Source organism: Helianthus annuus, chromosome 4 (assembly GCF_002127325.2).
Source record: "Helianthus annuus cultivar XRQ/B chromosome 4, HanXRQr2.0-SUNRISE, whole genome shotgun sequence".
Classification (NCBI taxonomy): domain Eukaryota; kingdom Viridiplantae; phylum Streptophyta; class Magnoliopsida; order Asterales; family Asteraceae; genus Helianthus; species Helianthus annuus.
In genome coordinates, this window is record NC_035436.2 from 164,896,921 (window position 1) to 164,969,009 (window position 72,089).

The 72,089-nt window shown below is 39.1% G+C and overlaps 1 protein-coding gene and 1 non-coding gene across 2 annotated transcripts; both read left to right on the forward strand.

The window, feature by feature from the left end:
• The first annotated feature begins 26,215 nt into the window (after nt 1–26,215).
• On the forward strand, nt 26,216–26,321 carry LOC118491834. The gene has a single exon (XR_004892279.1). It is a non-coding gene; the product is annotated as a small nucleolar RNA R71 (small nucleolar RNA).
• Nucleotides 26,322–30,798: 4,477 nt separating this feature from the next.
• On the forward strand, nt 30,799–31,712 carry LOC110935060 (protein DOG1-like 4). The gene has a single exon (XM_022177662.2). It carries the CDS (start codon nt 30,875–30,877, stop codon nt 31,544–31,546), a length of 672 nt encoding a protein of 223 aa, XP_022033354.1. The 5' UTR covers nt 30,799–30,874; the 3' UTR covers nt 31,547–31,712.
• The last annotated feature ends 40,377 nt before the right edge of the window (nt 31,713–72,089 follow it).

The window sequence follows — 72,089 nt, forward strand, 5'->3', positions numbered from 1 at the left end:
GCCAAAACGAGTACGCTCTCTCAGATTAAATCTGCAGATAGATTTAAATGAGCAAATTAGAAAAATACAAGAAACAACAATCAAGGATGATGTTGAAGGTTTAAAAGGAATGATTAGGGAATTAGAAAAAGGAACATATGGAATTTGGAGATTCCAAAAGAAAAGGATCTGGATACCTATTCAAGGAAACCTACGAGATCAAATTTTAGAAGAAGCCCACAAGTCTAAGTATACGATACATCCTGGTAGTGATAAGATGTATCATGACTTGAGAAAGAATTTCTAGTGGATAGGAATGAAAAGGGATATAGCAAACTATATTGTTAAATGTCTAACATGTTCACAGGTGAAAGCTGAGCATTAGAAACCTTCAGGATTATTGCAACAATTAGAGATGCCAATTTGGAAATGGGAATTGATAACAATGGACTTTGTTACCAAATTACCCAAGACGCGAAAAGGTAATGATACAATCTGGGTTATTATAGACAGATTAACCAAATCTGCTCATTTCTTACCAATGAAGGAAACTTTCAGTATGGAACAACTAGCCAAGTTATATGTAAATGAAATAGTTTCATTACATGGAATTCCTTTATCTGTTGTGTCGGATAGAGATAGCCATTTTACATCTCATTTTTGGATAAGTTTCCAAAGAGCAATGGGAACCAGGTTAAATCTTAGCACAACTTATCATCCTCAAACGGACGGACAAAGCGAAAGGACAATTAAGACCATGGAAGATATGCTTAGAACCTGTGTAATTGATTTTGGAGGAAATTGGGATGATCATTTACCATTAATAGAATTTTCTTATGATAACAGCTATCACACTAGCATTAATGTTGCACCATTTGAAGCACTTTATGGACGAAAGTGCTGAACTCCAGTCTGTTGGGCAGAGATTGGAGAAAAGCAATCATCTGGACCAGAGATAGTGCAAGAAACAACGGACAAGATTATTCAAGTCAAAGAAAGACTAAAGGCAGTCCGAGAGGAAATGGCAGGAATACATGATGTATTTCATGTATGTAATCTCAAAAGGTGCTTAGCAGACGAATCATTAGTGGTACCTCTTCAGGACATAGAGATAAATGAGAAACTTAAGTTTATAGATAAACCACTTCAGATTGAAGATAGAAAGATTAATAATCTCAAGCACAAGAGACTAGTTCTGGTCAAAGTAAAATGGGATTCAAAGACAGGACCAGAATATACTTGGGAGCTCGAATCAGAAATGCAATGGAAATATCCACACCTGTTCCGGTGAATCTCGAGGACGAGATTTAAAACAAGGTGGGGAGGATATTACAACCCTCCTAAAACACCCTTAACACTCTAGATATACCCCTAATACTCGTAAACGGCCCTAAATAGCATTAATCCCATTAAAAAACAAATAAACCAAATATTTAAGGTGCTCGCGGGCCGCGACCAAGTCAGTTGGCCGGTTCGCGGGGCGCGACCGAGTAACATCAGGCGAGCCCTCAGGCCGCCACGTGTCTAGGTGCGTGTGAGATCTAGGGTGTTGATTCACCCAAGCTAGAACCTAGCCTAGCCTCTCACGGGCCGTGAAGGAGAAAGAGTTGGGGCTCGCGAGCTGCGAGCCACCCCAGATCAGGCCTATAAAAGGAGGTCGAGGCCTCAGTTGCTCGACGTTCAATTCTTTTCTCTCTCAAAACATATAGTGCAAATATAATCGGGTATTATACCCCTAAAAGGAGAAGCTCTGCCTCGTTGTAGGTATTATAACCCCGATCACGTATTCGTTACCCTACCCGATTGATCTAGGGCTCCATAACGCATGTCAAGGCTACCCAGTTTGTTGGAGTTCTGTCTCGTGTTGTAGGGCTAATGTGATTTGGGTTATCTTACTAACATGTGTGCATTGTTTAATTGTAATAGATAATAACCAGGAGAATCATCAGGAAGCTAAAGTATTATCTAAGTCAACAATGTGAGTCACTATCTTTTTCTACCAAATTGTTTTACAAAATCTGAAATATTTTCGATTATACTTAACAGTGATTGAGTCTATGTATTCTACAATTGTTGCCGGTATGTGGGGTTTTGTATACACTACTTGTGATCCGTTACTATTGGATGACGAGTTAGCCAATGAGTAACATGAACATAGTCATGGAACTATGGATTAGTGAAATGACAAATACTGAATGAGTATATTGGTAGATATAAACATTGTAATCGCTCTCAATATTGTAAAGTTATAAAAGTTGTTTTGATTAAACCGGGATGCACTCGCTAGTATTTCTTGCTGATAAAATCTTTTTAAAACACGTTTAAGGTAACTTAATGTGAAGCCAATAGAAGCTAGCAGGGGAGCACTAAAAGCTTAAAGAAGTGGCTATAAGAGTTACCTAAATAAAAAAGGAGTTTATGTTTTCAATAACTAGGGTTTATCCCTATCAATGTATTATGTATGAAACTTGGGTTTTATCCCATTTAATTATTATAAAAGTTTGGTGTTTTGAAACACTGATAAATATTTCCTAACTACAGTCCTGATGTTTAAATTCCGCTGCCAACTTAATAAACACCGATACCACCCGCTTTGTATGCTCTCGCGGCCGCCCGCTTCCGGGGCAGGGGTCGGGGGCTGCGATATTCAGATCACACAGTTTTCTTCAAAATTTCTTTTCTTTGCCTATTTGACACTTCAACCTGTCCACTAGTCTGTGGATGATATGGTGTTGCTATTTGATGGTCTACGCCATACCGTTTGAGAAGTTTGTCAAAATGGAAGTTTTTGAAATGGGATCCCCCATCACTTATGATCACATGGGGAATTCCAAACCTTGAAAATATATTTGATTGGACAAACTTACACACAACATCATGGTCATTCGTCCTGGTGGCAATTGCTTCAACTCACTTTGAAACATAGTCAACTGCCACTAGGATGTACTGGTTACCACACGAATTGGGGAACGAGCCCATAAAATCAATGCCCCATACATCAAAAATGTCTATAACCAAACTTGGTTGCATGGGCATCTCATTCCTCTTTGAAATCCCACCCATCTTTTGACAATTTACACAATGTTTAGTAATCTCGAAAGCATCTTTAAATAAAGTAGGCCCACAAAAACCACATTCAAGAATCCGGTGACGCGTCTTTTGACCACTAAAATGGCCACCGCATGCTGATGAGTGGGCGTGTTGTAACACTTCCAAGAACTCCATTTCTGGGACACATCTCCTAATGATCTGGTCCACACCGATCTTGAACAGATCTGGCTCATCCCATATGTATTGCTTCACCTGAGTAAGGAACTGTTGCTTCCCTCTCTTGTTCCAAGCCTCGGGCACTGTACCTAACACTAAATAATTAGCAAGATTAGCATACTAGGGTGCAGTGTTAACATACATAAGATATTCATCTGGGAATTATTCATTAATTTTAGGAGTGATGTCTACTACTCCCGAAGGCAGTCGAGACAAGTGATCAGTTACAACATTTTCACACCCTTTTTTATCTCTAATCTCGAAGTCGAACTCTTTCAGTAATAGGATCCATCGAATCATCCTCGGTTTGGCATACTTCTTCTCCATTGGATATTTCACTACATTATGATTAGAATAAACAATTACCTTACTTCCCCAGATATAAGACCAGAATCTGTCTAAAGCATAGACAACAACAAGAAACTCTTTCTCTATTGTTGTATAATTCAATTGTGCATCAGAGAGAGTTTTGCTTGCATATTAGATAACCACCGGTTTCTTATCTACTCTTTGACCTAGTACAGCCCCGATAGCGAAATCACTTGCATCACACATTATTTCAAAAGGTTTTGTCCAATCAGGTGATTGCAAGATTGGGGCCTGTACCAATTGTTCCTTTAACACATTAAACGCTTTGACACATTCGTTGTTAAATTCAAAAGGAACGTCTTTCAGAAGTAAGTTACATAAAGGTTTCGTTATGACACTAAAGCCCTAAATAAACCAACGGTAAAACCCGGCATATCCTAAGAAGGAACGGACGCCTTTGACATTAGTAGGGGGAGGTAGTGTTGAGATAACCTTGATTTTTGCCCTATCAACCTCAATCCCCTTACTTGACACTACGTGCCCTAGCACGATGCCCTCCTGAACCGTGAAATGGCTCTTCTCCCAACTTAAAACCAGATTAGTTTCCACGTAATGTTTTAACACCTTAGATAATTCACTTAAATATGTATCAAATGACGACCCAAATACAGAAAAATCGTCCATAAAAATTTCTAAGGCATCCCTGACCATATCAGAGAAGATACTTATCATGCACCTTTGGAAGGTAGCCGGGGCATTGCACAGCCCAAACGGCATTCGCCTGAATGCGAAAGTACCATACGGGCACGTGAATGTGGTCTTTCTTGGTCATCGGGTGGATAGCTATCTGATTGTACCCCAAGTAGCCATCTAAAAAGCATTAATACTTCTGCCCTGATAGTTTCTCGACAATCTGATCGATAAAATGTAAAGGAAAGTGATCCTCGTTGCGGTGTTCAGCTTTCTGTAATCAATACAGACATGCCACCTGGTTACCAGCTGGGTGGCTATTTGCTCGCCACTCTCACCTTTAACGATTTGGATACCTGTTTTCTTTGGCACCGTCTGTGTTGGGCTCACCCACACGCTGTCTAAGAGGGGATATATGATCCTGGCATCCAACCACTTGATCACCTCCTTCTTCACAATCTCGCACATGTTGGGGTTCAAACGTCTCTGTGTGTCCCGCACGGGCTTCGCATTTGCATCAGTAATAAATTTATGCATAACAATAGAAGGACTAATACCTTTCAAATCTGTGAGTGTCCATCTGATTGCTGCACGGTGATCTTTCAGCACCTTCAGTAGTGTTTTCTCTTGCTCTTCTTCTAGATTACCTGCAATGATAACCGGGAGAGTCTGATCCTCTCCAGGAAAGCATATTTCAAATGTTGTGGCAGTTCCTTCAATTCCACTTTCGGTGGGCTGATCAATGAAGGCTTCAATCCTGAAGAGATCTCTGCCGGGAGACTCTCCGTTTGATGAGGGCCATGGAGGTTGTCACGCCCCAACCGATGGCGGAATCATCGGGGTATGGCACTGAGCGAAACAGATTGTCCAGAAGTTTCCATAACAATTATCATCACTATTCAGTTTAAATTAACACGTCCCATACCGTGTCCCAAATAACAAACAAATTATTACAGATAACAACTAGTCAAATATTCGGTTCTGACAACTCAGATTTTAAATAAACAAATAAATATTGTTCAAATGCTCCTAAAGACCCAGCCTGACAAGATCTACAGACAACTATGCTCTAGTTGCTCTTTCCTGACAGACAACTATTTGTTGGGGGCCTCTAGAGCTTTATTCTAGCCTCGCTTTCCTAGCAAGCAAACATCTTAAACACCTGTCACATACGTTAAAATAAAGTCAATACATATAATGTAAAGGTGAGCATACAAGTTTGATAATAGCATATAGAGTTCGAATAGTTTACGCATAACCAACACGTACACAGAGGAAAACGAAGCATGTTAATTATCGACATGGACCTATCGATACCAATGACTGCGGGTTGACCGTCCGAGACGGTTCGCAATACATGATTACCACTGTAATCCATGCAAGTAATTGTCCTTAACAACCCCCGTGTGAACGGGTGCTGAGTCCAAACTATAGTACTACGTCGTTAAGGCAGGTAGACAGCATCCCACGTGTAAACACAATCAACAAGCATTCATTTAGTCACGTAATACATGCAAATCGGTTAGCGTTCAAATAATTGAGTAGTGTGTTCGATAGTGATTTTGATAAGTAACGTATGTAACACCCAAAGGTGCTAAAGCAAAAAGGGATCGGGTATACTCACAGCGGTTGATTGATGGATTGAAGGGATCGCTTGAGAGTAGGGTTAGCCTGAACAGTTTGATAGCATAACGATGAATACACGTAAAATGGAAACAAGTGATGAAGGGTCGAATAGCCTGGTCGATCGAACAGCGGGTTCGATCGGACGGGTCATTCGTTCGGTTAGACAATCTGTTCGGACAGCCTGTTCGATCGGCCGGTAGGCTCGATCGGCTGGACTGTTCGAGTGGATTGTTTCTTCCTTTGAGTAAGATGTGTTTGTGTATGATGGTTTGAACTTTTGAAGTTTTTGTTGTAGTATTTGAGAACACTGTAGTGTACTTACCTTTCAGGTCGATCGATCGAACGGTTTGTTCGATCGGTCGGCTTAACCGATCGGTTAGCCACCTCAGTAGTTAGTCCTCAGCAGGATGTCGCCGAATCGAGCAGCATATTCGAACGAACAGCCTGTTCGTTCTGATAGCATGTTCGATCGGGTGGCACTCCAATGCGTCGAACGAGTCGAAAATTCATTAAGTGTTGAAGCATAGTATCTCATGATCCAAAGAGTAATGTTTACCAATCAGTCGTTCGATCGGACATTACTTCGTTCAATACCATACCTCATGAGCTGGCCAATTGTGGGGCCACATGCTAGCCGATCGGCTGGCCTAGTCGATTGGCTTACCTGTCCGATCGGTTGGGCTGTTCGTTCGAACAGCCTAACCGTTCGGTCAGCATCATGACCTGGTCGGTCTGTTCGTCTAACACTTGGCTGTTCTGGTTATTTGACGTTATATCGAGGTAGTTTGGCAACGAGCTGAACCATGGAACTTCCGTTCTTACTTGTTTCGCCTGTTCGGACAGGAATCACCCAAATCCGGCCAGTGAACGGTTCGGAACGGTAGTTTAATGTTTAACCCGAAATCAGTGAACCTCGTAGATAGAATCCGAATCTTGAACCTCTCATCCACTAGAATATTTAGTGAGTTGACTCAAGCTCCGTTTCTGCCGTCTTGAAGGCATTGAGCGTAAAAGAGTTGAAAGAAAGTTGGAATTCCTTCTCTCAATCCTTCAGATCATGTAATTGTCTAGATCTTTGACAGATCTTAGCTTGTTTATGTGGAAATCGGTTAGATCTGAGCTATTCATGGTGGATTAAGGCCAAAACATGGTGTTCTTGAAGAACACCATGATGACATCATCCAAGAATGCTTAGATCTTGGTGATTTCACGGTTAAAAATCAAGATTCGAAAGATAGAAAGGTGTAGGAGCATGTTTTGATTAAGAAAGTACAAGATTTAGGATGAAAACTTACCGAAATCGGAAGAAATTTGAGAAAGAAGGGGGAGCACGAGCTGGTCGGTCAAAACTTTCCAAAAGTGGTAAAGAGTGACAATGACAGCCCTATTTATAGGCTCCAAAAGAGGAAAGGGCTGGCCGATCGGCCAGGCTTCCCGGATCGGACAGCCTGCTCGATCGAACAGCCTGTTCGATCGGCTGGGCTGTTCGATCGGCTGATAGCCTGATCGATCAACAGCCTGGTTCGAGGGTTCGGTGCGACGATTTTCGATATTTCAATTTCGATTGAAGACGATACGAGTACGATAGAGTTTCCTACTCAGATTACTTTTAATCCCAACTACTATATCTAACATACAATCATCTATATTTCACCCTATCCTTACGTTACCACTTGTCGTAATTCGATTTCGATTGCATTCGATTTGAGCTTCGAGTTTCGATTGATTTGATTGAATACCACACAGAACATAAAGTAAGCACGCACAGGTAACACATAAGGCACACACACACGTATAGCAACAACCAAAGTTCGTGTAATTCGAGATTCGAGTTCGATGATAGTTAGATCGGTTTGATTACGGATTAGTTAATGACGGGTGGTCCGTAGGACAACCCTTAAGCGCTTTAAACAGAATAAAATTCCATACTTTGCCCTGTTAATTGCTCGAACTTGGTAACTACTATACGTTTGATTATGCAGGTGTGAAAGTGCTCTAAACACGAGTTTTAGGAAGCTTGGATGGATGATAGAAGTTTGGAATCAAAAAGATCAAGAGAGCAAGTATAGAAGGAGAACAGGGAGAAAAAGGCAACTCAGGGCCGTAACCTACGGCTCCCAGCCGTAGGTTACGGCCACCAATGTTCTACAAAATACCAGCCGTAAGGCAGAAGCTCTGTTGCGTAAGGATTCAGTGCTCGCCGTAACCTACGGCTGGGGGCCGTAGGTTACGGCTCCTGGTTGACTTGTGCACTCTCATTGACTGCCGTAAGCTACGGCTGGGAGGCGTAGCTTACGGCTCCGACTGATCCAAAAGTGTAACTTCCTCATTTAATGGCCATTTTGAGGGGATTTATGGGGACTTATCATTGCCAATCGGTTATGCTTCACTTGTGAACGAATTTGGAGAGTTCTTGGAGACTTTTTGGTGTGAAGAACACAATCTAATCATAAGTTTTATTGTCTTTGATCTTGATGAACAATAGTACTTTTGTGATGATGCTGCTTCAAGCCATGAGTGGCTAAACACTTTATGATCGTCCTAGATTGAAGGTTTGCTTGAGACATTTTGTATTTGATTTCCTAATTTCTAGAATAGCAATCCTTATTTTTATGGGTGGTTTGTTATGGTGTGTGATTGTTTGTTAGTAGCTTGTTAATTCTTATGTTAATCTAGTTTGAAACCATACGTTCTTGGTGCCGTTGGCAATCGAGATATCATGGGTAGAATTAGGATTGGGTAAGGGTTGATTGATCATCGGGTAGCAACCTCACGTTCTAGGAATCTGAGTACTTAGTTCCCTTTCATCACTGCAAGTAATCACACATGAGCTATGTCTATGTAGTTCTTTCTAGTGGAATGATAATATGAATGTCGAAACAAACCGGAAATCTAGGATGGTCATTTGTCTCTAATTTGCTTACAACCAAACTCTTCTCTTCCAATTTAATTAGTTTAATTTAGTCTAAAACCAATTCACTCATATAAATTCTCAATTTTTATTTCTATTGCAATTAGATTAATTTAGTTAAATTAGACAAACTTTCAAATAACACATATTCCACAAACTCCCTGTGTTCGATACCCATTTGCCACTATCTTCATAGTTGTTATTGGGATTAAATTTGATTGTGACCACGACATCACGTCAAATTTTGGCGCCGTTGCCGGGGTGTAGTGCGCAACGTGTGTTATTTTTGTTCTTGCTTTGAGTTTGTTATTTTTCTGGTTTACGCGAGGTGTGTTTAGTGTGCAGGTATTTACAGGTGCATGCGTACTAGAAGCTCTCACAAGCTTTCACCACTAGTGTTTGATCCGGAAATCGAGCGAACTTTGCGAGCAAACCGAATTTTGCTAAGGGAAAATACAATCAGCAGTTCACCAACAACACCAATTACACCGATTACACCACTTCGATACATGGACCCACCACCACCACCCACTACGGGTGAATCCACCTCATCATTTATACCAACATCCACTCAACCTTCACCAAATACCACCATTCCACCAAATACTACCGAACCCACCATACTTCAAAATGTCACATCAACCAACACCACACAGCCCATTACTACACAAGAAGAACCAACCATCACATTTAACCCTTCCACTACTATACCACCATTATCCCATTTCTTCCCGGGTGCGGGTCCGTCATATTCAAGCCATACCATAGCACCAATTTCGTCTATTGTCCATGCTACACCGTATCGACCATCAAACCAGTCGGGTTTCCAATACTCAACTCTTCCATTTGGGCAATCGTCGGGAATTCAAGGAGATGGGTATGATGAAGGATTTGAGGAGTTTGAGGGGTATGATGAAAATGGGTATGCTTACGGGGGTGATGGAGATCAAGGGGAATACGGTTATATGCAAGGCCAAATGCAAGTAATGCCGAATGTTGGTGGAGTGCAAAACAACTCATACCACAAAACATTCGACCAAGACCACAAGGGCCACAAGTGCAACGCCCTATACCTTTGCAACAAGTTCGCCCACAAAATGTGCAACCACAATTCCAAAGGCCAATTCAACACCCACCGGTGCCACAACAACAATTTCAACAACCAATTGCACCACAAGGGCCTATACAAAGACCAATGGGTCAAGTTCGTCCAAGGGGTCGGTTTGGTGTACCAAGGAGGCATCTTAGAGAAAATGCGAGGGGTATTGAAGCACATTTTAGGCCGGTGATTACTCACAATCCTTCACCGGTGGTCATCCCTCATAACAACCAAAGAAGAACCTTCGAAGTAAGGACTAATTCCTTACAAAGTTTTCCGAAATATAAGGGTCTAGCAACGGAGGAACCTTATTTTCATTTGGAGGCCTATGACTCAATTTGCAATACTCTTGGGAGTCAAGGTTTTTCGGCCGATGATGTGAAATTGGTCTTATTTCAATTCTCTTTGGAAGATAAGGCAAAGAAGTGGTTCTACACTTTGCCTTCAGCATCGATTTACACTTGGGGGGGAAATGCAACAAACATTTTTAGATGAATTTTATACCGCCCAAAAGACTAATGATGCAAGGAAAGGGTTGAGAAGTTTCCAACAACAACAAGGAGAAATGTTCCATGAAGCTTTCGACCGTTTAAATATGATGATAAAAAATTGTCCACACCATGGGATTGAGCTTTGGGAGTTGATGAATGCCTTCCATGAAGGGTTGTGTGCCGAAGATGCACGAGATTTGATGTCCATTACAAATGGGACTTTTAGCACAAACTATGAGCATGAGGATTGGGAATTCTTGGAGCAAATGGCAATCACTTCAAAGAGAAAGGCTCAAGCGTCAAGGAGAGCACGACCGGCCGTTACCCGAACACAAGTGCATGCGGTTGATGATGGTAACATACAAACTTCTAACCAAATTTATGATGTTTGTGCATTGTGTAATGAAATAGGTCATGTGACGGAAAATTGCCAAGGAATGGTGGAAGGGCAATTTGAAGAAGTTCATGTCGTTCAAGGTCAAAGAGGGGGTGGTAGAAACTTCAATATGAATTCTAACACTTACCACCCCGGGTTGAGAAACCACCCGAATTTTCGTTATGGGAACCCTTCGAATCAATCAAACCCGAACTTTCAAGGTAGCCAAGGAAACTATGGTTCGCGTCAACCTTACAATAATCAAAGTGGATATCGAGGTGGGAACAACCAAGGATACCAAAGGCAATACCAAGCGGGTCAAGAACAAGGGGGGTCTTCGGGTGGAAATGAAATGATGGAAATGTTGAAGAGCATGCAAGCAGAGATGCAAAAGAGGAATCAAATGGATGATGCTCGCATTCAAAAGGATGAGTCCCGAGACAAAGCAATCCAAACTTTGACCACACAAATGGGTCAACTTGCAACCGAAGTGTCCGAATTGAAGAAAAACAAAGGTCAATTACCAAGCGACACTAAGGTAAACCCATCTCATGGTACTTCAAGAGGTAACAATGTTAATATTCATCATGTAAGTGTTTTGAGAAGTGGGAAAGAGTACAAAACCAATCCTTCACCGGATTTGGTTGATGGGGTGGTTGAGGATATAATGGGTCAAGATAGTGAGGAAGAAAAAGAACCACCCATTGTTTCTTCTAAAAAACCCAATTTTGAAAAACCCAAAGTTATTAAAGAAAAAGAAAAAGTAAATGAGGGTGAAGGATCTAGTGAAGTACCGTTTCCTTCGGCTTTATTAGATCCGGGTAAAAAAATTTTATTTCAAAATGGGGTCCCCAAAAAGAGGAAATGTGGGAGGTTTTTAAACAGGTTAAAATTAATCTTCCTTTACTTGAAGCTATCAAATAGGTACCCGCTTACGCCAAGTTCTTAAAAGAATTGTGTACTCAAAAGAGGCAACAAAAAGTGCCTAAATTGGTAGACTTGACGGAGCGGGTAAGTGCGGTATTGAAAGGAGATCTTCCTCCTAAGTTACAAGATCCGGGAACACCCCTAATAAACATTCAAGTTGGAAATTTTCAAACCACAAGGGCGTTATTGGATCTTGGAGCCGGAGTAAGTAACCTACCGGGGGGGTTATATGACCAATACGATTTTGGTCCATTGAAGCAAGTTGAGACAACGGTTGTGTTAGCCGACTTGTCTCATAAACTTCCCCGGGGTATCGTACGGGATGTGATAGTTAAAGTTGATGAATTTTATTATCCCGTTGATTTCCTTGTGCTAGATTACTCATCCGCGAACCCAATTCAACAACAAAATGTTATTTTGGGTCGGCCATTTTTGAACACCGCACATGCTATTATTGATTGTCGATATGGTACGGTCGACATGACATTCGGTAATAGAAAAATGAGGTTAAATGTTTTTACTAACGGTACTAATGTGTATGGTGATGAGTGTTTCTTAGCAGATTTCATAGATGGTTATGACCCGAAGGAGTTCGAAGAAGAAATTTTGGGTTCTTGTGTTTGTGATATGTCTTTGCAGGTTCATGCATGTGAGTTGGAGGTAGAAGAGAAAGAGCAAGAAGCTCTCGCGGTGAAGGAAGGAAGTCCACCATGGACCTACCAAACGGATACATTACCGGTGGAAATTGATTCGGGCACAAAGCCTTCTTTGGAATGTCCACCAAGTGTAGAGTTGAAGGAGCTACCAAAGCACCTAAAGTATGCATTTTTGGGGGAGAATGACACTTTACCGGTGATCATTGCTTCCAATTTGGAGGTAGTTCAAGAGGAAGAATTGATGCGGGTGTTGAAGGCTCACAAGGCGGCGATTGGGTGGACGATAGCCGATTTAAAAGGCATTAATCCATCCATTGTGATGCACAAGATTATTACAAGTGAAGAAGCAAAGCCGACCCGTGAAACACAAAGAAGGTTAAATCCAAATTTGAGAGAGGTGGTAAAGAAAGAGGTTATCAAATGGTTGGATGCGGGGATCATTTATCCCATTTCGGATAGTGCGTGGGTAAGTCCGACTCAGGTAGTGCCTAAAAAATCCGGCATCCAGGTAGTGAAAGATGAACAAGGTGAGCAAATCGCCACCCGCCCGGTAACCGGGTGGCGAGTGTGTATTGATTATAGAAAACTAAACGCCGCTACCTCAAAAGACCATTTCCCGTTACCCTTCATTGACCAAATAATTGAAAAACTTTCCGGTCAAAAATATTATTGTTTTTTGGATGGGTACTCGGGATATAACCAAATTGCTATTCACCCGGACGACCAACACAAAACCACGTTTACATGTCCATATGGTACATTCGCTTTTCGGCGAATGCCATTTGGACTATGTAACGCCCCCGCCACGTTCCAAAGGTGTATGATGAGTATATTTTCGGACATGGTCGGGGAATCTCTTGAAGTGTTTATGGATGATTTTTCCATTTTTGGTCCAAGTTTTGACTCTTGTCTTAATGAATTAGAAAAAGTTTTAAAAAGATGTGTTGAGACAAACTTGGTACTAAGTTGGGAAAAGAGCCATTTTATGGTTCAAGAGGGTATTGTGTTGGGGCATGTCATTTCGGACCGGGGAATGGAGGTAGACAAAGTAAAGATTCGGGTAATTTCATCCTTACCCCCACCAAAGAATGTTAAGGGGGTGAGATCTTTTTTGGGATATGCGGGGTTTTACCGAAGGTTTATTAAAGGCTTTAGTGTGATCACAAAACCTTTATGTAACTTGTTATTAAAAGATGTTCCCTTTGATTTTACTGACGAATGTTTGCAAGCGTTTCATGTTTTGAAGGGACAGTTGTGAAGGCTCCTATCTTGCAACCACCGGATTGGTCAAAGCCGTTCGAGATTATGTGCGATGCTAGTGACACGACCATTGGAGCGGTTTTGGGTCAAAGGGTCGATAAGAAACCGGTGGTGATATATTATGCAAGCAAAACTTTGTCCGAGGCGCAACTCAACTACACCACAACCGAGAAAGAATTATTAGCGGTGGTGTATGCCTTGGACAAGTTTAGATCTTACATTTGGGGGAGCAAGGTGATAGTGTATTCGGATCTTAGCGCGGTCCGATATTTGATGGAAAAGAAGGATGCGAAGCCCCGGTTGATTCGTTGGGTGCTTTTGTTACAAGAATTCGATCTTGAGATTCGGGACAAAAAGGGATGTGAAAATGTTGTTGCGGATCATTTGTCCCGAATCCCGTTGGAAGGTGTTGATGACCCAAGTGAAATCAATGAACGGTTCCCCGATGAACACTTGTTGGCCGTCTCTACTTATGTTGCACCTTGGTATGCCCATTACGTTAACTATTTGGCTAAGGGTGCAATTCCAAATCATTGGACTAAGAAGAGACGACAACAGTTTCTTAGTCAAGTGAAGCAATATATATGGGATGAACCCGACTTGTTCAAAATCGGGGCCGATCAAGTAATACGAAGACGTGTTCCCGAAACGGAAGTTTTAGAGATCTTGACCCATGCTCATTCATCGGCATGTGGAGGGCATTTTAGTGGGAACAAAACGGGTTATCGGGTGTTATCTAGTGGGTTTTAATTGCCCACGATTTTCAAGGATTCTTGTGAGTATGCCCGGAATTGCATCAATTGTCAAAGAATGGGAAGCATTTCGAAACGTGATGAAATGCCGTTACAACCGATTTTGGTAGTAGAAGTATTTGATGTTTGGGGAATAGACTTTATGGGTCCTTTCCCAAACTCGAATGGGTTTTTGTACATATTGGTTGCGGTTGATTACGTGTCGAAATGGATTGAAGCTATCGCCACAAGAACTAATGATCATGTTGTTGTATGTAAGTTTGTGCAATCTAATATTTTTGCTCGTTTTGGTGTGCCTCGGGTGATAATAAGTGATGGTGGTTCGCATTTCAAAAATTTCAATTTCGGGAAGTTGCTTAAGAGATATAATGTGAACCACCGCGTTGCTACACCGTACCACCCGCAAACGAGTGGTCAAGTTGAAGTTTCCAACCGGCAAATTAAAGAGATTTTAATAAAGACGGTGAGAACGGATCAGAAAGATTGGTCAAGCAAGCTTGACGATGCATTGTGGGCTTACCGAACGGCCTACAAAACTCCACTTGATACCACTCCTTATCGAATGGTTTACGGGAAAGGATGTCATTTGCCTATGGAATTGGCACATCGGGCATATTGGGCAATTAAAACGGTTAACGCAAACTATGATGAAGCGGGTCGGGCGAGAAAGCTTCAATTGAATGAAATTGAGGAAATAAGGGATCAAGCCTATGAGTGTGCATCCGCATATAAAGACAAACTGAAAAAAGTTCATGATGCGAAGATAAAGAAAAAGAACTTTGAAGTGGGTCAAAAAGTGTGGTTGTATAATTCAAGGTTGAAAATGTTCGCGGGGAAACTTAAAAGCAAGTGGATGGGTCCTTACGTTGTCCGAAGAGTAGGAAGGTTCGGTGATGTTGATATTCAAGACGAACAAACAAACAAGCAATAAACGGTGGACGGACATCGGCTCAAACCGTACTTGGAAGGTAATGATATTAACCATCTCGAACTAGACAAAGTGGGTTACATTTTACGCCCAGTGGATGACGAAGAAACGTGAAAGAGGCCCAGGTTTGGTATTTGTAAATATTAATTGTAGTTTATTTCGCTCTAAATAAGTTCCGTTTAAACCGGTGTTCGAAACAAGTGTGGGGAAATTTTTACGGATTTCCCGAACATAGTGTTGAGGACAACACGGGTTTTTAACGTGGGGTAGGGTAATATTTTTTTTATGTTTTCAATAAATCATAAAAATCATAAAAAAGTAAAAATTAAAAAAAAAAGCAAAACAAAATTTTTGCAAGTTAAAAAGTGTTCGCCTTTTGTTGCCCAGCTTCAGCCGTAGCCTATGGCTGGGAGCCGTAGGTTACGGCCCCATATAACCAAATAAAGCCTTACGGTCCCGGCCTTCTGTTTTACGGCTGCCTATTTTTACCCAGATCTAACCGTAGCCTACGGCTGGGAGCCGTAGGTTACGGCTCGCACTGAAATGTTCCTTTTCTTGTGCCGGCGGTATATATATAGCCAAGTGGTAAGGCATCGGTTTTTGGTACCGGCATGCAAAGGTTCGAATCCTTTTACTCCAGATTATGAACACCCGATCGGATCTGTCAAAAACGAGCTGACGACTACAGGGGAAGCGGCTGACTGCAGTCCCTGAGCCCAGCTTGTAGCAAGCCAAAAGTTTGACTTGAGCCTACTTTGCTAAGAGAAGAGAGAGAAGGAAAAGACAGACGGCAGAAAGCAATCCTTCCAACCGCGGAGTTGAACACAACACTGACTTCGGCCAGTTTCTTTCATCAATCTCCTGGCCCTTGCTTAACTCCTTGTTCCGTAAACCGGTCGCTGGTTGATCTGATCGGACCCCGGACACGCGAGAGCATATATATATATAAAAAAACAAACGAAAATTCAATAATAATAATAATAATAAAACAAAAATTTCCCCCAACCCCATCCACTCATTTACATCGTGCAATCAACCCCAACCACAATTCTTCTTCTTCACCTTTCTTCTTCCTCTAGAACCCTAAAACTCCATTAATCCCCAACCTTCATATCTTCATAACTCTCTCAAATCAAGTTCGATTTCAGTGATTTTTGGGTCCATTTTGGGTGAAATTTCACAAGGAATTCAGATTTACTCTTGTATCTTGAAGATTTCCTTGTTTTGGGGTCGGATTTGAGCATAAGGGTGCCGAAATTTTGGGGCTTTTTGTGGGTTTTTGTGTGAACTTCAAGTTTTGTGATTCTCATCTTCTACAACACCAAGGTATGCAATTTCTTATCATTCTTTGATGTACATTGAGGTTTGTAAGTTTTCATCCTTGTTTTTGCTTACACACTTGCTAGTATATGATAGATGATAGGATGTTGTGAGCCATTGAATGTTATGGGTGTTAATGTGTTAGATGTTTAGTATAAATTTTGAGAAAAATTCTGAATTATAAGGACATCATGCTGAAATTTTATTTGAAAGAATGAATTTTTGGTTTTTGTACATTAGCATCCATAACATGAAGCAAGTGTGGGGAAGATTTGATGGAAATACTAACTTGATGTGTTTGTGTGATTTTTGTGAATGTGTGTAGGCATGGTGACAAAGAAAGGAAAAGCGGTTGCAAGCTCTTCAAATGCACCTCAAGGAGATAATGTTCAACAAAAGAAAAGAAAATTGGTTCGGGTTGGTGACCCGGACTCGGAGGAGGATGCACCTCCAAGGGGACCAAAGCCGGATTGGACATCCGGTTCATTGTTAGATCAACCCGCGGAATGGAGAGAGGATCTATTTCATGAACAAATGAACAAGCTAAAACAAAGGGGTGAAGCATTCATTTGTGAAAAGGAGATCCAGGAGGTTGATTTTGGGCCATTCGGGGTCATAGCCAAGTTTAACGCGTTGGGTTGGGGGGCGGCTACAAAATGTTATGATGGTGAGGTGAAAAAAATGTATGACAAGCAGATTCAAGAGTGGGTGGCATCACTTGAATGTCCCCCGTTCAAAGCCCCAAACAAGATGAGACTTGTTGGACGGTGTAATGGAGTGAAGGTAGAAATGTCTTATGATTCTTTGCGCCGGGTAGCAAAGTTTGATGACGGGCCAGCCAATGAGTACATCTACCCGAGTCTCAAGGATCTCTATCACGAGCCCAATCAGCATCCACAATGGCAAAATATGCTCGAGTACCTCTTCCTTCCGGGCACGACACATGGGAAGTTATATCACCGCAATTTAAGAATGGAAGCAAAATTGTTGTTGACGTTGTGCATGTACAATGTCATTCCGAGGCGGGGTGACAAGATGGAAGTGCGACATCAAGAGGTGCCGATCTTATATATGCTGATGCATGGTTCTCCCAAGGTCCCGTACCGATTCCTGGTATTGAATAACATTTGGTTGAACAAGAATAGTGGGGAAAGAAAAATCATACCTCATTGCCGGTTGATTACGGCATTGCTTAAAAAATATGGGGCAATAAAAGGAGATGAACAAGGTTCTTACAAGAGGTTTAGACCATTCGACCTTAAGAATCTTGGGTCGGATTGGACTTACACAGAATCGGAGAGGTTTCATAAGTTGAAAACAAACGGTAGAAGGTGGAGAGCATTGAAAGTGGATGCAAGACCGTTACGATCGGGAGAGGCCGAGGAACCTGAATCAACGGATGATGAAGTGAGTGGAGATGATGATTACCGTGAAGACACATTCATGGTAGATGCTCAAGTAGGGGGTGCCGGTCAGGCGGGAGTTCAAGGAGCTGGCATACAATCTGGTTATGTGGGGAGTGCATTTGATTATGCACAACAGGCTTATGATCCATACTGGGCCCATTCGGGGGATATGGGTCAAATCATTGAACAAAGGCGGCCACCCACTTTCGGTGAATGGAGTGAACCAAACCAGATGCTATTTGATTAACAAACGTTTATGGGTGCTAGTGTGGAAAGGGCTATCAAAAGAAGTTATGATAGAAATGAGCAATGGAACCGTGCTCATAGATATGCCCATGAAGAGGAAATAAACAACCGTTATTTGGATGCTCGCCAGAGACGCATGCATGACCAATGGCATGCGGGGCAGCCAGTTGTAGGAGATCCGCCCGTTGTGGACTACACCACATTGCCACCACATGATGGTAGTGTGTCATACCCCACCCCACCATTGCACCATTCTTAGTGGGTGGGTCCGCATGCTATGAGTTATCAACAGGCAAATCCAAGTAGTGATCAAGGAAGCAGTAGTAGCGGTGGAGCATTTGGCTTTGGTGAGTGGACGGATATGATGACATCCATTTTCGGGCCTCCACAGCCGAAGTACTATTAGCCAGGTTGTATTTTGCTCCTTTGTACATTTTTGTATATATATATATCTATGTTTATGTTATGGTTGGGAGGTAGGGTGGTGTTTGAAGTTGATATATTTTTGGGTTGTGAGAGTTGGTGGTGTCTTTTATAATATTAAAAAAAAATTGGGATTTGAGAATACAAGCAAGCGGGATGTTCTTGGTTAAAGCGATCCTTCCCTCAAAACCATACATTGGGACAATGTATCCCAAGTGTGGGGATGGGGGAAATTTTTGAGATTTTAAAAAAAAATTAAATCAAGCAAAACATTGTGAGAATTTGAACACCTTGGACTAACCCCAAATGATGCACCGGCAACCCTTATTTACCTTTTGTTCTTGGTGAGAGTTGAAGCCACACTTGTACATAAATAATGCTTATCTTTGATGAGAGTGGCAACGGGTGGGGGTGCATTAGAACTTGTGCCTAGAAACGGTTTGAGTCCTTAGTTGGACGTGAATGCGAAAAGGATAAGGGCAATTAGGTAGCCTCGTTTTGTTGAGTGCGAGTGTGGGATTTGGGGGTTGGACCTCATTAATTATATATATGAGCATGGTTGCGAGAGGGGCGGGGGGTTGGACATGTAGTTGCCCATCTTGTGCCTAAAGCCTATCATTTGTTACCCCTTAGCTAGTTTCCTAAAAATTTACCCGACTTGACCCGGTCTTATAGTGCTAGTAGTTATTTTAGTAGTGTGTAGATACGTTCGACGTTATGATTAAATGTTTGAAAAAAAAAAGAAGAATAGAAAAAGCAATGAAAAAAAAAGTAATGTTGAGTTGTCTTGTATATAAGTTTAAGTTTGTTTGTTGTTTGTTTCATTATGTAATAAAAGACCGTGTTAGTGCATTATCTGTCTATCGCCTCCGTCAATCTAGTCCGTAGCAGAAAACCGAGGAAAACGAGAGTTACATTGTTATATTTTAGTGATAGTTAGTAAAAAAGGCAAGGTGGCATAATTGTAATTAATGAGATTCCTCATTAATCCCTTGGCCTATAAATAGATCTCTAGGGCTTCTAGTTTAGGACTTTTGAGACTTTTGCCATTTTCACAACTTGGAGAGCTAGGAGCTAGAGAGAGAAAGCTAGAGAGAGAAAGTTCATTGTACGTGATTCAGGTGCTGTACACTTTCAGATTCGTTAATAGAATCACGTTTATATTACGTCTCGTGTGTTAGCTCGCGTTCGTGTACGGATTCCGCACGTCACACGTTCGATTACGCAATCGTTTCGGAGTCAAACCGGTCCTAACAAGTATCATAATATTTACACTTTGACCCCCTGTTGACCAATATTGACTTCAGTGAATGAAAATTATTGTGTAGTATTTGATAAAGTTTGAATGTGCAGGCGCTCAAGAATTCTGAAGATTGTAAGTTTGAAAATTGGAGCAGCCTGGCACACCAATAGGAGGAGAAGGCTGCTGGATCCTGTGTTGGTTGAAACAGGGAGTTTATATGTTTTTTTTTTTTTGTACATAAATAAACAATATTTCAAAAACTCTAAAAATTTGAAAATTAAAAACCAAAAATATGTTTTAGTTTGTTAAAATTTGAAAAACCAAAAATATAGAATACGCCGAAACCCTCACGGCTGAACAAACATGATTACATTCATCAGATTGAGAAACGGTTTTCAAACTGTAAAAAATCAGTGTGGTGAAAATCATGGGGGTACTTTATATTAGTTTTTCTGTAATTCGGTACACGAGAAGCAGAAAATGGATGGCGAGACAAAGCTATCTACATCGGTTATCAAATTTCTTTTAATGGTTTTGCATTTTAGGGGGAGAAATATTGTCAGAAAATACAAAAACATTAGAAAATTTGAAAAATACAAAAACATGATAAAATTCAAAAAATTTGAGTTTTGTGTAAAAAAGAGGAAATGATAGTACATCAGTAGACAGTTACTGTACGCTAAAGATTTGTATAGTATAAAGTTTTAAACAGTCTCACTGATGATATGTCGATAGGTTTTTATACACTTAGTAAACTTTTTCGGGATATAAACCTAAATTCAAACTTACTTATTTCGTGGGGAACACTACTTGGATATATAGGTAACCCCTGAAATCTTGTTTGAAAGGTCTCGTATTCTGATATACTAGGTTTTTATACTCTATGATGTCTGGGGTATTATTCCGGGACTTCTGCTGAATGGAAGTTCTGACCTAGTCCTTGGATAATACTTTCACCGAATGCTTGAAACATAGCATAAACCCTCAGCATGCAGATGAAACAATAAAATTGATAGTCGCTGCTGTTGTAATGCTAAAAGATCCTCTAAAGGGGACATACCAAAAAGTCGAAACTGATATCTCTCTGCGCATACGAAAGTATCGACCTGAGATCCCTCAGTCCTCGCATACCTAATTTATGTACAGATATCATTGTAGTATTAATCACCTGTAAGACTGAATATTGAGATTCTGGATACGGGAGTATATTCAAGAGGTGGGACACATGAATGAGTTTAAGTCTTAAAACATATAATTCGTATCCTGAATCAGTTGAAATTTGTATGAAAATTTAAGTGGATCAGTATATTGACAATCTAAGTGAATTGTTTAATTCTTAATGTGTAACTAAGCTCAACGGTACTTGTGACTTGTCAAAAACTGATATGATCCTCTGACGCATACTCAAACAAAAATATTGTATGTAAATATGTTTGTATATATTTCTTTATTGCTTTTTATTTTCAGAAAATACAAAAAGATTTTGATTTCTACATTAGTTTCGATAAACCGATGTCTGAGTTGCTGAGTTTCAAAATCTAAGTAAGCTGATCGTGTTTCTGAAAATAAAACAAGTTCATTAATTTGATACTTGAAATTTAAAATCAAAAATTTCAAAAACAGTTTGTGATATCTCCAAGGTCATTAATTTGGACTTGGATGATTAACTGTGAGGGAGATGGATTCTTTAACGCTGCCATATCTGTAAAGTTAGTTGATAGGGGGAGTGAATTAGAGAATTTGATTAAAAGGTTCAAAATGTTGTTACTTATCATTTGTATGAGTGATTGCAGGAAAGATCCAGACTACGATCCCGAAAGCCGAGTCTAAGGGGGAGTCTGAAGACGAGCTCAACGCAAACGAAAGCGTACAAAGAGCCAGGTATCATTCCTGGAAGAGCTTGTAACCGGAAAGCAAGGTGTCGATCCCAAAGCACGGAAGCTTGACGAAAGGGGGAGCCTGACGAAGAAAAGAGTTTACAGAAAGGAGAAACTGAAGCTGAAGACAGATCCACCGGGATTCTGTTTGAGCAAGGGGAAGTCTGTGTAGCTGAAGATGTTAAAGCTTCAAGAAGACTCAGAGAGAGAGAAAGAAAAGTCGCTACGAGTTGACTACAGATTGACTATAGCAATATCCAAGGGGGAGTCTGTTAGTGCATTATCTGTCTATCGCCTCCGTCAATCTAGTCCGTAGCAGAAAACCGAGGAAAACGAGAGTTACATTGTTATATTTTAATGATAGTTAGTAAAAAAGGCGAGGTGGCATAATTGTAATTAATGAGATTCCTCATTAATCCCTTGGCCTATAAATAGATCTCTAGGGCTTCTAGTTTAGGACTTTTGAGACTTTTGCCATTTTCACAACTTGGAGAGCTAGGAGCTAGAGAGAGAAAGCTAGAGAGAGAAAGTTCATTGTACGTGATTCAGGTGCTGTACACTTTCAGATTCGTTAATAGAATCACGTTTATATTACGTCTCGTGTGTTAGCTCGCGTTCGTGTACGGATTCCGCACGTCACACGTTCGATTACGCAATCGTTTCGGAGTCAAACCGGTCCTAACAGACCGGACAAGTCCTTCGCTACTTCATATATATTCCATGTCCTACCCATTCGCCTAGCCTCGTTACAACCTTAAAAGCCCCTTTGATTTGCATTCATGTTTGGCACTTGTAGGAGGAGGACCGATTTAGGTATAAGCATATAGTTGTGCAACCGCCCGTTTGCCTTTTGTGTGTCTAGCTTACAAATGCTAGTGCTTACTTGTAGCCGAGAGGAGAGATTTAGAGAGGGGTGCATTGTTTTGGGTGTTAAGAACGGGTTATTAAAAGGACAACATGTTAGCTTGGTTTGCATATTTGATCGTTTTTAGTTGAGAATAGTTTTGAATGAGTTGCTTGGGACAAGCAACGGGTAAGTGTCGGGATATGACGGGTGGTCCGTAGGACAACCCTTAAGCGCTTTAAATAGAATAAAATTCCATACTTTGCCCGGTTAATTGCTCGAACTTGGTAACTACTTTACGTTTGATTATGTAGGTGTGAAAGTGCTCTAAACACGAGTTTTAGGAAGCTTGGATGGATGATAGAAGTTTGGAATCAAAAAGATCAAGAGAGCAAGTATAGAAGGAGAACAGGGAGAAAAAGGCCACTCAGGGCCGTAACCTACGGCTCCCAGCCGTAGGTTACGGCCACCAATGTTCTACAAAATACCAGCCGTAAGACAGAAGCTCTGTGGCATAAGGATTCAGTGCTCGCCGTAACCTACGGCTGGGGGCCGTAGGTTACGGCTCCTGGTTGACTTGTGCACTCTCATTGACTGCCGTAAGCTACGGCTGGGAGGCGTAGCTTACGGCTCCGACTGATCCAAAAGTGTAACTTCCTCATTTAATGGCCATTTTGAGGGGATTTATGGGGACTTATCATTGCCAATCAGTTATGCTTCACTTGTGAACAAATTTGGAGAGTTCTTGGAGACTTTTTGGTGTGAAGAACACAATCTAATCATAAGTTTTATTGTCTTTGATCTTGATGAACAATAGTACTTTTGTTATGATGCTGCTTCAAGCCATGAGTGGCTAAACACTTTATGATCGTCCTAGATTGAAGGTTTGCTTGAGACATTTTGTATTTGATTTCCTAATTTCTAGAATAGCAATCCTTATTTTTATGGGTGGTTTGTTATGATGTGTGATTGTTTGTTAGTAGCTTGTTAATTCTTATGTTAATCTAGTTTGAAACCATACGTTCTTGGTGCCGTTGGCAATCGAGATATCATGGGTAGAATTAGGATTGGGTAAGGGTTGATTGATCATCGGGTAACAACCTCACGTTCTAGGAATCTGAGTACTTAGTTCCCTTTCATCACTGCAAGTAATCACACATGAGCTATGTCTATGTAGTTCTTTCTAGTGGAATGATAATATGAATGTCGAAACAAACCGGAAATCTAGGATGGTCATTTGTCTCTAATTTGCTTACAACCAAACTCTTCTCTTGCAATTTAATTAGTTTAATTTAGTCGAAAACCAATTCACTCATATAAATTCTCAATTTTTATTTCTATTGCAATTAGATTAATTTAGTTAAATTAGACAAACTTTCAAATAACACATATTCCACAAACTCCCTGTGTTTGATACCCACTTGCCACTATCTTCATAGTTGTTATTGGGATTAAATTTGATTGTGATCACGACATCATGTCAGTTAACTTTATCGCATTGTTACTTTCTACTATTCACAGTCGTAAATCGGTTCGCGTCGATTAAACATTCGATTACTTTGATTCTTTCTTGATTACAACACTTACTCGACATAATACAAATAAAATGTAAAGTCGACTATATACAGTCAAACGAAGTCAAAGTAGACTTGGACTTTGACTTTGGCTTTGACTTTGACATTCGAAAACACGGGGTGTTACAGAGGTCTTCCATCCCGCACATCCATTGCTTCCAAACTTTTCACTTCCTCCATCAGCTCATGATGATGTTCCTATTCAGACCTGTCACAGATAAAACAAACCTCGGTGGCTTCATCCTCAAGATGAGGATGACACCCATCAATAATATCTGCCATGAAACATTCATCATTGGGTAGAGAGTTAATAACATTTGAAAACACATTTAAGCGGACCTTCATATTGCCAAAAGTCATATCAACTGTACCAGAAAAATGGTCGATCAATGCAAGTGTCGTGGCTGAGAAAGGTCTTCCTAAAATAACATTTGGCTACTTAAACTGGTCAGATGACACATACTCAAGCACCAAGAAGTCTACCGGATAATAGAACTCTTCCACTTTCACAATCACATCCCGAATAACCCCCCTAGGAAGCTTAAGAGTCAAATAAGCTAACACCACAGTGGTGTCAGCTTGGCGAAGTGGACCAAAATCATATTGGCCGTACAAGCTTCCTAGGAGGATGCTCACGCTATATCCAAGATCCAGCAACGCCCTATTCATTTTAAAATCACCCACTTGAATGGCTATCAAAGGCGTTCCTGGGTCTCGTAGCTTGGGTGGAAGTACCCCAGTCAAAACAGCATTGACTCGCTTAGTTAAGTCAATTTTTAGGAACCTTGTGGTGCCATTTCTGGCTGCACATATATTTCAAATACTTGGCATAAGCCGCAACCTGTTTAATAGCATCAATTAAGGGTAGGTTTATTTTAACCTGTTTGGTTTATTTTAACCTGTTTAAGCACCTCCCACATTTCCTCTTGTTGAGGTCCCTGTTTGTTAATTATCCCTTTATTAGTCGAATTTTTCAAAGCTTCGGGGAAAGGAGGTTTAATTTGTTCCCCTTCCTTAGGTTTAACAGTTTCAACAGTTTTATTAAGGGTTTCAAAAGTGAATTTTTCATTTGTTTTAACAGGTTTAGTTTCTGACTCATCCTCACTCTCTTCACTCTCATCCACATCCTCCACCACACCTTCAACAAGTGATGGTGGATAGTCGACCTTTTTTGTAAATTTTACCACTTCAAAGAGTACTTACCTAGCTTTTGATGAGAAGGATTCACATGTGTGTCGCTGGGCAACCTTCCATTCTGTTGCTTCAGCTCTGCCAGCTCGCTCGCTAATTGCCCCATTTGCATTGTCAAAGAGTGAATCGCCTTATCGCGCACTTCATCCTTCTGTGCTCTCGCATCATCCATTTGGTTTCGCTTCTACGTCTCCTGCTGCTTTGCCTTCAACATCTCCATCATCTCATTACCCCACTGGCACCAGAGGATCTAGATGACCCTCCTTGATTGTTATGATAATTTCTCTGATATTCCCCTAGTGTTACCCCCTTGATAGTTGTTTTGGTAACGAGATTGATTGAAATTCCTTTGCCCACCAGCTAGATTGTTGCCCTGAAATCCTGGATTGATCTGATTAGTCACATTCCCATAACTGAAATTAGGATGAATTCTGAGCCCCATGTGGTAAGTATTAGAGTTCATGTTGAAATTCCTACCACCACCACCACCACTACCTTGCAACAAATTCACTTCATCAAATGTACCAACAATACTGGGGCACTGATCGGGTATATGCCCCAAATCTCCACAGTGCCCACACATAGGCATTTGCCCCCCCCCCCCACATCAGGTGTGCTATCCACTCCCCTTACTACCGAATGTCACCCTCTTCTCGAAGACTGTGCCTTTCTCTTTGAAGTACTTTCCATCCTTTCCAAGTAATCCCAATCTACATGCTCATAATTTGTACTGAATGTGCCATTTGGTATTGAACTAAGATCCCTTGCATCTTCTAGTGTTAGCCCTTCATGAAAGGCATTGAGCAATTCCCACATTTGTACACCATGATGTGGGCAATTCTTCAACAACATTTTAAACCGGTTGAATGCTTCATGAAATAATTCACCAGATTGTTATTGGAAGTTCCTGATATCTTTCTAAGCATCACTGGTCCTCTAAGGAGTGTAGAACTCATCCAGAAATAATCATTTCATCTCAGGCCATGTAAAAATAAAAGCAGAAGGTAAAGAGTGGAAGCACTGTTGTGCCTTGTCTTCTAGGGTAAATTGGAATAACGCCAGTTTCACATCATCAGATGTAAAACCTTGATCCCCGATGGTATTGCAACGAGCATCATTGGTGGCTATGTGTAAATACGGTTCTTCAGTCGCCAAGCCGTGATACTTGGGTAAGCTCTGGATAGATTGTGCTCTAATCTCAAATGAACGACCTTGTAACTAAGGTATTACCACCGGTGATGGATTGTTAGAAATTACGGGTTTAAAGTGGCCTTCGTCCCCTCGCACCGGTCCTTGATCATATCTTCTCGGAATACCCTCGTATTGGTTGACCGGTGGGATTATATTTCGTGGGAATGGTTTTTGTTGAGCCGGCATTTGCTGTATGAGTATTTGCTAAACCGGCGGTGGTATCGGGATGTTTATAGGTCTTGCATTCACTGGTTGCTGGTTAACCGGATCAAGTGGATAACCGTGTTGTTGATACCCAGATGTATCCTGGTTCCCTTCTCCTGCAAATCCAAACCCCATGTTATACCTCTCAAAATTACCCATGTTCATCACCTGTCTACTGCCTTGATTCCCCGCATAACTCTCAAACTCCTCATATCCATCGCCATACTCCCCTGAATCATCCCTTTGATCAAACATAGAAGTTCTGAATGAGAAAGGTTGTGGTTGAGATGACTAGTATTGTGGTTGTTGATTTGGTATGGGAGAGGTGGTCTATGAGTTAATGGGTCGATTTTGGTTTGGTGGAATAGGGTTTTCATCTTGAACTATCCTCACATAAGGCGAGGAGTATTGAGTGGTAGCCGGTTGGGTGAATGGTGGTTGTTGGGAAGATGATGATTGGCTTGAAAATGGTGGCATGTTGTCTAAATTGGGAAATGGTAGCGGTGGAATTTGAGTAGTATAGTTTGAGTGAATTGAGGTAATGGTTCGGATGGTCTGGAGGTGTTAGGTGATGGTTGAGTAGGAGTTGGTGAGAATTGAGTTTGTGAAGCGGTTTGCTTATCTTGGTTTTCTGAGTTCTCGATTGGTTGGGATGTAGGTGTTGGAGATTGTAAGATTTTGTTCTCTCAATGTAATACTCGGGTATGCCGAACTGTCCTCTGGATTTCTAGATCAAATACAAGTGGTGAAAAATTTCCGGACTTCCTAGTATGATGCATACACGTACGCAATCACATGCACAAACACAAACAAAGAAATAAACACTATTTTTGGATTTTTAACTATTTTTCTAAAACACTTAAAACAAAACAATTTGCGCACGACTCCCCGGCAACGGCACCATTTTGATGACTATCGTACGGGTCATGCAAAAACCTAATTAAACTAGATAGCTAGAGTAAGTAAGGTATCGAATCCAGAGGAGTCTGGTGGAAAGTGTTATGGATTAAGCAATAATAAACTAGTTGCAAAAATGTAAAATCAATTGTTTAAGAGTTTGCTTAGACTAAGAATTACTAAAACGAATTTTTAACAATAAGAGAAAACAATGGTTCCTCCGAATTTTAGATTCAATGTAAACTTCAATTATGTGTTCGTTTGCTACAATCACATCGACATGATTGCATAATTCGATTAATTGGTTGTGATTACTCAAAGACTACTTACTTTGATTGCAAAACAATGAAAGGTTATCATATGAACGATCAATTGAGATTACTAACCCTAACCCCTATCAAATATACCCCAATTACTAGAATTCTTGGGAATTGAATGATTTAGAATTAAGAATTAAAATAAAACCAATCGTTACAATCCAATCAATCAAATCAAATGGTAAAAAGCATCGAATACTTAGATTACCAAGTTCAAGTACAAGTTCAAACATATAAAATTAGTCTACTTACAAGAATCCTCCGCCCGGAGGAAACCACTAAAAGATTAGCCGCTCATCTCGATTGATTGATCTTCAAAAGCTTGAATAACGGATGATTGCATCTTCAAACTTGTTAATATGAGAAGAAGTATGATGATGAGTCAAAATTAGCGCCAAGTTGTGTGTTCTTTTCTCCTAGAATTCATGTGTTGAAAGAATAATCATGCACTAGGGTTTTGAAAACCCTTTAAACCACGCGCGTCCAAAAATAAACACACTGTAGCCTACGGCTACGAGGTGTAGGTTACGGATCAGAGCTGCTGGTGAGTTTTTCAAAACATTAACCAACCGTAAGCTACGGTTCAAGGATCGTAGCCTACCTCGTGTTTTATAACCTTCCTTCTTAGCTGCATCTCAACTTTTAATAATTGACCCAAAGGCCCCTGAACTTCATTATTTTGTGTTTCTTGCGCATCCAATCTATTTTCTAAGCTGAATCACGTCCCAAATACATCTTTTGCCTCGTTTATGATTCTCGAATGTTCCTTTCCATCTCTAAATACTCAAGTTCACCGATTTAAGCGATTAACCTGCAAAACCACAATCTCTCGTAGTTATCACATTCAAAGCATGTAATCACTTAAACCGCACTAAAACACGTAAGATAAGAACATTAATGCTCGGGTTTCACCCTCACCATCACCTATCCCTATGCTTCAACTTATATGTTCGGGTCTGCTATTCGATTCGGGTCAGGTCAAACAATAATAACTTCAAATAAAACTAAAAAATCTTCATTAATTCAAAGGACCCGTTCTTATACATAAAAAACTAAATATTGTTTAACAAACAAAAGACCAAAATATTTATTAAGATGCGATATGTATAAAGTATTGAAGATTTGAAGGCTTCAAGAACCCTAGGAATACATAACCATGCTTTTTCTTCTGGTGAAGTCAAACAACACAGTTGGGGCGCCTCTATCCTCAGTGTTGTTCTTTCTTTTATTTAAACATCTTTCAATTAGGACAAAAACGAACCCTCAATTTTCGTTTATATAAAAACTAGTTTCAAACTTTTTTAAACTCACTACAAATTTGAAAACAATTATAAAAATTTATTAATAGCCCCTTTCTTCACATTTTTTTAACTCAAATATGAAAATTTGTATAAATTTTTTAGACAATAATCTTTGTAGGAGCATGGAATTTTTAGACAAAATAATTGGTGGGGGCGGACCTATATAATTTTAAATTTTCAGACGAAAAATCAGAAAAATTACATTGCTAACCGAAACATTGGCGGAGACGGGTGCACCCCCTTGCCCTTAAAAGGTGTACCCCTATAATCAAGTTAGTGGCGGTGATGAGGGTGCGCGAGGAGTACCACCGCACAGGGCCCGTGATTTCGAGGAGGACGTGTTTAAAAAAAAAAAATCTGATATATATACACACACACACACACACATAGGATTAGATTCAAGAGTGAACACTAGTGAATTTGCGAACTGAGCGAACTGATCCTGGCCATACACGTGTGTAATCAATGACCAGGATTTGATGATGAAATACACTAGTGTATTTTAGAGTTTGATAATGAAATCCTAGCCATACACGTGTGTAATTCAATAGCCAGGAATTGTTCACTTAGTTCGGAAATGCAATAGTGTTCACTCTAGAACCACACCATATATATATATGTTAATTTTTTAAAATAGTGTACCCATATCAACTCTAAGAAATGCTCATTTACAAAACAATTTTTATGGTTTAGAAGTTAGCTCATTGACATTAGGTTTAATGAGTCCAATACCCATTTGATTTTAAAAATAATAATAAAAAAATATTACGAAAATACATATTTTTTCGAGCTCAAACAGGGTATATAAATTATCAGATACGCCTCTAAATCGAGTATTGACTATTCACTAGCCTTGTAATAGGTCATCTAGTAACCTGTAACCTGTAACCGTTTAAGTTATGTTAGACAAAACCACATTCCGCCATGTTTTTGGCTCTTAACGTATATTTATTTAGTTGTAATAACTTGTTTTAACATAGAGCTCCTTTTAACTCCTTTAAAATCATCATCATCATATTCAATAAATCTTACCAATAACAAAATTAAGGTATGGTCTGATTAGGGTAAGATGTAGACAGCTTTACCTCTATCCGTTATGAATAAAGAGGTTGCTTCCAGTGAGACCCCGGCTCGATAGTAGTTTTGCATCAAGCCTTGGACATAAGACACATAACACTCAGTAATTAAGACAAAGGCCGATTAGTGCATCTACTCCCTTATCATTTGGCTATCATGATTAACCATCCCCTCTTTTAACGTAATTTTCACGAAACTAGTAAAATAACTTTAAAATTAATGCGCTTACACTCCCCCCCCCCAACGAGCGCGTACCGTCAGCGGGACGAATTTAACTTCTTTAAAATATAAGATTGAATATCATATTTCTTTATTGTACATAGGGAGAGAGAGAGAGACTGAATGCATGCAACAGCATGCATCATCAGCCACGCATTTCTTCAAACTCAAAGCGTGTCACTCATCCACCCCTTCTCTCTCTGCATGTAATTAATATTATACATCTCTATATGTAACCTCAAAAGCATCGGTTTGGTTTAATAATAGGAAACAATGAAAAAGACACCAACAGAAGAAAAATTCTCAGATTTTTACGAGAAGTGGGTATGTCAGCTCGAAGAATATCTCATACATCTCCTCCAAGATTACACCCACCAGTCCGATTACGAAAACCTAATAGCCAAGATGACAACCCACCACAAAAACTACTATCGAGTCAAATGGGCCGCGGCCCATGAAGACGTGTGTGCCTTCTTCGCACCCGTCTGGCTGACCCCGTTGGAAACCGCCTATCTTTGGGTCACTGGGTGGAAACCATCAGCCGTGTTCCGGTTCGTCGACACGCTGAGACGAACTGGGCGAGGGCTGGTAGACTTGACGGAGGACCAAGTGAAGAAGATTGAAGGGTTGAGGGTGAAGATTAAGATGGAGGAAGAGAAAGTTGAGAGGGAGATGGAGAGGCAGCAGGTGGGGTTGGCGGATAGGCGGATGGTGGAGTTGGTGAAGTTGAGGAGGGGTGGTGGTGGTGGTGGTGATGGTGGTGATGAGGTGGCGGTGGTGGCGGTGTTGAGTGGGTTGGAAAGGATGATGAAAATGGGGGATTGTGTGAGGTTGAAGACTTTGAAAGGGTTGTTGGATATGATGAATCCTAAGCAGTGTGTTGAGTTGTTGGCTGCACAATCTATGTTTCATGTTCAGTTAAGGAAGTTGGACAAGAAATTGTGAATTTTGATGGTTTAGTTCCTAAGTTGTTTTTGTTGTTGTTCTTGTGACAAATTAATGTTAGTTGATGTAGACATGTAGTAGTAGTGGTGGTTTAACGTTCTTTTCCTTTTTTTTTTTTTTTTTTTTTGCCGGTTTGGTGTTTGAATTTCGGCTGTAAATATACCATCGGAATCATTGTTCATTTTTAGAGGGTGTTTAGGATTACTTTTTAAAGTAATTATTTGATTATTGTGTTTGTAAAACATAAATAATCTAAAAAAATGTTTAGATGAAAAAGTGGTTATCTGCCTTCAAAACGCAGTTTTGGAGAAGTATATACCTACATACTTTTTCAAAACATAATTTTGAAAACGCATAATCTATTTTAAAAACGCAACACCAAACATCCCATAATCTTTGTCGTAGTTAATCAATAAGTGGGAGGTTTGAAATTATTAATTTAAGAAAACATATAATAAGACTCTTTATGTAGTTATGTATAATCGTTTACCTCGTTTTATGTGTTATTCTAAGTTTATTATATTTGACGATTAGATAGGAAGTTTGGTTTGGATAGAAAGTGTAGAAAACAATAATAGGACGATATATAGGGCAAATAACAAAAAATATAAGAAGAGACATTTTTGTCAACTACAAATTAATTTTAGAGTTAATTGCTCGGATGGTCCCTGTGGTTTCAACTTTTTTCACGTTTAGTCCCCACCTTTTGAAAATAGCAGGTATGCTCTCTATGGTTTGTCATTTTGTTACTCGGATAGTCCCTGAGTAGATGTCAGTTAGTTTGAAAATAGCAGGTATGCTCCCTATGGTTTGTCATTTTGTTACTCGGATAGTCCCCAGAGTAAATGTTGGGGGACTATCCGAGTAACAAAATGACAAACCATAGGGAGCATACATGCTATTTTCAAAATGTAGGGACTAAACGTGAAACCACAGGGACCATCCGAGCAATTAACTCTTAATTTTATATAACCTTAGATCTAAAATAAAACCCAGTTACTAACACACTCATCATGCCCATCATTTCCACACCACCAACTCCACCGCCACCTCCAAAAACCACCACCACAACCACCGCCACCGCTACTATGCTAATCAACACATGTAATCCCCAATTCCGTGAAGACGATACAGACGAGTGGGATTCAATCTAGTTACGATTACAGTTGTAGGCCACACTTTTATCTTCTCTGTGATTAGTTGTTTTCGAAACTTTGCTTTGACCTGCAAACCACCAGATTGCTTCACCTTGAAGTCATACCCCCCAAACAAAGAGACTGTCAATTTAAGGCAGACGGTGAAAATGCACTGCTGATTAGGTGAGCTTATTAAACAAATCCAATAATAATTTAATGGAGGTATTTTAAGTATTTGTTTTTTATGCCTTTTTAATAAATTTTGTATTACATTTTAGGGATCTGTGTGTGTATTTTTTTATGATTTGTGTTTCAATTTGTAGTTTTAAAAGCAAAAAGAAGCATGTGGTTTTAGGGATTTGTTTTTGTATGTATTATATTGATAAATTTGTATTGCGTTTTAGGATGTTTTTTAATTTGTAGCTTTAAAAGTTAAAAACCAAGTTGTTTTAGGAATTTGTTTTTATGCATTTTTGATAAATTTTGTATTGTGTTTTAGGATGTTTTTAAGTTTAAAAAACGCATACCATTGAGTTTTCAATGAGTATATGTGTAAATATTTATAATTGTGTTTTACAACAAAATTTTATTATGTTTTAATTCATCGCATTTTATAATACAACGAACAAATACATTCTTTTGTGTTTTTAATTTATTGTGTTTTAAAAAATAATAAAAAAACAAATTTTTGTATGTTTTTTTTGTCTATTATGTTGTACAAATAACATATTTTTTTGTGTTTAGTTCATTGCTTTTTATAAAAAATACATTTTTTTTTGTTTTTAGTTGTGTTTTTAATCCGTTTCGTTTTAAAATAAAACACTTTCTTTTGTGTTGTAGTCTATTGCGTTTTATAAAAAAAACACATTCTTTTATGTTTTTAGTTCATTGTGTTTTATAAAAAAAAACACATTCTTTTATATTTTTAGTCAATTGCCTTTTACAATAAACACTTTCTTTTATGTTTTTAGTCAATTGCATTTTAAAATAAACACTTTGTTTTGTGTTTTTGATCCATCGCGTTTTAGAAAAGACATTTTTTTGTGTTTTTTGTCCATTGCGTTATAGAAAGAAAACTTTCTTTTGTGTTTTTAGTAAATTGCGTTTTAGAAAGAACATTTTGTTTTGTGTTTTTGATCAATTGCGTTTTAGAAAGAAAAAAAAAAACACTTTCTTTTGTGTTTTTTGTCCCTTGCGTTTTAGAAAGAACACTTTCTTTTGTGTTTTTAGTCCATCGCGTTTTAGAAAAAAAAATCGTTTTTGTGTTTTTTGTCCATTGCGTTTTGCACATCTGAGTTATCAGAAACTTTTTTTTAAAAGTATAGCAAAAGTGTGCTCGTTTTAAAGATTAAAAAAACGCTCGTTTTTATGGTGCAGTTTTTTATAAAAAAAATAATGTCGTATGAAAAAGTTATTAACGTTTTAAAAACGAGGGGGGATTAGAGGATAGAGAAAGCACTGACTTGGATGAACTAAAACATCCTTAGAAATCTCACGCGCCTCATTGTTTTTGTTCAATTCTATCCATTTAATCCAATCCCTTAGTTAATCAATTGATGATCAAGATTACTTTCTATCCTTGCTAACCAAATAAACTTCCTAGTATATCCTGACCCTTATATCTAAAGCGATTCTTACCCTTTGTTAATATAAATAGACGACTTTAATAACTGAAGTATTAATGAATAAAGAGAACAATTTCTAAATATATAATGGGTTTTTCTTAACTGTCAACGAATAAAAGCCCAGCTATCCGGAGTAGCCAAATGGCAAAAGGCGATCATATACGCCTATAACGCCTCGTTTTTTGGAGCCTTCCTCAACTAGAAAGATTACTTGTATTTCTATCTTTGGAAATTTGAATTCGTACCATATTCTTAATCCACTCCCAATTTCTCAATTTGAAACCTTGATCGTAACGATATTCATATTTTATATATACTTGTTACTTGTTCAATCGATCGTTGAAATACATTTTTCACTCAACTCACACTTAGTATACATACAAATTCATTCATTATTTTATGCATCTCGCTTATGCATTGCACTTACATGTTTAAAACGCTTAAAACCAACAAAATACGCAAACTTGAATTTCGAACAAAAGGGACAGGTCCCTCTCGCACGAGAGCCACCCTCTCGTCCCAAATCCCCCACTCGCCCGCAATCTTGTCGTCCCAAATTCAGTTCTCAGCCTATAAATACCAACCCACTTCCTTCATTTCCATCCTTCACAACTCCGAAATTCTCTCTCAAAATCTGGTTTCGCACACTTGTTTCCTCCTACTTCCAGAAGCTTACTAAGTGAGTTTGCACTCACTAACACACTATTTATTCTAAAGTTCTTCTACTCTTCTTATTTTCTGCAAGAACTTCACATCAAACAGCTGGTATATCAGATTTGCGTTGGCAATATGTGTTAATGAAGTAATGTCTATCGCCTCTGTGAATACAGATCATAGCAGAAACTGAAGAAATCTAGACTTTATATTGTAATAAGTAGGGAAAAGGTAAGGTGGCAATATTGTAATTAATGAGTTTTCTCATTAAAGCCTTGGCCTATAAATAGGAGGCTTATGCCTTAGTTTTGAAACTTTTGCCATTTTGGAGATTGAAGAGCTAGGAGCTAGAGAGAGAAAGCAGAGAGAGAAAGTGGTAAGGTGATTCAAGGTGCTTGTATCGATTTCAGATCTATCAATAGAATCACGTTTATAGTACGGTTCTCGTGTTCGGTCCACGCACGTGTACGGATTCCGCACGTCACATGTATCGATACGCAATCGCTTCGGAGTCGAAAACCGATCCTACAATCTGATAACAACTCTCACCATATTGAGGACCAAGCTAAGATTTGAGGTTTAACTTTAAAACTTTTATTAAAACAAACTTTATGACATTAAACATGGCTGAATCAAAGACTCTTTGAGCTTACCAACTTTATGATATTAAACATGGCCGAATCAGAAAGTGATCAGTTCAACCAAAACCGAACTGATTCCACCTTAAATTAGTGCAGTCGCCCGAAAGAAGAAGCCTATTCGCACGAAATGGAAACCCTTTCTCGCGAGAGGAAACTCCTGTGGTCCGAATGGGACTGTTTCACTACGTTCCAGCAATTTCTAAGTGTTGTATGATATTCCAGATCCCTATTCTCAATATAGTCGACTCTGGATTATCAATGTGTAATCTGTGGAAGCCTTGGCTTCCAATCTAGTTCCACCACCTCACTTGAACTTGTAACACTAACACCCAAACAATCTCTCAGATCTAGAACAAGTTAACCCCGTCCAGCCTCCAACACTTAGTTCATTATTTCTATTTGAGTTAGCACACCTGGGTTGTCCTTGTTCGGTTGTTTGGCTACTTTATGTAAGACCCTTACTAATATTTAACGGTTTTCGTATAAATTTCGACTAAAAATGTGTATTTACGATTACACATACTTATGAAAATACAGATTTATTAAAACATTTTCGGATTTAAAAACAATACAACATAATATGTATGAGTTCGTCGTTCAAAATGACGACGTGACAATGTGCGGAAGCTTGTATCTTGATCGTGTTCGGTTCTTCATTGAGTTTGATCGTCATCTGGCATCCCAAGATATTCCTACATTTCATAAACCTTGAAATGATTAGTGATATGAGCTTATAACATGTTTAAATCAAGTCCGGATATCAAAACGAACAAGAAACAAAATATTGCCAGTAACAAGGCCCCTCGCGGGGAGCGACCGAGCTCTTCCCGGCACTCGCGGGGCGCGACAACCTGTCGCGTGTCGCGCCAGGATGCGTCTACTCTGTCGCGTGGCGCGAGGAGTGCACTTTTCCAGCAGGTTTCGTTTTGAAACCTGCATTTTCCAGCAATACTAATTTTTACGAAAACTGGCATAACTCGCTCAATATTGATTCGTTTTACGACATGTTTCTTCCTACATGATCGTAAATTGATTCTCCATCACATGGAGTTAAAATCCGGCATCCAGATTAACAATTTTCTAGATTTTAAGCCCCCGGCTTAAATTTAATTATTAAACTTTTTGACAAAGCTTTTGACCCGTTAGTGATTTTATCAAACAAACATGTTTATTACCTCTAAATTCTCATGAACATCATATTTTTAATGTTTCCTATCATACAAGGTTCAAATTACGGGTTATTGTGCATTCTAAACCCGTTTTTGCTTATATGCTTATTTTGACCCGTTAAGAGCCTTTTAAGCACCTTTTTAAGCATAATCACGCTCATTCATTTCTAGCATCATGTTTTCACATTATTTACCGAATGGTCTTCCACCACAACTATTATTGTGGTGGATTTAATGTGGTATACCATTTATTCCGAGTTCTATCTCTCGGTTTATCTTTTTACGACAAGACGCATTTTAAGGTATATGACTCACAAGGATCATGTCTTTCGTTTTTATACTTATCCTAATGATATACTTGATCAAAATGCTTATTTCTAAACAACCCGTAAGGGTTGTTTGCTTGATTTGTTGATCAAGGGCGTTTTGGTCAACTTTAGCCCTTCTTTTACGACGAAGGACATTCAAGAAGACATTTGACCAAAATCACACATTTAACTATAATTTCATTTACGCGTACCTGGCTCAGGTCATAGCATTGACCCGTCTAAAATACCTTTCACTATTAATTACTAATTAATAGCATCGCGAATCTTATATTACTTCCCTATAATCACCAAAACTCAGCAAGCGAACGTCAGTTATTATTGTCAAATGGTGTTAATACACCATTTAACCCGTTTAGTCGAAATGACGATTTATCATCATATGATGGTGTTTTGATACCATCTCGCCCCTTGAACCTATTCCGGTTTGCACCGTGAGTTCTTATTACTTAAAAGACATTTCTTAAATTGTTTGACCCGTTATGGCTTATACAAAATGGTGTCTTTTCAAATCTTTTATTCTATCTGTCAACTCGTGTCCGGGTTACTATTTAACCACTTTTACCCGTTACGGTTCACACCATAACGTAATGTTCAAAATTCCTTATTTGTTCGTCATCACCCGACTAGTTTACCGTTTTTACCATTTTTATCATAATTTATGATTTCTTACCATTATCACTTATTCCGACTTGCATTATATCATGCCGGAACATCATATTGCAATTACTTAATATAACTTATATTCAATACTCACAAGTAAGTATTTTGTAATTAAAAAGGGGCGTAAGCTTTACTTACCTCGCATCCAAACTACGTTTTTCTTTTCATACTTGATTCGTTTGACCCGCTTCCTCCCCAAGTTTCCACCTAGCTTGTTAAGCGTCAAACTATCATTCATCATTCACAAGGTGGTTAGATTAATCATAATTTAATACGATTATTCCACCTTACGCATTTCATATCAAAATTATCATTCATCGTATTATAGGTCAGTTTGACTTTTTAAAAGTCAAATGCCCATTGGTATATGAAATGCACATTCAAGTTCATCAACTAGTTTAGGCATTCCCCAATTATCCGGTAGGCGTTATTTTAAGCCACCATTTTAACTAATCTTTTAACCAAGTTCATTATATTTCCAACACTTCAACTAGTTCAAGCGATTATCAAAGCTAACTTATTCATTCATTTCGCAAGAACTAAGGGTTCTCATCTATAAGTAAAACCCGTTTCATCATATCACTAGCATTCATCCGAACACCTAATAAAATCAAGTTCTACATATCAACCAGTAGATAACATGATTTCATACACCTATTTACATGAACATAATTACCAAATTTCATCATAACATACAAAACCCATTTCAAGTCATGCATGAGCATTCATTCGAACCTATAAATTGTTCAAGTATCTTGCTTCAACTATCAATTATGATGATTTTAAGCACATGTATATCTTCATAATTTCATCATAACTAACGAAATTAAACATACATAAACATTAAATTTCAACTTTGAATCGTAATCCAACAATCTATTTGCAAGTAACCTACTTGTCTCAAATTTCAACTTTAACCAATCTAGGATTTATGACATACCTTATGATCCCCATGACTAGGTGATCGTTTATATACATTCAAACCCGAATTTGGTCTTCGATTCCTACTTCAATTTGAAGATTTGGTGAACTAGGGTTTACACCCTTGTTTTCTTGCTCCTGGTCGATCTCCACGCACACACACACTCCATGTGTGTGTGTTGTGTTATGTTTTTATTTTTATTTATTAAGTTTTCAACTTCTCCCTCTTTGGTCCCTCGTATTTTGGTTAGCTATCAAGTAGGCTTCAACCTACTTATTTCTAGCAATATTTCCTCTAATTAACTAGATTAAACATTCCTAGTTAATTTAGTGGGTTCGGGGAGGTTATAACCCTTTTAATATTTTTTTAAGTCCCGTTAACTCGGGCTCTTATGAACCTTATTTCCTTAAAGCGTTTATTCTTCTTTATTTAAATCCTAATATTTACCGGGTTAATTTTTACCACTAACGGTATTTCATCCGTTCATTTTTATTAACGTGGTTTGACTATCAAACCCGTTTTCGGGGTGTTACACTTTAAATTCCTTTATTTCCATTTTCGTTATTCATGACCAACCGGTTAGCTAACCTTGTTAACTAACTTGTGCTTTGGTGAACTATAACGAGGTGTATACCTCCATGCATGACTTCTATGAACTTTTGAAATTCTGGACTATTATTATACTATAACTACAACTAAGGGGCTGTTTGGTAGCCTCTTAATGACCATTCAGATGCTACCTCTTAATGGTTTAAAACCTCTGAATGAATAAGAGGTAACCTCAAGTCTGAATGGTTAAGAGGTAATCTCTGAATGGTAAATCATCACATGTCACATTCTTCTACCTTCTCATTAGTAAAATTCTTAATGGTTCCATTAAGAGGTAGCCTGTTAATGACCATTCAGAGGCTACCAAACAGCCCCTAAATAACTTAACTGAACTCACAAACATAACTGGTTAATAGTTAAAACGTTCAAACAAAGTTCAGTTCATCAAACAGTCTCTGTCGCACGAAAGAGTGATTCCCTTTCGCGCGAAAGGCTTCTGTCGTCTGAATTGTTCTTTCGCCCGAACAGTTTGTGTTACGGTTTTTCTGTAATTGTGCTTCCACGTTCCTTGTTACTGATTCTGTTAGGCAAACCAGGACCCGTAAAATCACATAAACTCAGTGTCGTGACAAGTGCCTGGACATGATATATTTTTTGTTTTAATCATACTTTCATACTATATACTTATGTACTATAAAGTTCCAAATCCAACCACTCCATAAGCTCCGAACGACCATACACCTTCATTTCCCCAATCTCAACAAATCGTCAATCCACGGATAATCGAAAAGCTTTTGCAAAATTGTGAGTATACACAACCCCTTTTTCATTTTACACTTTTGGGTGCAATACGTCAGACTATTTAAACACACATAATCATACTATATGCTTAAATCACAAACACAAACAATCCAATCATACATGCTTAAATACGTGAGACCTGATTTGTATACGTGGATGATTCTTTTGTGTGACTTACTTGTCATTAACTTCGTACGAGCATCCTCTTAACATGTATAGCACTATAGGAGTAACGCACTGCCTGTATTCTTGAGGTCATGTTAAGTCTTTAATTCTTGCGGTAATGAGAGGGTTGACTTGTATAATTGCATGCCATGTTTACATTAATCTCATTAACTACTTTTGTCATGTGGATTGTTCAAACTCTTATACTTATATGATAGTACTCAAAACTTGTATACTCGCCAATACTTTTGTATTGAACTATACCTTAAAACGTATTGTAGGATTTTGATGACGATGATGATGCACGGAACTTAATAGGATGCCTAGAAACGCACCAAATTTAAATTCGTGTTTATTAGTTTAGTCATTCGATACTTGTTGAAATTTGTTCATTCCAAATTTGTTGTATTTCTATTTCGAACAATGTACTTGATATTAGCAATGAAATGAAATTATTTATTAAATACTTGTCACATTTAGTGTTATGAAGTCTCGAGCAATCTCGTTCGTCTCACTCCGGTGTTTCTGCCATCGATTGGGGTGTGACAACGCCCGCGATCCAGAAAACACTTAGTGGTCTAAGCCCATCATCTCCAGTTTTAGGGAAAACCTGTCGTCCAAAGGTTCACTCGATAAACCCAGTTGAGATCGGATTCAAGCTTATTGAGAACTTTCAAATAAAAATCCGGCTATCCCAGGTCGCCAAATGGCAAAAGGCGACCACTTATGCCTGCAATCGCAGATAACACTTGGTAGTCTAAGCCAACCATCTCTAGTTCTGGGGAAAACCTGCCGTCTGAAGGTTCGCTGCGGTAAAACCTGGTTGAGATCGGATTTGAGCTTATTGAGAACTTCCAAAACGCTAAAATGCATTTTGCTCCTACTTGTTTGTATAAGATATATAAAATGGTTATGTAATTTACTCAATTTCTCTTCAATTACTAAAATTATCTCTTATACTAAATTCTATAACATATGTTTTCAAAGAGGTTATACAGTAACTTTTTTATTATTATTTAACTACTTGCTTTTTCTTTTATTTTAATTAACATTGAAGTCAACATACCAATTAAGTTTCTCCTCTAGTGGAGATCAGCTAAGCTTGCCACAATGACTACAGGAGTTCGATTCCCTCTCCATGTGTAGTCTTTTTTTTCCATTTAAAGAAGCAAAAATTTGACCTTTATTATTTACTACCATAACCATAAGTAATTAAGTACAATATAACATTCCAATACGGAGATTTAGTATTAGTTTAACAATATATCTATTTAAATAATTGAGTAAACTTCGTTTTTGCTCCCTGTGGTTTGACCAATTTAACGCCTTTGCCCCAATAGTTTAAAAACAACCATTTTCCTCCTTGATGTTTCCATTTTATTGCTAGATTGCTCCCCGCATTTAACTCCATCCAAAATGTCTGTGAAATAGAAGGGTATTTTGGTAACTTTACTAATAAAAGTAAGCGCATTTTAGTCTTTTCATATATATATATATATATAACGTCTTTATATGTTTTTGAAAAATCATTTTACATTTTTTATCAATTCTTACTTTCTCCCTTTCTATACCAGCCACCACCACCAACGCCGCCGCCACCACCATCATCTACCACCAATACTAACAGGCACCACAACCAGCCACCAACACCAACATCCACCACCATAACTTGCCATCAACAGCAAACAATCCCAGATCTGAACCACGTCGCAACTCAACGACATCAGCTACCACCAGCCGATATCTACATCACCACCATCAGCAACCCAATCCACACATACATACACTCACTATTTTTCTCTCTTTCCCCTTTTCTCACTGGCTACCATTGCGGCACTTCCATCACCGACTACCTTTTTTCACCGGAAGGCTGATTGAAAGCTTCAGATCCGACGGCTGCCACCACCACAACCTATAAACCCAAATCGCCACCCGCAACCCTTTTTCTTCTCCTCAAAGATTCTCATATATGATCTTCCTATATAACAACCCTCGGTAAAACCGACACCCTCATAATATTTCTGACACCCTAATATATCCTAAAAGTATCCCAATATGTCTTTATATGCACCCCATATGTGAAAACCGAGCCCCAAAGTAGATTATAATATATAGTAAAATAAAAACAATAAATAATAAGTTGAGGCGGGCCGCATGGGACCTCACCTCAACTTAACGCGGGCCGCATCAGGGTGTGAACCGGACTCCGCTGAAATCATAAGTTCATGCGGGCCGCGTATAAGATAGCCTAAGTTCACGCGGGCCGCGAGCGTCCTAAATGGTGGCGCAGCCCTGAGCTGACACGTGTCGAGAGCGTGTCGAACCTAGTGGTGACCGGGCCAAGCAATACGTTGACCGGAGATTGACGCGGGCCGCGTAAGGGTTAGCCTTACTTAACGCGGGCCGCGTGAAGACGCGATATCAGCCCTATAAATAGAAGGCAACGGCCTTCAGTCCGTCTCGCTCAACTTCTTTCTTTCTTTCTTAATTTTCTGTAGTGGAGTTACTATACCCGGGCATTATACCCCCTAAAATAGCGAGGTTCTGCTACGATGTAAGTATTATAACCCCTGGAGACGTATTAGATACGCTGCCCGATTGATCTAGGGTTCCGTAACGGCTGTCGTGGTTCTGCCCGACGTAGTCGTTGGAATGCCGTCTCGGGGAGGGTATTACTAATGTTAAAATGGGTTATTATACTAACACACGTGCATTTGTGTAAATTATAGATATTCACCAGGAAACCCTAAAGAATAACCTAAAACAGCAATGTGAGTAATCCTCTTTTTGTTAACTGTTTTTACAAAACCTTAAATACCTTTTCATGCGAATGACAGTTATTGAGTATTTGTAAGAATACATTTATCGTGGGTATGTTGGGGTTTTGTATACAAAATTGGTTACAACCTGGTTAAGGAGTAACATTTCCACAAGTCGGGTGTCGACAGTACCAACGGGTGATAATTGATATAACTTGGAAAGAAATGTAATTGCGGGATCGCCCTCAATACTGTTCACTGTGAATTTTATTTAAACCTGATTAAACTGAGATTCACTCACCAGTATTTCTCACTGACAAAATATTTTTAAAACGCGTTTCAGGTAACAAAATGTGAAAGCCAAATAGAAGCCAGCTGGACAGCACTGGAGGCTTGGAAAAGTGGCAATAAAGTTACCTAAAAATAAAACGGATGTTTTTATTAAATAAATAGGATTTATTCCTATGAAATATGTGTATTGAAAACTTGGGTTTTACCCACATGTTTAATGTTATAAAACATGGTGGTTTACTCTGATTAAATATTTCCTAACTACGGTCCTGATGAAAATTTCCGCTGCCAAATTGGATAAATAAATGTGATACCACCGAAACTGGCTCACGGCCGCCCGTTCCCGGGAACTAGGGATCGGGGGTTGTGACAAAAGGTGGTATCAGAGCTATGCCACTGATTCAGCCACAGAAGTGTTCTGCTGACATCAAAATTCAAAGTGTTAGGAAATAAATTATGGAAATATGTGTATAATTGTATTTCTTGCTATGTGTTATCTGACTATTTGTTAGTTTACAGTATGAGCGACCAAGGACCTTCTGACGCCTATCGTCAACTGTCTGGTTCGCCTAGGAGCGAAGGCACCTCCTCTTCTCAGCCTGCCCTCTCAGGGTATTCTGCTAACACAGAAGAAGGAATCTTTGTGTTTAAGGCTTAGTCTGAAGAGCCATTTCCTCAGAAAAAGAGGGGATGGTTCAGTAGGGGAGCGCACGAGCGTAGGAAAAGAATGAAAAAGTTGCAGGAACAACGAGTGTTAGCCGCAGCAAAAAGAGAGACTGATGCTTATAATCAGGATATGCTCAATAGGGGTATCGCTAATATCCATATTTTAGCAACCACTGCTGCTGACCCAAACTTGGAACAAATGCTAGCACCCCAACCACAAAATCCTGACCAACCCATGGAAGTAGAAAACCAGATAGAAATGCCTGATTAATCCATACCCGTACCAGGCCCCTATGCCTCCGTATCAGGAACCCGTACCCCAGTTTCCAAACCCAGTCCTAGAACCTGCACCCCCAATGAGTGTAGAAAATGTCCAAGAACTTAGGACTTTTGGGGAGGAAATTTTAGAAAGCAGTGATAGAATGCGACAGGTGGGAGAACGCCTCGTATGGAAATACGATGAGCGTAATATGGATTTTTGGATGAATCCATATCAGTGAATGCGATGGCAGGAACGGTATTAATAATAATAATAATAATAATAATAATAATAATAATAATAAAATAATATATGTGTGTATGTGTTAGAAAAAAACACTACGGATGCCTACTATTAGTATTGTAGCTTTACATTTCAGTCAGTATTGTAATTTAAATTTCAATACTAGTGTGTAATGATGCATACTATATAAATAGAGTAAAAGTCGCAATGCTCGACGCTTTTGGTTAAAAGTGAGTGTCATGTGATTGGCTATATTCAAATATTAATTGTGATATTAATATTTGGTAATTGTTTAAAATTCAGATGGCCGACGAGGGAAATCAAGAAAATCTGAATAACGATAACCAGAGTAACAATAACGTGGTTAATGAGAATCCAAACAACAATGGAAACCAAATGGATAATAGTGCTGTTCAACATATAGTGGCACAAGGAATTATAGATGCAATGCCATTTATTATTCAAACAGTTCAAGAAGCGAATAATAAAAGTAAGAATAGCAGTAAGCGACTAAGTGAACCGGAACACAGCGTGAACAATGGACCCGTACTTCAAGCGCCCATTCCCAAAAGAAGAAGAACCATGCCATATGGTTGTTCTTACAAGGAATTCTGGTCCTGTAAACCAATAGAATTCTCGGGCAATGAAGGACCCATTGCAGCCTTACGCTGGATAGAGAAAATTGAGGCTGTTCTAAAAATAAGCAAATGTGCTGAAGAAGATAAGATAATGTTTGCTTCAAATCTGTTTAAAAATGCAGCCTTAGAATGGTGGAACACTATCCTCCAGTCAAGAGGAAGTGATAGGATTTATAATATGGAATGGGAAGAATTTAAAAATATGGTAGAAAGGAAATTCTGCCCTCCCAATGAAAAGGAACAGATAGCAAATAAGTTCCTGAATCTTAGAATGACCGGGGTAGACAGTAAGGGTTACACTACCACATTCTTTGAATATGCTAGGATAGTACCTACCCTTGCATCACCTGAACCGGTATTAATCTCCCGTTATATCTGGGGATTAATTGGAGAGATTAGACATGTAGTCAAGGCAGCTAGACCCCAAACTATAGAAGAAGCTGTAGAACTAGCCAATACCTTGACAGATGAGTTAATCCGTACTAGAGAAGAAGACCAGAGAAGAAACCTAACCCAAAAGCTTACCCAAGAATTCCGTTCTGGGAATTCCAACTGTAGAAATATAGGTTCTACCTCTGCACCATACTGCAGGAACTGCAAGAAGAAGCATTCTGGAAAATGCTCTACTTACTGCAATTACTGTAAGGCGTCAGGACACAAGGAAGAAAATTGCAGAAGAAAAGCCAGTAATGGAATGTGCTACAACTGTGGAGAAAAAGGTCATATTAAGACAAACTGCCCAAAGTTGACTCCAGCTGCAAACAACAAGAATACTAAAAATGCTAGAGCATTCGTTTTAACTGCAGATGAAGCCAGGATGATTCTAGACGTAATTGCTGGTACGTTTTTAGTTAATGATATTTTTGCGAAAGTATTATTTGACTCTGGTGCAAACCAAAGTTTTATTAATACTTTATTTTGCAAACTCCTAAATCAATCATTAACTAAACTACCACAAGAATGTCTAGTAGAAACCGCAAATGGAGAAACCGTTAGAATTTCTGAAATCTTGCAGGGAGCAAGAATAGAAATTTTTAATCAAAAGTTTATTGCAAACCTTTACCCAATAAATCTGGCTGGATTTGATGTTGTGTTAGGTATGGATTGGTTAATAACCAATAAAGCCAATATCCTATGTGATCAAAAGTAAATTCAGGTAAAATCACCAAGAGGTGAAAAGATCACAATTAAAGGAGATAAGCCATCTAGACCCACTAAATTCATCTCTGTGATGAAAACTGCAAACTATATAAGAAAAGGATCTATAGTGTATTTGATTTCTATAATCACTAACACTAAAGGAAAAGAGTTAAAAGACATTCCAGTAGTGTCCCAGTTTTCAGATGTCTTTCCAGAAGAATTGCCAGGACTACCGCCAGACAGGGAAGTTGAATTCAGAATTCACCTGTTACCAGGGACAGCACTGATTGCCAAAACACCTTATCGTTTAGCACCCGCTGAAATGCAGGAACTGAAGAAACAATTAGACGAATTGTTGGAGAAATGATTTATACAGCCAAGCTCATCGCCATGGGGAGCACCGATTTTATTTGTCAAGAAGAAGGACGGATCAATGCGTATGTGCATTGACTACCGTGAATTGAACAAAGTCACGATTAAGAATCGGTATCCATTACCGAGAATCGATGATTTGTTTGATCAACTTCAAGGAGCTCGATTTTTCTCTAAAATCGATTTAAGATCAGGATATCATCAACTAAAGGTACAGGAAGAGGACATTCCTAAAACCGCATTCAGAACAAGGTATGGTCATTATGAATTTACTGTCATGCCATTTGGTTTAACCAATGCCCCAGCCGCATTTATGGACATGATGAACCGAATATGTAAGCCATATTTGGATAAATTCATAATTGTTTTCATAGATGATATTCTAATTTACTCTAAAAGTAAAGAGGAGCATGCAAAGCACTTGCACTTACTTTTAAGTTTATTGAGAAAGGAACAGCTTTATGCTAAATTTTCAAAGTGTGAGTTTTGGTTAGAACATGTACAATTTCTCGGACATTTAGTTAATCATGAAGGAATTCATGTAGATCCAACAAAGATCGAGGCAATTACCAAATGGAAAACCCCAGAGTCACCAACTGAAGTTAGAAGTTTCTTAGGATTGGCCGGTTATTATAGAAGATTTATCCGAGATTTTTCTAAGATAGCCATTCCTTTAACTAAGTTAACCTGTAAATCTGTTAAGTTTGAATGGGGACTAAAACAAGAAGAAGCCTTTAGAATTCTTAAGCAAAGATTAACCCATACACCCATACTAGCGTTACCAGAAGGAACTGAAGACTTTGTAGTCTTTTGTGACGCTTCTAAGTTAGGTTATGGATGTGTATTAATGCAACGTCAAAAAGTTATAGCTTATGCCTCTAGACAGCTTAAGAGTCATGAAGAAAATTATTCAACCCATGATTTGGAATTAGGAGCCATAATTTTTGCCCTTAAGATTTGGAGACATTATCTTTATGGTAGTAAGTTTACTGTTTTTACAGATCATAAAAGTTTAAGGTATGTCTTCGGGCAAAAAGAGTTAAATATGAGACAAAGACGCTGGATGGAGTTACTTAGTGATTATGATTGTGATATCCAGTATCATGCAGGAAAAGCCAATGTAGTGGCTGATGCTTTAAGTCGAAAATATCACGAAAAGCCAAAAAGGGTACGTTCTCTTAAATTAAATCTACAAGTAGATTTAACCAATCAGATTAGAAAAGCACAAGAATCAGTAATCAAGGAGGATACTGAAAAATTAAAAGGAATGATTAAGGAATTAGAACAAGGAACAGATGGAATTTGGAGGTTCCATAAAAAGAGAATGTGGATACCTAAATTAGAAAATTTACGTCACCGTATATTAGAAGAAGCTCATAAGTCTAAATATACGATGCATCCAGGAAGTGATAAAATGTAACAGGATTTAAGGAAAAATTTCTGGTGGATAGGAATGAAAAAGGATGTAGTAGCCTATGTTTCTAAATGTTTAACTTGCTCACAAGTTAAAGCTGAACATCAGAAACCCTCAGGTTTGTTACAACAATTAGAATTGCCAGTCTGGAAATGGGAATTGATAGCAATGGATTTTGTTACCAAATTACCCAAAACAAAGAAAGGTAATGATACAATCTGGGTGATTGTAGATAGACTAACCAAGTCAGCTCATTTCTTACCAATGAAGGAAACCTTTAGTATAGAACAATTAGCCAAATTATATGTAAATGAAATTGTTTCATTACATGGAATTCCTTTATCAATTGTTTCTGATAGGGATAGCCGTTTTACCTCTCATTTTTGGTCAAGTTTCCAAAAAGCAATGGGAATCAGGTTAAATCTAAGCACAGCTTATCATCCTCAAACGGACGGACAAAGCGAAAGGACAATTCAAACAATTGGAAGACATGCTTAGAGCTTGTGTAATTGATTTTGGAGGTAATTGGGACGAACACTTACCTTTAATAGAATTTTCTTATAATAACAGTTATCACACAAGTATCAATGCTGCACCATTCGAAGCACTTTATGGACGAAAGTGCAGAACCCCAGTCTGTTGGGCAGAAATTGGGGAAAAACAATTATCTGGACCTGAGATAGTACAAGAAACAACTGACAAAATCATTCAAGTCAAGGAACGACTGAAAACAGCACGTGATCGACAAAAGAGCTATGCCGATAACAGACGCAAACCATTAGAATTTCAAGTAGGAGATAAAGTATTATTAAAAGTCTCTCCCTGGAAAGGAGTAGTAAGATTCATCAAAAGAGGAAAGCTTAGTCCCAGGTATATTGGACCTTTCAAAATTCTTAAAAGAATAGGATCTGTAGCCTATCAACTACAACTGCCAGAGGAAATGGCAGGAATACATGATGTATTTCAGGTATCTAATCTCAAAAAGTGCCTAGCTGATGAATCACTCGTAGTACCTCTCAAAGATATAGAGGTTAATGAACAACTCAAATTTGTAGAGAGGCCTCTACAGATTTAAGATAGAAAAATTAAAAATCTCAAGCATAAGAGATTAGTTCTGGTCAAAGTAAAGTGGGACTCCAAAAGAGGACCTGAATACACATGGGAACTTGAATCAGAAATGCAAAAGAAATATCTACACTTATTTCAGTAGATCTCGAGGACGAGCTCTAAAACCAGGTGGGGAGGATATAACAACCCTCGGTAAAACCGACACCCTCATAATATTTCTGACACCCTAATATATCCTAAAAATATCCCAATATGTCTTTATATGCACCCCATATGTGAAAACCGAGCCCCAAAGTAGATTATAATATATAGTAAAATAAAAACAATAAATAATAAGTTGAGGCGGGCCGCATGGGACCTCACCTCAACTTAACGCGGGCCGCATCAGGGTGTGAACCGGACTCCGCTGAAATCATAAGTTCATGCGGGCCGCGTATAAGATAGCCTAAGTTCATGCGGGCCGCGAGCGTCCTAAATGGTGGCGCAGCCCTGAGCTGACACGTGTCGAGAGCGTGTCGAACCTAGTGGTGACCGGGCCAAGCTATACGTTGACCGGAGATTGACGCGGGCCGCGTAAGGGTTAGCCTTACTTAACGCGGGCCGCGTGAAGACGCGATATCAGCCCTATAAATAGAAGGCAATGGCCTTCAGTCCGTCTCGCTCAACTTCTTTCTTTCTTTCTTAATTTTCTGTAGTGGAGTTACTATACCCGGGCATTATACCCCCTAAAATAGCGAGGTTCTGCTACGATGTAAGTATTATAACCCCTGGAGACGTATTAGATACGCTGCCCGATTGATCTAGGGTTCCGTAACGGCTGTCGTGGTTCTGCCCGACGTAGTCGTTGGAATGCCGTCTCAGGGAGGGTATTACTAATGTTAAAATGGGTTATTATACTAACACACGTGCATTTGTGTAAATTATAGATATTCACCAGGAAACCCTAAAGAATAACGTAAAACAGCAATGTGAGTAATCCTCTTTTTGTTAACTGTTTTTACAAAACCTTAAATACCTTTTCATGCGAATGACAGTTATTGAGTATTTGTAAGAATACAATTATCGTGGGTATGTTGGGGTATTGAATACAAAATTGGTTACAACCTGGTTAAGGAGTAACATTTCCACAAGTCGGGTGTCGACAGTACCAACGGGTGATAATTGATATAACTTGGAAACAAATGTAATTGCGGGATCGCCCTCAATACTGTTCACTGTGAATTTTATTTAAACCTGATTAAACTGGGATTCACTCACCAGTATTTCCCACTGACAAAATGTTTTTAAAACGCGTTTCAGGTAACAAAATGTGAAAGCCAAATAGAAGCCAGCTGGACAGCACTGGAGGCTTGGAAAAGTGGCAATAAAGTTACCTAAAAATAAAACGGATGTTTTTATTAAATAAATAGGATTTATTCCTATGAAATATGAGTATTGAAAACTTGGGTTTTACCCACATGTTTAATGTTATAAAACATGGTGGTTTACTCTGATTAAATATTTTCTAACTACGGTCCTGATGAAAATTTCCGCTGCCAAATTGGATACATAAATGTGATACCACCGAAACTGGCTCACGGCCGCCCGTTCCCGGGAACTAGGGATCGGGGGTTGTGACATCCTATCCCTATACGGTTTATCAACTAGCATAATAAGTCTGTAAGGCTTGAATCCCCTTTTTAGATATAGCGTAACGAGTGGAGGCGAGGAGGTGGTGGTGTGGTTGGCTGGAAAAGTTTAGGTAGAAAAAGGGGCGAGGAGGTTGTGGTCGACGCAGGTAGTTGTTGATGAGGTGGCTGTCGTCGGCGGCAAGTGGTTGTGGATGGAGGTGGTCAGCGCCGGGGGGTTGTGGTTGGTGGTTGTCGGTGACAAGCGTTGATGGTTGGTGGTGAGAGGGTGGGGTGGTCGATGGTGAGAGAGGTTGTGGCTGGTGTTTGTCTGCAATTCTTAACTTTTTAAATGGATTTATTGAGTTAGATAATAAATAATAAATTCTTATATGTAAAATTACCAAAATAGCCCTATGTTTAATTGAGATTTTAATTGAGTTAGAGATGGGGAGCAAACTGACAATAAAATGGAAACATCAAGGAGGAAAATGATTGTTTTTAAACTATTGGGACAAAAGCATTAAATGGTCAAACCACAGGGAGCAAAAACGAAGTTTACTCAAAATAATTTTAAAGTTATTATTTGATAAGACAAAAAGAAAGTGCAAGTTACAAATATAAGTAGGAACTTTGGAAATAACAAATAGTTTTAAAAGGAATAGGAGGATAAATAATTAACTCCTTAGAGGCTTAGACTATAAATAATACACGTTGATAACTGATTTAAGTTTGTTAATTTTAGTTTTCTCTAAGAGCTTACAAGAAGTAAAAAAAAACAAATACATGGTTGTAATCAATATGTTTTTCTCAACTTTTCGATATAAACATTTTGAAAAAAGTAGAATTATTTTTGCTATCGAAATATCTGGATCGATATTCATTTATATGGATTTCAATCCTTGTACTACAAATCATATATCCTCTTTATTCTTATAAATAGTTGTAAGGTTTGCTTACAAAATATATACGTATTAACATATTTATTTGTTTTCGTAATTTTGATATTTGTCTAACAACTTGCTTTCGTTATCTTTTTATAAAGAAAAAAAATACACCAATTAGATTTTTTTCTTAACGTCCAGATATAAATTTTATTGTAAATGAAATTGTATTCGAAGTAAAACATATTTTTAACATATTTTTATTAGGAACAAAACAAACTATGTAACTTCTTTTTTATCATAATGTCGTATAGGTGACAGTTTGATACAAAAATGAACTCACCACCATTCTTACTAGACACTCCGCCGCGTAGCGCGGGTGTCTCACCTAGTTTGTGTACAAATACATTATACTTAAATTATCTTTTATACTTAATTTGTGTACCAATACATTATACTTAATTTGTGTATAAGTGTATTATGTGGTTTCCTGAAGTCATCGATATATGTATTAAACTAGTAAAATTATCCGCCCTTCACAGCGGGGTTTCAGTCGATATTTATTTTGGTTCCGTATAAAAACCGAAAGAATTATGCTTAAAAGAATATAAAACATGTTTTAGATCGAACGAAAACCATAAAAATAAATTTAAATTGGATAGCGAGACAGACTGTTTTAAATTTATTGTTAATGGAAATGTAAACTCTATCTTAAATATAAATTTAATGAAAAAGGAACCTTAAACTAAAACACTAAATATAAAGAAAAGTAAAAAAAAATAAAAATAATAAAGTCCAAAAAAATCAAGAAAGAAACAAAAAAACAAATCGGATGAAAACACTATTCACACAACTTGCTAATTGTAATGTACGTCAAAACGTAGACCAACTTAAATTTATACTAACACGTGCATAAAAGTAAGCACATAAGAAAACATTTACGACGCGTTGCAGCAGTGTCAGACGTAGAGTGACTCGAATTTATAACGTCTAGTGAAAACGTATTATATTTGACCCAACTCGTTTCCGAACAAAATTTACGTCAACACGTAGAACAACTGAAAAGATACATAAAAATAAGTAAGAAAATGTATTATATTTGAACTAACTCATTTTCAGAAGAAAAAAATTGCGTCAAAACATAGAACAACTGAAAAACGTATATAATAATCTAATCTAACTTATAATAAAAGACTCCAAATAATGCCACTTGTCATTCTCTCCTTCAACCTAATAAATTTATTTATATTTGTTTAATAAATTTTTTTAAATATTAATATTAATTAATAACAAAATATATAGATATCACTTATTTTTATCCTTATCTTTATCTAAAATTAATAAATAACTTCAATTTTGCAATTTAGACCTTTTGTTTTTTTACTTTTAACCCAAAGTTTTTCATATTTTGTAATTTAATCCCAACTCTTTTTTATTTTCAATTTTGGTCCGCTATACTTTTCATCTTTCCTAAGTTTTTCGTTTCGTTCTAAATTTTGTGAGTTAACGCACTGCAACGTGTGTGTGGGGTTCAACATTTTTTCGTATATTTTTTTACCATTTGACTGGCCCGTCGCATCACATCTATTTTTCTGCGTTTGACAAGTCCCTGGATGGACTTAGTTATTTATTTCTATGTTTTACATTTCGGTTTAATTTCTCAGCAACGAGCGTGCGTGATTCAAAGATTTTACGTCTTCTTTTCGCACCGTGTTATTTTTTTCCCGCTTTTATTTTTGTTTTTACGAGCTTTTCCGGTGTTGGTGGTTGCTAACAATAGAATTGTATTGCTACTACTTAACACAGTTTTATGACAACCACTGCAACGCAGGGGCTTAATACTAGTAACTATTAAATATATTATATTTGACATAACTCATTTCTGAGAAAAAAGTACGTCTAAACGTAAATTAATTTGAATTTATATCAACACATACATAAAATAAGCACGTAAAACTCGATTACAAAGTTCTTAAAAAGTTAACAGGTTGTAAGTGTTAACGCTGAAAATTGAAAGATATAAGTATACAAAAACACAAAAGGCAAAAAAAAATAATAATAATAATAAAGCAAAAAAAGATAGGCAAAAGATATATATAAAAAAAAAAAAAAAAACCTCCTAAAAGCAAGTTTCTGTACAACACCTTTTTAAATGTAAGGATATAGAATATATATATATATATTTTTTAAAAAAAAAAAGGATATAGAATATTATTTCAGCAATTCGCGAAGGATATAGGATTTTATTACTTGAGAAGAAAATTAGAGTTCAATTCCTAGCATAACTACTCATAACTAATTTGTTGGAATTTAAAAATTAAGTAAGGTAACATTCGCCATTAGAAAAAGTACATATTAAATGCATTATACTTAATTTGCTTTGTTGTAATTTTTTCAATTTCATTATTATATGTGGTTGTAGGCCTGTAAACGAATCGAACGAACACGAACATAGGCATGTTCGTGTTCGTTTATTTAACTTTAATCGAACATGAACACGAACACGAACATATAATCGAACACATTTTTTGTTCGTGTTCGTTCATTAAGAAATCGAGCATGTTCGTGTTCGTTTATGTTCGTTCGTTTAAAGCCTAAACGAACAGTTCACGAACATTAACGAACACAAATGAACATAAACAAAAAAAATTTAAGTGAATGTATTTGAATAAACAGAAACAAACATAAATTAGCGTGATTGGACAACAGTCTAACATATTACAGTTCATCCGAAAACACATCTAAATTAGGGTTCATAGATATACTAATGAGTTATATTTATATAAGTAGTTAGAAAACCTAATATTTATATAAATATAACTATTTATGTATTTACTAAAAATTAAACGAAAATAAACAAACATAAATAAGCGAACGTTCACGAACATAAATGAACGAATGTTCATGAACATAAATGAACGAACACAAGGTGTGTTCATGTTCGTTTATTTTAATTAAACGAACAAACTTTTATGTTCGTGTTCGTTCATTTATTAAATAAACGAACATAAACGAACTTCCTGCCGAACAAGTTCATGAACAGTTCATGAACGTTCGGTTCATTTACAGGCCTATGTGGTTGCTTAAAGTTATCGAAATACATATTTTAAGAGAAAAGGTTATGAGTGTAAATAATTAATAAGGAAAAAAGAAGTAATATACATGGGCTAACTGTGCTAAAGCTCTGATGGGCCAAGTTTATAAACCCATTTGTCAAAGCCAGATAATATACCAACATATTTTAGCCCACCGTATTTGACGTGCACTCATCACTCCAAACTTTAGTTTCTAGTAGTTGTAACTAGGGGTGTTCAAAAATAACCGTATCTGAAAATCCGAACCAAATTATCTGAATTTTTCGATATCCGGTTTTGAACACCCCTAGTTGTAACACTAGATAAATTTAAGTTTGAATTATTATGAGATTCATTTTTAAAGCTTGATAAATTTGAGTTTTTGCTAATTTTAAGATTTATTTCTAAAGCTTGAGTTAGAGCAGTATTTCAGGCTCACTTATTATTCATCAACTAGTTTATGTGTTGGAAATTTGTGAAAATAGCATTTTTCATAAATATAGAAAAATAATTTTTTCCTACTTTGGACTAGAAATAAATATAAGAAAATGAGTGGGTTTTATGTATTTATTTGTGGGTTTGTGTTCTATGTTGGAAGAGCATCACAACGAACTAAACCACGTCCAAAACGGAGCTAAGATAAATGAGATATCGATGCTCAAAGTTTGGTGTTTGAAACTTGAATGCTGAAAAAAGTGGGAAAGTGGCACCTTGTCCCACATAGGATGAGAGATGAAACTTAAAGGGGTATTTAAGTGGGAACTCTTCATCCTTATTGTTTCATGGAAGCACACACGATGTGGCGCTTTGATGGCGTACTTTGCACTTTGAGAGCCACTTGAGAGCCGCCTTTGTATTTTTAACCGCGTGCGCGTGGTAGAGCACAAGGGCTACAAGGAACAGGTGTTTGGTGACGTGGCATGCAGGCGCATGGGTACGAGGCGCGTGACCCTGGTGGGTCCGCGCGCAGTGGCGCATGTGGTAGTCTAGCACGTCCGCGCGCGAGTACACGTGGAAGGTAGGCGCGCGGTTGCGCACATGGAGCATGGGCACTGATGTGACGTGTGCGGCGCACCAAAGTGAGCCAATACGGCGCGACTGTGTGGCGTGCTCGTATAGGCTCGCAGGTGACATGGCTCACGTGCGTAGGTGCGCATGGTATTGAGCTAGTGTGGTGCACGCGCGTTTGAGCGTGCAGACCTGCGCGCGCAAGGGCGCGCGCGCACCAGTCTGTCTTGCGCGCGCAGGAGCTTGCAGCAATTAATGCCAGTGCAGTTACATTTCAACATTGGAAACTGACGAGTCAATGCTTTTTACTGATAATTAAATGACGAATTAAAGTGCATTGAAGACGTTTAATGCAGTTTAATTCTCTCATTTAATTTTTTTTCAGTTTCAACTTCAGATCTGCAGTATAAATAGGAGGTTCCTGCAGCAGATCAAAGACACCGAATTCACCACTTAATCTTCTTTCTCTCTACTAAATATCTTTTCTTCTAGCAGCAAGGTATACCTTCGGGTTGGAGTCAAGACCGGCAGTGCAACTGCTTAGGGCTGTTGTATCCTGGAAACAAACGTGTTCTCCTGGGAGACACGAAATTTGTTTTAAGGGACCCGTGTCTAACACGATCCTCAGCCAAGAACACCAATTTTGTTTATTTTTCTGTTCTTGTTTTTCCTACTTTTCAGTTGTAATTGTAATTATTTTTCAGCACCAGCATCATTCTGTTCTTGTTTGTAATTCAAGTTAATAAAAGAATTTCATTTATTTTGCACGAACGGATTCCTACAATCTTAAACAAATTTTAAAACACCGTTCGTGTAATTAAAACCATTCTGTTATGTGATTCAAACCAGTTTTGTTTCACTCAGTTTGTGTTTTAAAAAACAGTTTTTTTTTTGTTTTCATCTTTAAAGGAGCGACTTTGGTTGAAAACATTTCTGGTTACATTCAGTTCTGTCCTAAAAAAATTGCTAAAAACTTTCTGCCTTGGTTTTCAAAGTTGGACTTAGAAGCCAAACAGTAAGTTCTGATAATTAAAAATTTTCTGTTTTTGGTCTTCAAAGTTGGACTTAGAAGCCAAAACAGTAAATTTGTGGTAAAATTAAAATTTATTTGTTTACTTCTGTTTTAGTTGGGTAAAACAGATTTTTTGGACTAAAACTTTAAATTTAATTTTTCAGAATGTCGACCGAAAACGTCAACGTTAACAACAATACGAATGTTGTGACGGGAACCCCTTTGAAAGCCACCACTTTGGGAGCGTCCACAGTGGCCAATCATGCTGAACGACCTGAGAAGTTCTCGGGTCTACACTTCAAGAGGTAGCAGCAGAAGATGTTCTTCTACCTGACCACTATAAACCTTGCGAGGTTCTTAACTGAAACCGATCTATGGAAGGGGAGATCGACGCACAAAGCAGTGCGCGGTAGATGCGTGGAAGCATTCGAATTTCATATGTCGAGGCTATGTGTTAAACGGGCTTTTGAATGCATTGTAAAATGTGTACAACAATGTCAAGACTTCCAAAGATTTATGGGATGCCTTGGACAAGAAGTACAAAACGGAGGATGCTGGCACAAAGAAATTTGTGGTAGCCCGTTTTTTGAAATTCAAAATGGTTGATTCTAATATAGTTATGAATCAAGTCTAAGAATTGCAAATTATACTACATAACATCCTAGTGGAAGGCATGGCACTTAGCGAGACATTCCAAGTGGCAGCGATGATTGAGAAGTTACCTCATGGCTGGGTGGATTTTAAGAATTATCTTAAACACAAACGAAAGGAGATGACTATAGAGGATCTTATTATTCGTCTTCGGATTGAAGAGGACAATAGAATTGCCCAAAAAGACAGCCTTGTGCAAACTTCTGCTAGCGCAAATTTGGTTGAGCATGGGCAATCCTCTAAAGGCAATAAGAGTAAAGGGAAAAAGGACAAAGAGAAAGCAAAGGCTAGCAAACATGGACCGAAGAAAGGGGTTGTGAAAAACAAACCTCAAGCGTTCCAAGGGACTTGTTACAACTGTGACGAGCCGAGGCATTGGACTAACCAATGCAAGAAACCAAAGCGTGAGCACGCGCACATGGTGGATGAAGACGGAATGCCTTTGGTGGCAATGATTTCCGACAAAACCGCAATGATGGATGAGGTCAATATTGTGACCAACACTCCAAAAGGATGGTGGGTTGATACGGGCGCGACCCGTCATGTGTGCCCAGACATGAGCCTCTTGACCACCTTCAAAGAGCTTGCAGGAGATGAGAAGCTGTACATGGGAAATGCAGCCACCGCGGACATCAAGGGTGAAGGAACGGTGATTTTGAAGTGGACTTCGGGGAAGGAGCTCACTTTAAGCAACGTGTTATATGTTCCAGACTTGCGCAAGAGCCTAGTCTTGGGATGGTTGCTTAATAAGTTTGGATTTCGTTTAGTATTTGAGAGCGATCAATTTGTGCTTACTAAACGAGGGATGTATGTTGGTAAGGGCTATGCCCAAAATGGTATGTTCAAATTGAATGTAATGGCTGTCAAAAAGAACATGAATAAAATTGCTACTACTTCTACTTATATGCTTGAGTTTTCTGATTCGAATAAATGGCATGGTAGATTAGGTCACATAAATTTTAATTCAATATGCCGTTTAATCAATTTAAAATGTATACCGACATTCCATATTGATTTACATTCAAAATGTGAAACTTGCGTAGAATCCAAACTTACAAGATCATCATCGAAATCGGTTGAACGAATAACGGAACCCTTGATTTCATTCACACCGATATTTGTGATTTAAAAGCGGTACCCACAAGAGGTGGAAATAAGTACTTTATCACGTTTATTGATGATAGTACTAAATATTGTTATGTATATTTACTAAAAAGTAAAGATGAAACAATAAGTAAATTTATCTTGTATAAAAATGAAGTTGAGAATCAACTTCGAAATAAGATAAAAGCTTTGCAAAGCGATTGAGGAGGCGAATATGTTGCACCTTTTGCTGATTTATGCGCAAAAAGTGGCATTGTACATGAGTGTACACCTCCTTATTCTCCATAATCAAATGGTGTAGCGGAACGAAAAAACCGCACATTGAAAGAAATGATGAACGCCATGTTGATAAGCTCGGGAATGAATTGAGAAATGTGGGGGGACGCCATTCTTTCAGGAAACTGTCTTTTGAACAAGATACCTTTGAAAAATAGGGACGAAACTCCATATGAGTTATGGAGAAAAAGGAAGCCTTCATACAAATACTTGAAAGTGTGGGGGTGCCTAGCAAAGGTGATTGTACCACCTCCTAAGGCTCTTAGGATAGGACCCAAAACTGTTGATTGCATTTTCATTGGATATGCACATCAAAGTAGTGCACATCGTTTTCTTGTACACGAGTCCAAGAATCCCGATGTACACAAACACACTAACATGGAGGCAAATCCTAACATTGTCTCATACTTTGAAAATGTGTTTCCTATGTTAGGACAAACACATGCGACTTCATCAACAACGGTTGACGAAGCAGGTCCAAGTTCATCTACATGGTTAGATGAAGCAGGTCTAAGTTCATCTACAAGGTTAGATGAAGGACATGAACGACCCGAGGTCGAGGAGGGTAAGCTTAGACGAAGTAAACGACAAAGGGTTGAAAAATCATTTGGTCCAGACTTCATGAGCTATATGGTTGAGGGTGAGCCCAATACCTACCGTGAGGCGGTTACCTCCGCAGAAGGACCTCAATGGCAAGAAGCAATTAAGAATGAAATTGATTCTATATTGCAAAATCATATTTGGGAGTTAGTAGATCTTCCACCTGGTTGTAAACCACTTGGATATCGTTGGATATTCAAAAGGAAGATGAAAGCCGACGGAAGTATTGATAAATTCAAGGCAAGGTTAGTAATCAAAGGATTTAGACAAAAGGAAGGTCTAGACTACTTTGATACTTACTCGCCAGTGACGCGAATAACCTCTATAAGATTGGTTCTTGCTATTGCGGCTCTAAGAAATTTGGAAGTTCACCAAATGGATGTAAAGACCGCATTTCTAAATGGCGATTTAGAAGAAGAAATTTACATGGAACAACCTGAGGGTTTTTCCACCCTAGGAAACGAGGGGAAAGTATGTAAATTGGTCAAATCTTTGTATGGCTTGAAGCAAGCTCCAAAACAATGGCACCAAAAGTTTGATCATGTCATGATTAACAATGGTTTTAAAATAAATGAGTGCGATAAGTGTGTTTATTTTAAAGACACACCAAGAGCTTATGTAATCTTATGTCTTTATGTAGATGATATGCTTATCATTGGGAGTGATGATAACATGATTAATTAAACAAAAGACATGTTGAAAGCGAGGTTTGACATGAAAGACATGGTCTCGCGGATGTGATTCTTGGAGTAAAAATCACTAGAACCCAAAATGGTCTTGTATTGAGTCAATCTCACTACGTGGACAAGATCTTTGGGAAATTCAATTCGGACGATACGAGTATAGTTCGCACTCCAATTGATAATACCCAACGCTAAGGAAGAATAGAGGCGAGAGTGTTTCTTAGTTAGTGTACTCAAGGATCATTGGTAGTCTCATGTATCTAATGACATGTACTAGAACCAACTTAGCATATGCTATGAGCAGGCTAAGTAGAGACACCAGTAATCCGTGCGCGGATCATTGGAAAGCTATCACGACGGTGCTGAGATACACAAGATACACAAGAGACTATGGATTGCATTATACCCGTGATCCAGTAGGGATCGAAGGATACACTGACGCGAACTGGATATCGGATATAAAAGATTATAGATCGACAAGTGGATATGTGTTTACACTTGCGGGAGTAGCTATAGCTTGGAAGTCTTCCAAGCAAACGGTTATAGCTAGATCAACGATGGAATCCGAATTCGTCGCTTTAGATAAAAGCAGGGAAGAGTCGGAGTGGCTACGTCAATTTGTGGAAGATATTCCAAGATGGCCAAAGCCGTTGACGGCGATCTGCATACATTGTGACAATCAATCTGCGCTTGTTATAGCATAAAGCGTGATGTACAATGGCAGACTAAGGCACATTCGAAGTAGACACAACACGGTACGACAACTTATCTCAACGGGTGTTATCTCAGTTGACTATGTTAGGTCAAAGGAGAACATTTCTGACCCGTTAACAAAAGGCTTAAGAAAGATAAGGTGTATAATTCGTCAAGAGGAATGGGACTAAAGCCCATAGAAGAAGGGTGTCACACCCCGATCTCCACGTGTCACCGGTGGGCCCGGTGTGGGGTACAGTGACGTGGTTGGCATCGTCATAGACAAACAACACAATATAATAATGCACAGCGGAAGCAGAAATAGATTCATTTCAACTTTATTTAAAATGTAATAATAAACATCATAAGTAGTTGAAACGGATCCACATGCGGATCAATAAAATAAGATAAATTGTTCAACAGTTTGTTTGTCGTCCGAGCTTGCGAGACTATAGTGGACGCTCTTAGGAAAACAGCCAGCCTAGTTCGTATAGTACCTGCACTTAACCTTTTGGGAAAAATACGTCAGTTTACACTGGTAAATACAAATCAACTGACTCATTTTGAAAATGATTGAAAATTGATTTAAATGCACATGGCATAAATATTTTTATTAACTTGGGATAATTATGCAATATAAACTTGTGAACGAATTACATGTTACTCGTACATTTGGTGGCCCGGGATCTGCTGTCCGGGCTAAAGATTAAGTGACACACCACATTAAAGAGTTATACACGTCGAGTGTACGCCTACACCCCGTGCTCTGGTCGTGGCCATCTCGTAAGATAATGCCAAGGATATCCGGGACACGGTCAATAACCCCCCAAACCCTTAAAGTAAAACAAGACTGTTTAAACGAGTCGCACAAACTATTCAAGACTGGACACCCAAGGGTGCAGGATTTGTGCGCTCGATCAAGCGGTATTCTATATACCGTACCCCAAGCCCGTATAGGGAAAATAAGTCAAAATGTATTTACCTGAGCAAGTATGAATCACAATTGGTAAGTGTGGATAGCTTTTACTGGGCCTCCTAATCTGGAACAAAGGTTTATAATAACCTATTAGATTCCTAACAGGTCTTTTATTTAAGCCTAAGCTTTGACCGGTTAGTTCTAAGGACGATACGGTACAAGCGCACGATTAAGCGAAAGACAGGATAGAATGTGATTTAGACCCGACAAGTTTGAATACTTGTATAATATGGGTATACTAAATACATTCTGGATTTTGAGATAAAAATGATAACGTTTGACCCGTTTCGGTCAATTTACGCAAACTAGTTACGTAAACCGAACCGAACGCAAAAAGGGCGTTACGGGTAGCCAAAAGAGTCAAATGCAAGTTCCCTGAGATAATAAATATGATATAATATCAGTAAGTTATGTTCTATTATGCCCCGAATGATTTTAAACTCAATTTATGCCTCCTAAGGGCATTTTGGTCATTTAAAAGATTATAAAAGAGTCAAATTGGAATCTGAGTTATGGGTCTGATTTATACAGTAAATATACTTCATTTGATATATTATAACAGTAGAGTATGACCCGTATACCAAACTTATCATTTAAAATCAAACTATGCACCGTAGGGGTATTTTAGTAATTTCACGAGGGCTAAAACTGCCAAAACTGGAAATCTGAGTTCAAACATTTATACTTACTGTTATTATATGAAAATATACTAATTACATCAGTAGGTATGAGTCTTTATATGTTTAAAATGAGTATAACGCTTACTATGCGCTAAAAACGCTAAAAATGCGATTTAGAGCCGTTTCCGGGTTTTTAAAAGAAAGCTGAGATTTTTATATTTCCAGAATGCTCAAAATAATTTATTTAACATATAAAATCAGTAGAAAAAGGTTTCGGGTCAAAAGGATGTATAAAACTCATTTTATGGCTTAAACGGTCAAAACCGGCATAAACCGAATCGACTTAGCGACGTATGATCCGATCAGCCAAAAATTAAATAAAAATCATCAAAAATCCCCAAATATTATATAACATCAGTGGGTAAAAAGTGTTATATCAAAACGTGGCCTGTAATAGGTTATACGCGAAATGCGCCGTTTATGTAACTTTAAGATATAGTTTTACGATATCGGCCATAACTCAAAATCTGGACCACTAACTGATCTCAAATTTTCGGTGCAAGTTTATATATTAGAAATAAAGATTTCTACTCTTTCACTTTTCCAAAAATCACGTTTTATATCAAAAAGGGCAAAATAGTCAACTTTAAGCATAAATCGGAAACATGCAAATGAATCGGCTAAGTATAGACTCGAGATATAAAAATTCCAGAGAGTTATACTAAAATAAAAATGGTCAAAAATAAGCTCCAATACAGATCTCAAACATGCATGTACGGATCCGAATCGATAGTCTATGAAAAAGTCGTTTTACAAGACTTTCGGTTCCGATTCGTATTTACACTAAAGATTGTCGAGTTGATTATGATAAAACACATTCTTATATTCATTATAAGTTATTTATGATGATCAAACTGATTGCATGTCATCTACATTACCATTTAAGCTATTTTTCGCAAAAACGATTTCTGTTGACTTTTTAGAAACAACTTTGACTCGACAAATAGCATGCTTAGAGTGGGAATCAGAGAATACCCTTTTGAGGGTTTGTTTCCCACATTAATACCAACATATCAGTGGTTTCAATTTGAGAAATGACAGAGTAAAACTCGTTTAATCGAAAAGTCAAATTATATGAACACCGGTTTGACTTTTAACTAATAATCAAAGCAAGAACGAATTATAGACTGATATGGAAGCTTACAAAGGTCCTAATGAAGCTTAGTTAACACTAGGAGGCTGCCTTGTCGTTCAGAATTGCTCCAGAAGTTTTCTTGAGAGTTCTTGAAGTTGCTTTGCTCTTGATCACAATGCAAGTGCCTCCCAAATGAGAACAATTGATCTAATTTATGGCAATTCAGATGTTAAAGGAAGGTCACGGTAGCTTAGGCATGCAAGACCATCCATTGGTGCATTTAGGAGGTGGTATGAGCTGTTTTCCATTCAAAATTCGGACCCAAAATGCCCAGTTCGCGAATTTCTGCATCTGATAGGGTCACGCGGCCCGCTTGGGCCTGTCCAGGCGGGTCGCCTGGGCTGCTGACCAGCCAAACAATTTCCATACTTGGCAGCTTTGGTCCCTGTTCTTGTACGCGATGTTTCGGCTACTTATCTTGACTCGTAAACCCCCAAACTTGGTTTCTAAGAACCTTGGGACATTTACCAACATGGTAATGTTCTCGGATAACTTTGGACTCAACCGAAAAGCCATGAAATTCGACGTTGACGCTTTTAACCCCTCAAGTACGGTTTTGGCCATAACTTTCTCATACGTTAACGAAACTTCATGAAATTTTTACCACATATTCTAGTGAGTATATTTTAGCATTACAATGCTTCGGGTCTGCCAAAAGTTCACTCAGAGGTATAAATTCAACATGTTGACACTTTTGGCCCCTATAGTTTGTAATTCCTCACTTTTGTGCAATTTCCGCGTCGTATGATCCATGAACCATCCGTTTAAGGTTATAAACATTATGTAGGGTTATCATAGAGTCTATTTATCCATTGTTGACACTTTGGACCCTTACGTTCCATAGTTTTCACTGTTTGTCACTTTTAGTCCCTTTAAAGTTTGTTTTCACATACCGGAACCTTATGACACGTGTCAAGACATTATTGGACGAAATTTTTCGAGGTGTTACATCCTCACCCCCTTAAAAAAAATCTCGACCTCGAGATTTACTGAAACAAATGAGGATATTTCTCTTGCATCGTGGATTCCACTTCCCACGTATATTCGGGACCTCTACGGGCATCCCATTTGACCTTTACAATAGGTATGTACTTCCTTCGAAGCTTTTTCACCTGTCGATCCTCAATCGACAAAGGTTTTTCCACGAACTTCAAACTCTCATCTATGTGTATATCTGTATGCGGTATAACCAGTGATTCGTCAGCGAAACACTTTTTCAAATTACAGATGTGGAACACATTATGAATAGCGCTAAGTTCTTCAGGCAAGTTTAACTTGTAAGCGACCGACCCGACACGTTCGATAATCTCGAACGGTCCTATGTATCTCGGGCTTAGCTTGCCTTTCTTACCAAATCGCATCACCCCTTTCCAGGGTGATACCTTAAGCAACACTTTATCACCTACATCGAAGTGAAAGTCTTTGCGCTTAGGATCCGCATAACTTTTCTGCCTATCCCTGGCAGCTTTCAAACGATCGCGTATCTGCACGATCTTGTCCGTCGTCTCAAAAACGATATCTGGTCCTGACAACTGGACATCTCCAACTTCTGCCCAACAAATGGGCGATCTACACTTTCTACCGTATAAGGCCTCAAAAGGCGCAGCTTTTATGCTGGAATGGTAGCTATTGTTGTAGGAGAATTCAATCAGTGGTAGGTTCTTATCCCAACTACCACCCAAATCGATCGCACATGCACGAAGCATGTCTTCCAAAGTTTGAATAGTACGCTCACTCTGACCATCGGTCTGAGGATGATAAGCCGTACTAAAATTCAAACGAGTGCCCAACGATTGCTGGAAACTTTTCCAAAAATGCGACGTATATCTAGTATGTCTATCGGAGATAATAGATATAGGTATACCATGTAACGCTACAATCTTATCGACGTATAATTGAGCTAACATATCGGAGCTATACGTCTCCTTGATGGGTAGAAAATGAGCTGACTTAGTCAGTCTATCTACTATGACCCATATGGTATCATTTCCCTTTTTCGTCTTCGGCAACTTGGTGATGAAATCCATTGTCACCATTTCCCATTTCCACTTGGGAATTTCAGGTTGTTGAAGCAAACCTGACGGCTTCTGATGCTCAGCCTTGACTTGCGCACAAGTCAAACATTTAGCTACATGCTCAGCTACTGACTTTTTCAAACCAATCCACCAGTAGTTTGCTTTCAAATCCTGGTACATCTTATCAGCTCCAGGATGAACGGAATATTTAGAGCTGTGGGCTTCCTGGAGGATAACATCCCGAAGTCCTCCATAAACTGGAACCCATATTCGTCCGTTTAGTCGTAGCATTCCATCTTTGTCGTAGGATAACTGCTCCTCAGTTACTCCTAACTTCTCTGCAGGATAGTTAGCTTCCAACACAGCTTCCTTCTGTGCAGCTAACACCCTTTCATTCAAATTATTTCTTATTTCAATGCGCTTGGCATTGATTCTGATTGGTTTCACCCTTTCCTTTCTGCTTAAGGCGTCGGCAACTACATTGGCCTTGCCTGGATGGTATCTTATCTCACAGTCGTAATCATTTAAAGTTTCCATCCATCGCCTTTGTCGCATGTTCAATTCCTTCTGATTGAACAAGTGTTGAAGACTCTTGTGATCTGAATATATTATACACTTGGTTCCATACAAGTAATGTCTCCATAGCTTCAAAGCAAATACAACAGCACCCAATTCCAAATCGTGGGTGGTGTAGTTCTTCTCATGCACCTTGAGCTGGCGAGAAGCGTAGGCAATGACTTTGCCTCTCTGCATGATTACACAGCCCATGCCAGTGTGCGATGCATCACAGTACACCACAAATTCTTCAATACCATCGGGCAATGTCAACACGGGCGCATTGCTCAACTTCCTCTTCAAAATGTCGAAGGATTCTTGCTGCTTAGGGCCCCAATCGAACTTAATCTTCTTACGAGTCAACGAAGTTAGGGGCGCAGCAATTCTTGAAAAGTTCTCGATAAATCGCCTATAATATCCTGCCAATCCGAGGAAACTGCGAATCTCGGTAGGAGTCTTCGGCTCCTGCCAATTCATGACTGCTTCTACTTTAGCGGGATCTACTTGGATACCACGCTCGCTTACTACATGTCCAAGGAATTGGACTTCTCGAAGCCAAAATTCACACTTCGAAAATTTGGCATAAAGCTTCTCTTGATGCAGAAGTTTGAGAATACAACGAAGGTGTTTCTCATGGTCAGCTTGGCTCTTCGAGTAGATAAGGATGTCGTCAATAAAGACGATAACGAATTTATCTAGATAGGGCTTGCAGACACGATTCATGAGATCCATGAATGCGGCTGGTGCGTTAGTGAGCCCAAACGGCATCACTAGGAACTCGTAATGTCCATATCGAGTCCTAAACGCTGTCTTGTGTACGTCTTCCTCCTTAACCTTCAACTGATGATAACCGGACCTCAGGTCGATCTTGGAGAAATAGCTTGCTCCTTGCAACTGATCGAACAGATCGTCGATCCTGGGTAACGGATACCTATTCTTGATAGTGACCTTGTTAAGCTCACGGTAATCGATGCACAGACGCATCGATCCATCCTTCTTTTTAACGAACAAGATTGGTGCTCCCCAAGGAGACGAGCTAGGTCTAATAAAACCTTTAGCTAACAAATCATCCAACTGTGTCCTCAACTCCTTCATCTCCGTTGATGCCAATCTGTATGGTGCTCTTGCTACAGGCGCAGCGCCTGGAATGATGTCTATTCGAAACTCCACTTGCCTATCTGGTGGCAAACCGGGTAGTTCTTCAGGGAATACTTCAGGATACTCTGAGATAACAGGGATATCCTCAATCTTCGGCTTCGGCTCATCAATGGTAACTTGTGCCATATAAATGACACATCCCTTCTGCATGCATCTGGATGCCTTGAGCATGGACACTTGCTCAGGCAATCCATGCTGGGTATCTCCCTGAATAGTGAGTGACTCACCAGACGGAGTCTTCACTACTACTTGCTTTCTGTTGCAAAGAATATGGGCTTGGTTTTGCGCTAACCAATCCATGCCTATCACTATATCGAATCCAGCTAGCTTAAAGGGAAGCAAGGATAACGGGAAAGAATGATTCCTAATGGATATAACACATCCATCTAGAACAGTCGAGGCGGTTTCAATGGTTCCATCGGCTAATTCCACCTCATATTTCACACTTAAGGTTTTAACAGGAAGGTTTAACAATTTACAAAACTTATCATCTACAAATGACTTATCAGCTCCTGAATCAAATAGGACTCTAGCAAAAACATCATTTACAAGAAATGTACCTGTAATGACGTTGTCATCAAGGACTGCTTCCTTGGCGTCCATTCTGAAGACTCTCGCATTAGTCTTCTTTCCGTCGTCAGCTTTCTTCGCATTCTTTGGGCAATTTGGCCGGATGTGCCCTTTCTCGTTGCAACCAAAACAAGTTGCATCCTTAATCTTCTTGCAATCCAAGGCTTTATGGTCTGTGGACTTGCAGATTCCACATCGTTTCTCGTGAGACTGGGATTTCGCTTCCAAACGACATTTCCCAAAATGGTGTCTCTTGCAGGTCTTGCATCTGGGTTTTTCACCCGATTGATGATCTCCCTTCTTAAATCCCGACCCTTTCTTATGGTCGTCGTTCCCTCTGTGTCGTTTCTCCGATCTTCGTAAGGTGTCATCCTCACGTTTCCTCTTGTTTTCCTCTGAGCTCTTCATAGCTCTCAATCTGACTACATCTTGAGTGAGGGAGAGGGATAGATCAGCTACGGATCTGAATGTCGTAGGCCGTGATGCCTTAACGCTCGCTTTGATCTCTGGTGCCAGACCCCCAATAAATCGAGCAATCCTTCGCGGCTCCGGGGTCACCAAATACGGCACTAATCGAGATAAGGTGTTGAACGTGGTGAGATATGCCTGACAATCGAGGTTCTTCATTACCAGGGATACGAAATCCGACTCAATCCTTTCGACCTTGTGCTGCGGGCAGAAATTCTCTTTGATTAGGGCTACAAACTGATCCCATGTCAAGCTGTACAGAGCGGCCTTACCGGCAGCTTGTAGAAAAGACTTCCACCATGCTAGAACATCTCCCTTGAATGACTGGGACACGTACTTCACAACGTCCCTATCAGCACACCCGCTGATGTCAACAACTGTATCCATCTCATCAATCCATGTCATGCAGTCAACTGCTCCTTTTTCCCCAGTAAAATCCCTGGGTTTGCATGAAACGAAATACTTGTACGTACAGGACTTGCTGTGCGTATCATGCTTCAGCTTGATTTCTTGCTTAGGAATACTGCTGTGGTTGGAGGAGTGATTATCCCCCTCATCCTTCTTCGGCTCATTCTTCTTAGAAGGTGGCTTACTATGAGCCTCTGAATGAGTCTTGGGCTTGACATGCGTTACAGTTCGGGTCCTACTCCGAGTCCCGCTAGATTCCCTGAATTGCCTATCCATAGCTTTGGCAACAGCGTTTTCAATCAGTGCTTGCAGTTCCGCACCAGTGACGTGAATCTTTGTATCATCTGGGTGTTCTCCAGAATGACTGTTGGTCTCCTCCGATTTGGCCATGTAGCTTTAAGCTACATAAAAGGACAAGGTCTTATTTAGAAACCTAACAGTATTATCGTTCTAGACGATTTATTAACCATGGTATTAAGAACCATAATAGTTAATTTATTTAATTTCATTCAGGGCTTTTATTAGCAACTATATTATGGAATGAAATATATATATATATTGGCACAATAGGCCTAGTCACTTCGGACAACTTCTAAATTATAAATTTAGATTTTTATAGGATTAGCATTGTATAATTAAACAAATAATCCTTTGCTTGGCAGAGAGTCATAAACCACAACTGCCTTTTTGCTTTATACGACATAGTCATAACCCGTAGGTATCAAGTCACAATCAGACTTGTATACAGATATAATCTGTAGATAATTTATTAAAAAGGGTGGCTTGTGTGATTTTACAGATCACGCTTAGCCAGGAATGCTAACATGTTTACAGATGTTAACAGAGATTTGAATCTTTTCAACCAGGTTTTACCATATTGGCTAGGCCTTTTAATAAGACATTCAAGCTAGGTTCTACCTTACTAAGATTCTTATTAAATGGCAAATCAAATAAAATTGATATTTTCCATTTATTTGAATATTAAATTCATGCACATAGATAAAATGAAAAATTTAAATTAACCATTTTAATTAAAGTAAACTAGTACAACTTTTGCCCTAAACGGGACTTTTCAACTTAAATAGCATGCCCACGCAGGGGCTAAACCAAATAATAGACAAAACAAACAAAACAAACCCACGCAGGGGTTAAACAGAAATAACATACCCACGCAGGGGTAGAATTAGGGAAATATACCCACGCAGGGGTAGAATACAGGAATAAATGTCCACGCAGGGACATGAGTAAGTGAGCTAACAACAAAGGATTTAATAATCCTTCTTACTCTTACCCTTAATCAAGTCAACCATCTTCTTGAACATACCGCGGTTGTGTCGGCGATCATTTTGCAATTCCCGTCGCACGTCGTGTATCCCTTGCAGGATTTCTTGGACTTGCGGTGGCGACTTCATCGGCGCCGGCGGCGGTGGCTGATACTGCGGTGGCTATGGAGGCTGCGGCTGCTGGTATCCCTGCGGTGGGAATCCAAATGCTGATTGTCCCGTAGCCCAGGGACCTCCAAAAGCACTCTCCTGGTTGAAAGGGTTGTAGCTTGAAGCTAACCAGTAGGGATCTCCCGTATAATCATAACCGGGAGGAAAAGTCGGCTCGAAAGGGTTGAACTGTGCTGCGCTAGCATACGCAGGGATGGGCTCTCCAAAGTTCTGCGGCGGTAGTGGCGCAATAGGCGCAGAAGAAACCTCTGAGACGGGATGCGGAGACTCTCCCATCTCTGACTCCTCGTGGAGCGGCGAGTAGCGGCTGCTACCTGAATGTCGAGGGGTGGCAATGCGAATCCCTCCTCGCGTAGACATACGCGCGTTCCTCCTTGGCCTCTGAGGCGGAGGAGGCAAAACCGGTGGTGGTGGTGGTGGCGACGGAGTGACCACGTCGCGCTAGAAGGCCTCAGATGGGTCCTGCTGCAAAGGCGGCTGCTGAAGCTGCTACTGCTGAGATTGGTGCTGCGAATGCACGGGGGAACTGTGATAAGACTGGTGCATGGGAGAGTTGTGGTGGCTGGGGGTATAAAACCAATCATGCTGCTTAAACCTCTCCTCGTAGCTGTCAACACCATTGAATGGTGATCCCCTGTATGGTGACCCATCCAATATCTCAATGGGATGGTTAGGAGTGCCGGACGGTGGCAGGGAAGGGTCAGTGTCCTCGTCGACCTCCATCTCGTTACCACCAGAGAAGTGGTCTTCAGGTCCTAGTGGGTTATGACCCACTGGTTCATCCAAATAGGCATCAGGGTTATACAGGCCCTGATAAACTGGTGCTGGGTAGTGGTGAGGTGACTGGTGTAGGGGTATGAAAGATCCATGGGAGTCATGGGGCCCATTTTCAGAATGTGGCCCAAAGGAGTGAGGTAGGGATGGTGAGGTACTCAGTGATACCGAGTGCCTGGCTGGTTCAGCAAATGATCTCCAAAGATCGTGGGCAGCAGTGTTGTGGGATGCCGATGGGGCTCGCCTGTGCGAAGGCCCTGCCTCGTGGTCATGTGATGCGGCGAATCCTCCTCGTCCTCGCATACGTGGCGGCATGATGAACCTGTCAAAAATCAAACAAGTTGCACAACAAAATATATAAGACAAAGCTAATAATAAATAAAAAAATAAAACAAACGAAATTTGAACATTTCCTAAGTTCTTTGTCTAGACTCGAAAATCGAGGAATGTGCAATTGTGTAACTGAGATTAAACACAAAAGACTAGTGTTTAATTCACTCAGCGTTGGCTCTGATACCAACCTGTCACACCCCGATCTCCACGTGTCACCGGTGGGCCCGCTGTGGGGTACAGTGACGTGGTTGGCATCGTCATAGACAAACAACACAATATAATAATGCACAGCGGAAGCAGAAATAGATTCATTTCAACTTTATTTAAAATGTAATAATAAACATCATAAGTAGTTGAAACGGATCCACAGGCGGATCAATAAAATAAGATAAATTGTTCAACAGTTTATTTGTCGTCCGAGCTTGCGAGACTATAGTGGACGCTCTTAGGAAAACAGCCAGCCTAGTTCGTATAGTACCTGCACTTAACCTTTTGGGAAAAATACGTCAGTTTACACTGGTAAATACAAATCAACTGACTCATTTTGAAAATGATTGAAAATTGATTTAAATGCACATGGCATAAATATTTTTATTAACTTGGGATAATTATGCAATATAAACTTGTGAACGAATTACATGTTACTCGTACATTTGGTGGCCCGGGATCTGCTGTCTGGGCTAAAGATTAAGTGACATACCACATTAAAGAGTTATACACGTCGGGTGTACGCCTACACCCCGTGCTCTGGTCGTGGCCATCTCGTAAGATAATGCCAAGGATATCCGGGACATGGTCAATAACCCCCCAAACCCTTAAAGTAAAACAAGACTGTTTAAACGAGTCGCACAAACTATTCAAGACTGGACACCCAAGGGTGCAGGATTTGTGCGCTCGATCAAGCGGTATTCTATATACCGTACC

Bases quoted from the DNA above. Each gene is read 5' to 3' on its own strand.
- LOC110935060 (XM_022177662.2), top strand. From the start codon at position 30,875: ATGAAAAAGACACCAACAGAAGAAAAATTCTCAGATTTTTACGAGAAG.